At 42.2% G+C, this 62,463-nt stretch overlaps 1 protein-coding gene across 2 annotated transcripts; it reads right to left on the bottom strand.

The window, feature by feature from the left end:
* Positions 1-28,016: 28,016 nt before the first annotated feature.
* On the bottom strand, positions 28,017-55,595 carry NAA30 (N-alpha-acetyltransferase 30, NatC catalytic subunit). 2 transcript variants are annotated; one of them, XM_074996253.1, is made up of 5 exons: positions 55,545-55,595; positions 54,534-55,304; positions 43,342-43,465; positions 40,724-40,779; positions 28,017-31,276 (listed from the first exon to the last, which is right to left on the bottom strand). In XM_074996253.1, exons 2-5 carry the CDS (start codon positions 55,299-55,301, stop codon positions 31,139-31,141), a joined length of 1,086 nt encoding a protein of 361 aa, XP_074852354.1. In that variant the 5' UTR covers positions 55,302-55,304; positions 55,545-55,595; the 3' UTR covers positions 28,017-31,138. The 2 variants fall into 2 exon arrangements, with proteins under 2 accessions (XP_074852354.1, XP_074852356.1); XM_074996255.1 differs by lacking the exon at positions 55,545-55,595 and having other exon boundaries at positions 54,534-55,531.
* Positions 55,596-62,463: the final 6,868 nt, after the last annotated feature.

Here is a 62,463-nt window from a genome sequence, read left to right as displayed (position 1 = left end):
GCAGGCAAGATCTGAAACTAGCCCACCAAGCCTTGTAAACTGTCCTGTGGCCTGCCCCTGTGGCACAGAGCAGCGCTGCTCAAAGTGGCTGCTGCTCCCTGTGGCGCTCTGTGCTGCAAAGGGAGAGGTTTGCGTGCTTCCCGCACCCAGCAAAATCTCTCAGCTCCAGCTGGCCAGAGGTTGGCCAATCAGAGCTGAGAGAAATTGTTGGGGGTGAGGACAGTGCATGAAGCCTGCTCCTGCGGCACAGAGAACCACATGAGCCAGCCAGATGCTTTGAACAGTCTAGACCAAGGGTGTCCAACATGTGGCCCACAGGCCAGGATCTGGCCAGCACAGCCTTTTCATCCAGCCTGCGGGGCCGGCTGCAGCGCCATTTTGAAACCCAGCTGGGTGGCTCCAAGCCACATGCGGCTCTTTGAGTAGCCATTTGCGGCTCTCACCACTGCCACCAGTCATGCCTTCTCCAGCTCCCTGCCCTGCTGTGCTGAAAGAGTAAAACTCAATTTAATTGGTTTGACAGCCAGCGGGAGAGATGCAGCCATTAAACCAATTCAATCGAGTCCCATTATTTCAGCGCTGCAATGCAGAGAGCCACATGGTGCAGGTGGGGGAGGGAGCAGGATGGCTGAGGGGAGACGCGCAGCCATGCTGAGGAGGAGTTGGCAGCCCAGCAAAGCTGCAGCGGGGGGTGGGCAGGGCTGCAGCAGGGGCCGGGAGGGGGTGAAGGAGCACCTGGAGCTCCTGTGTAAAGTAATTTAATCCTGGGTTTGGGGCTGTGAGAGGTTTAAGCCTGGAGGTGGGGGAGGCAGGTTTGGGGCTATTTTGTGTCCAGTCCCTGGAACATGTAAAAAATTGCCATGTGGCTCCTGAACAAAGATTGGACATCTCAGGGTTAGAGCTTCTGTCAGCCGGAAGCCAGCCTGAGACTGCTGTTGGCCGGGATCTGCTTAGGTAAGCACCACGCCCCCACACACATGAGCCTGTCTCTGGTACCCCACCCCTCCCATACCCCCAACTCCCTCCCAAACTCTGCGCTCCCTTCTACATACCTTCCCGAGGCCAGAAATCTCTCCTGCATCCATACCCCCTCTCAGACCCTGCACCCCCTGCCCTGCTCAAGTCACAACTCCCTCCTCCATCTGAACTCCCTCTCAGACCCCACAACCTTCTCCTGCACCTCTGTCCCCTGCCCCAATCTTTCTTCTGCCCCAGCCTCCATCCCAGACCCCACACCCCCTCTATAGAATAGTGTGGCCCTTGACCACTTACCAAAATCTTGGAGTGCCACCCCATCAAAAAATTATTGCCCAGCCCCGGACTAGATTGTCACAATGGTGCCTTCTGGGCTCATAATCAGCGAATTTCTGCATCCCAGCCCATATCAACCATGAGCAAAATAATAGACACTGGCCCAACAATTCAGACCAGGTATGGTGATTTCATGAGAAAACCGCAAATGAAATAAAATCAAACATAAACTCAAACAAAAAAAGAGATTTGTTTTGGGAAGACAACAATGTAAACGGTAAAGGTAGCTAATGGGTAATGACAGTTTTACCTGGAATGCTAAGTTTAAAAAAACAAAACCCGATCTGCGAATGCTTCTCAGATCTCACCCTGGACAGGGAACTATTGTGAAAGCTTTGAAAGTAAAATTGGGTACAGAGGAAAAGTCCATGTTTTAAAGGGATGGAACAATTAACCTGGCACTTAACTAGACACCTGTCCCATCAATGATTCCACATATTTCCATCCTTTGTTCTCATCTGTCAACAATGAAGTTATAATTGGTTGAAAGGCAATTTATCCTAGATAGGGCTGATTAGTTGGGATGCAAGCATAAGGTAACACTGTACATGGATAAGACTAGGTGGAATAATCTACCCTTTTCATGTGTCTGATGGGAGGAAAAGCTCTGCAATATTAATGCATCAAAACAATTATGTATGACATACCTTTGTCTTTTGGAAAAGATTGTTTTTCTTGTATCAGAGTTCCCTGCTGCCAATAATGACCATTTTCAAATATAGTGATTTATTCTATACATTGTAACCTTTCCAGAAGCAGACTACTGCTTGTTTTCACTCTGATCATTTCTAACTCTGGGAATGCAAATGCTTTCCTTCCTGCTAGGCCTGGAATTTAGAATCTCCCATAAAAACACAAACTCACACACACCAGCTGTAGCTCCAGCTGAAGAATTATGATTGTAGTGGTTATCTTTGGAGAGCCACGGTTTTCAGATGATGGCTACCTTCCTGTATTTTCAAGGTATGCCATCATGGTTTGATATTTATAGTGGGTGAAATTAACGCCACGAGGAGGGATAAATTTCACCTAGTAAGAACAACTACACACCACACCAGTCCATACCACTGGCCAATTTTATCTTCTAGTTGGCAAATCCTGATTAGTTGTAATTTGAATTCAGCAGAATTATAGCTGCTTTAGCAGACATAACTCCACTCAAGTTTTGACAAATCAGAAGAAGTGTCATCAGCAGCATCCATAACTTTGGAAACTGTTTGTAGTTTAATCACTAGTACGACCTCATTTAGTTCTTGGTGCTCTATGACATTGCTTATCAATCTCGAAGAGCCATAATGGTGCATTTTTTTAAAAGAGGAACTAGATTTCAATTCTGTAGGACATTTTCTACCAGTGCTTAACAATATTGAAGCGAAAGTCAAACTCTCACTTGAAAATCTGACGTAAGCCCAGGATTATTCACAAGCAAAAAGTTGAAACAATGTAGAGTTAAGATTGCTTGGTGGTTTGGTATTGCTTTGCACAACATTAAGTTGAGCAAAACTCAAACATCTGAAAACCAGGAACTGGAGAATTAAGGTTGCCAATGCCCACACCTATATTTACTCCACCAGCCCCATTCACTGGTGCCCCCAGAAGCCCATCTAACACTATTGAAGGATAAACAGGGAAAATAGTAAGAAGAAGAAAAGAAGACTGCCTGCTCCACCTTCCCGCTATCTCCTTTGAGCAATGCCTCAACATGCACATAGCATGAGCTCATATTGGGCCTTGGTACTAGACGATTCAGGAGCTGGTGCACCCTTACAGACTTAGCCAAATCCCCAGAAACACCGCCGCATATGTACAATAACATTGCTGAAAAGCACCACAGGCCTGGGGGCAAGGTGGGCAGGAGGCCTGGGTCCCCGCCCTCAGGAGGGGCGGGGCTAATTGCAGAAGAGGTGGGGCCTGGACCTCCCTACACACTCTCTCAGAACTGTGCGCACAGTTGTGGTACTGGGCTGCCATGGCCTTTCCAAGGGGCCTTGAGCTGTGGTCGCCACCACTGCTGCTTTGGCAGTGACGGTGGCTGGAGCTCTGGGCCCTTTTGAAACACTGGTCCCTGGGATAACTACCCTCTTTGTGCCCCCACCCCCATCATTGGGCTTGTGGACAATCTAAGAACCACTTCACAGTAAGGACAAACTTAACGCTAGATTTCCTGGTTTTCAGGAGACTCAGTTTTGCTCAACACCTCATTCTGCCAGAGGCTGGCATGGCACAAGCAGCCTTACAGCTGTGGGAATGGAATTTTTTCACCAGTGACTTTCCTAGGTTTTTGAAGACAAAAAAGTATGTCCTTGGTAGGAGTTGGTCGTCATTTAGACAACTGTACCCACCATGTCCTGCAATTAGTGTACTGAGCCAGTCACCCCTTTGGCTGCTGTGTGCACATGCCCCATTGGACCTCCACGGCCCTGCTCCAGACCCGTGCTGCTAACTCATTTTAAATGCCCCCCTACAACCTGGCACCCTTCCCACTACTGTAGCCAGGGGTCCGCTCCACAAACAGGGAATACATCTCCCTAAATGCTTGACTCCCCAGTATACAAATATTTCTCTTGCTGTTACTTCCCTCCTCTTCTAACCTGACTCACATCCAGGGCCTGGAGTGAAGGCCAACTGTGCCACAGTGGAAAAGTTCTAGGGTGCCAGAGGGTCGGGATGCACAGGTAGAACTAGGGCTAGAAGGGGTTGGGCTCCACTGGCTGAGTTGCAGGTGTGCCATCTCTCCCCTCCCCTTTCATCAGCTCCATTTACCCCTCCCCATAAACCTTTCCCCTTGCTACTCACCCACTCCACCATGGCCTAACGCCCTCCCAGGATGTGTTCATTTGTCTATTTCCTCCCCCAGCAAAGACATTAATCACATTGTATGAGACTCTACTTTGGTAGATGCTGCAAGCTGAAATCACAGGGTTTTGCCTCAGGCCAAATCCCCAGTGGACAGTGCGGCTGCTGTGGGGCCAGTAGGAGCAGTGGCGGGTGGATGTTCTGGCAGCCGGCCAGCAGGAGCGGTGGACATACGGCGCGACTGGCGGACAGCCAGAAGGAGCAGCGGCCGACGGACGGTGTGACAGGCGGGCAGCCAGTGTGGTAGCTGGCAAGGAGCAAGCAGAATGCTGGACCAGCGCCAAGGTGGCATTGCCTCAGCTTCCATGAGGAAATGCATCAGTGTGAGGTGTCAGGGGCTGCATGGACAGGACTGAGTTGTACGTGGGGCATTTGAAGCGGGGTTACGGAGAAAGTTGGGTGTGTGGATTGGCTGTTTACAGTATTGGACTGGTGAGCCTGAGAAGTATCTTCCCAAGCTCATATTAACTGACCTTTCTGCCTTTTTCATTATTTTCTCCACTCAGACTCTGTGCCTGCGAGTGGGGAAGCATTGCCTCTCCGAGGCGCCCAGGGGTGTGTGAAGCTCCCAGGCTACTGAGTGGAGACTTGAGCTGGTTCTGCGTGAAATGGATGAAAAGGAACCCCTAGATGTTGAACCCAGCCCGCGTTGCTGCCAACTCCTTCCAGCAGAAGTGTTACATTTAAAAAGGGATAGAAAATAAGACAAAGAATACTTTACTGCCCCTTTATAAAACTATAGGACGCCCACATCTTGAATACTGCATACAGATGTGGTCTCCTCACCTCAAAAAACATATGTTGGCATTAGAAAAGGTTCAGAAAAGGGCAACAAAAATGATTAGGGGTTTGGAATGGGTCCCATATGAGGAGAGGTTAAGGACACTGGAACTTTTCAGTTTAGAAATGAGGAGACTGAAGGGGTTATGATAGAGGTATATAAAATCATGAGCGGTGTGCAGAGGGTGAATAAGGAAAAGTGATTTACTTGTTCCCATAATATAAGAACGAGAGCACATCAAATGAAATTGAGGGGTAGCACGTTTAAAACTAATAAAAGCAAGTTCTTTTTCACACAGCGCACAGTCAACCTGTGGAACTCCTTGCCAGAGGAGGCTGTGAAGGCCAGGACTATAAGAGAGCTCAGAGAAGAGCTACATAAATTCATGGAGGTCAGGTCTATAAAAGGCTATTAGCCAGGGGGTAGGAATGGTGTCCCTGGTCTCTGTTTGACAGAGGCTGGAGATGGATGGCAGAAGACAAGTCACTTGACCATTGTCTTTAGTCCACCCCCTCTGAGGCACCTGGCACTGGCCACTGTCGGCAGCCGGGATGCTGGGCTAGATGGACCTTTGGTCTGAACTAGTAATGGCCATTCTTATGTTCTTATATAGGGTGGGTTGCAATGCCAGTTGTGCTATTTGATGTCCTGGAACAATGCCTTTTGGGTTGACTGTAGGTAGCAAAGCAGGATGTGCTGTGAGGGAGATTTCACCTCATGTAAAATAAGCATTTTACTGGTTAAAATGTAATTTGGCATAGAAGGTGCGTGGAGCTGGAGTATGCCCAGTACAGCGTCTTTGTAAACAATGTTGCCAGTTTCTAACCAGTTTCTGTGGAACTTGTGAGAGCTGCATCTTTTGCAGGCTTGTAGCTTGACCAAGTCTGGGTGAAATTTCCAAGGGTTGTGCCTCTGCCACATTTCAAGTCTCTGCTCCAAAGCACAGGGCAGTTGGAGGTTCTCAGTGAAACAGTCGTAAAAGCTCTTTAACATGGGCAAAACAGAAGTATTTTTTCCTGACTTCAATCTCAGAAATACAGAACCATTTTGGTGAATATTTTTTTAAAATTCAGCCTGACAAAAATGTGTGGCTTATGAGAGTACCGCATAAACGGTTAAAACTCAGCAAAGTTATAAGCCAGTAAAAATAGGGCTTTGTAATGGAAAATATCGGTCAACCTTTAATACAGGCACTCTGTGTGTACCTACACACACATACACACACACAAAGGTTGTTTAATGGGGCTGAAAAATGTTGCTACAGCACAGTGGCTATAGTTCACAGGTCAGGAAAATGATTTGCCCATGTCAGCATAGGAAAAGATTCAAATAAACAAAGCTGAATGAACGCAAAGCCATGTTGTCCTTGGATCTCACCAAACACTCTGAACTGGCATGCTTTCTTCAACTTCCTGGGGATCTATCCTGTAAGGTGCTGACTGCTCTGCACTCCAGGGGAGCTGCAAGTGCTCAGCACCATGCAGGATCAGAGCCCAGATTAGAAAACAGGTGTAACCACCATCATCAAAGACCTTGCAATGTAGATATAAACTACTCACGAGCTTTGTTAAGCCTTTCATCTCAGCTGGGCCGTGGGAAGGTGTGTGATGGGAAAGCAATTGAGCTTGTGACAGTCTGGCTTATATCAAAGACGTGGAAGAAAACAATTCAAGAATGAGGAATGGGGCAGCTGTGTCAGGCTGCAAAGGGAGATTGAAGTATTATCATCCCTTTGAAAGACAGCAGCCTTGGCAAGTTTGTATTTGCCTAACTATGTAACCTCAGATGGTTCAGTGATACCACAGACCATGTATGTCAGCATCTGAGCAGACACTGACTAAACCCTCTGGGATTTCAGCTTCGTTAAAATAACTCCAGTGCTCGTGGAACTCATTGTGTTTGGTTTCCCGTGCCGAATGAGGAAGTGGGCTTTGGGGAAGCAACTGCACAGTTAGCAAGGAAGTCAAATGAAGCTGATAAACATTGGTTAGACCCAGGCTAGGCAAAGTAGTCAGGTAGTTCATGCATTCATTTTCTAGTTTCTTACCTTCCCCTTTGTTTAGTAGTTATCTGTTTATGTTTTACAGGAAGAAACCAGTTTCTATAAATTAGCACATGGCCCGGATCTTCACTTATAATTCAGAGAGAAGTTAGGGGTAGATACATTTTTTTCCTGGAGATGCCTATCACTGGAGCACGTTTGGGTTGACCAAACCTCATAGAGTGGAGTTTGATTTTGCACACCCAAAAACCAGATGAGGGATGGCTGACGTGTGAGTCCCGTTTTATACAAGTGCCAAAGTTATGGGAATTTAGCTAAAAAGTTTTGGCCCATCTCAGTTTTGATGAATTTTGGCTTTTTTTGGATTATGTAGTTCCAGCTGGGCCTAGAAGCAGATGGTTAAGATGCTGTGAGATACTTTGGAGATACCCAAAAATAGACTATCCAAGGTATTTCAATCCTGGCCATTTTCCTGACCAAAAAGGTTCTGATAAATATCTCTGATGCCTGATGTTTTTCTACACCAAACCTTCAAAACATGTAGTTAGCTGATTAAAAGCACCCCACAACCCCGTGTATTAGCTCTTCAGGATCCTGTCATGCCAAAAAAAGAAATGAAGCAGGATTCCTTGCGATGCAGGGGTCTGAACTCGATGTTCCAGGAGATCCCTCCCAGTCCCATGTTCCATCTGGGGCATACAAGCCCCCAAATTTGTTTCAGCTGGCTGAGCTAACCCCAGAAAGATCCCATCAGTGTATTAGCAATACCGACACCCACGGAGAAGACCAATACATGGACAGGAGTAGCATAGCTATTTGGGGTGGCAAGGTACTCATACAAACACTGTATGGGGTGCTTCTCCCACTGCCTCTACTAGAGTCATACACAGGCCTGGATATACTATATCTGCCACTGTAGTAGCCTCCTTCAGCACTTTGAGTTTTGCAGATAAAAAGTGCTCTGTAAGAGGTAGGTATTATGAATTATTATTATTTTTATACAGGTTGAAGCTCTCTAATCCAGAACCCTTGGTGCTGAACAAGAGAATCTGCCAGACCATGGGAGGCTGTTATTGTCTAGCAGCATTATCAACACTTCCACTGCTTGCTGAGCTTTTAGAAGATATTCAGGGGTAAATTAGCAGTACATAACAGCAGAGCACACTGTAAGCCACGACTGGTGGCTGTAAACAAACTTCATGGCATCATGGGAAACTTGGCTACACCCGTGATAAGTGATCATCCAGCTAATTAAAATTACGCTGGATTATGCATGTTGCCAGATGAGAGAAAGAGAGTGCCAAACTGGAGAGGTTCAACCTCTATTATTATTCATATAGTATAGTATAGATATAGCATTATATTATTATAGTATAGATATATTATTATTAATATAGTATAGATATACTATAGTATTACATTATTATTGATAATAATAATAAGCAGTGCTAGCAAAAAGGCAAGAAAGGGACCAATTCTAACTAACAGCCCCTCAAAATTTTTCCGCTGTCCATTGGGAGAGCAGCCAGTACCTCCCAGCTTCCTTTAGGGCACGGTGGGGACCCTTCCTCTGGGCCCATCCAAAGGCGCCCCACAACTCTAGTGTCAAGAACCCCGTTATCCAAAAGAAGACCCCCTCCTTCCTGTTTGGGGGCACTACAGTCAGAGGGTGTGCAGAAAGACAGCCCTGTTTTTAGCCTGGTGAACATTTGAGAGCTGCCTCACATTGCTCCAGTCCAGAGCTGAAAGTATTTACTATTTATTTAGCCCAATAGTTGTAGGATTTTGCCACCTACTGACTCCTTGCTGAAATGGCGCCTCAAGCAAGTTCCTCCAGAGAGAGGCTGCAGTCCTTTGCCAGGTTGTGTCAACAGCACAAAGTGAGTGGCCTGTTCAGTAGCCCTTTCAAACAACTCCCTCCACACACACCTGCCTCACGTAGAAAGGGTGTCAGTGAACATCTTTGCTCCTGAATGCAGTGAACTCCACCAGCTCTTTGGTGTACCATTGGTTGCCACAGGTAGCTAAATGGCACACAGAGCCTCAGCTGGTATTGGCATAATTCCTTTGACACCAAGAGGGAATCTGGCCCTATAAACATCAGGGAATATAACCCCTGCATGGCAGCTCAGCAAGGCTTCTTGGAAATAGTTCTTATTCTGCAGGGAACTCAGACTTTTCATTTCAGCTTCTGCACCCCGTTCTGAAAAAAAGCAGCAGCTCTGGAGCTGGGAGCTGTTCTGTTTGTAACACAGGGAGTCTCTGTGCTGCTTCTGAGGGCAAGTCCAACGAGGAATTATACAGGAAGATACATCCGAAAGAGAACCTACTGCAGAAGGTTATACTATGCAAGGTATGTCTATTCGGGCATATCTGTAGAATGAATGATGAATGAAAAATCAAGACTGTGGTGTTCGGTATGATGGAATGTTTGAACAGGAGAGGCAGATCGCACAGAGAATGGGTACATGATATAGTAGATTGGTGTGGAGCTAGTCTAAGAAACTAAGCTACTCTGCACTGGACAAGGAAAGAGGGAAGGAAATAGTGAGGGAGGCATTGGACACCAACGGGCTCTGAGCCTGTGGTTGATGATGATGAAGTCCACACTACAAAACTAAGTTGACCGATGTTACATTGACATAGAGCCACCGTAGCAATTAAATCACTTTTGTGCAGCCACACCATGCCTTTTTGGGTTGGCGGTGCACATCCTCACCAGGAGCTCTTGCACCGATTTATCTGTCAGGTAGGCTACAGCAAGATGGCTTTTGAAACGCCAGCAACAGTCCATATAAGCAACACCTGTACTGACATCACATCAAGCTAACTACGACAACCTATGAACTGTGCCTCATGTGGAGGTGGAGTTATTAAGTCGGCACAGCAGGCCTGTGACATCAGAAGACGTAAAATTTTATTCTAGACACTGTTACAGAGTTTTACACTGACATAAGGAGCCTTGTGCCAACCTATCTTTGGAGTGTAGACCAGGCCTCAGTGTCACATCCCAGCCCTTCACTCCAAGCCCAAGAAATTGTTGGCATGGGTCCTGTTGAGCTGCTGCACTGTTCCGACAGATTGGGTGAGGGAATATCTTCCATCGGCCCAACTTCTGTGGGTGAGACCAGCCAGGGAGGGAGAAAGGGGTGGGTGGGATGTGGGGGCAGTCAGGGCTGAGGGGGAAAAGAGCAAATTAGGTTTCAAAATACGCAGATTAAAACAGAACAAAGCAGGTGGGATTTACTCTGAAAGCCAGGCCTCAAACAGAAAAACAGTGCACAGCTCGCCTGTCTCAGAGAGGGCAATGGTCATCAACGCTTCAGGCAGCCTACCCGGTGCTTTCCCGGGGCTGCTGCTGAACAGAAGATTCAGGAGGTGAATCTGAGGAGGTGGAAAAATAAATTGACTGTGAACAGAGGCTATTTCGGTGTCTTTTCTGCTCCTAGTTCACCTGGCCAGTCCTTTCAGCTGTCCATCACCCTTCCCCCATCCTCCTGCTCATTCATTTTGTCAGTTTGGGGGCCAAATTTACTTCTCTTTTTCCTCCCTTCTATCCTTTCCCTACATCCCTCTTCACCCCCTTCTTGCCCCAATTCCTGCTGCAGAGTTTCCCCCTGACCTAGTCATTACCAGGACCCTGTCATGATAGAGCCGCCTACTACTCCCTCTGGGCCCTCTGCAACATAGTGCTGCCGAACACTTCACCTCTGGCAACAGGGCACAAAGAGTGGGATGCAGGGGTGGCTGCTTCCTCAGCTCACCTTCTGCTGTTTTGTTATGGCTGTGGGGTGGTAGGGTAGTGGGGGGTGGAAAGGAAGAGGATTCCACCTTCTCCAGCACTTTCCATTTCTTCTCATTTGCCTGCGTCCTGTCTAGAACATTCTCCTCAATCTCCCCTCCCTCCATGGTTCTCATCTTCATTTGAGCAAAGCTAGCTGCTGCCTCTTGCTTCACCTTTGAGATGCTGTTTCAGCCTGCTTAGCACACGATAGCCATGTGTCCTCTGAAAGCAGGGCCACCAAGAAGAACGCATAGCCACATCTCCCGCATCCAAAATTCCCGAATGCTGCAGGGTTCAGAAGTTTACAGCTGAACTGTAAATCAGAATTTCCCAGAAGCGCCTTAGCCCTGTGACAGGATGAATCCCCACTCTTCCTTCTGAGTTTTGAGTGTCTTCAAAAGCCCAGTCAAGATCTGAATTTTATTAGTTCTGGTGCAGGTCTGGCACCAACCGGTTTTGAAATTTTAATAGGCAAACATGTGGCCATTTTATTTTGTTCAAGGAGTAGCACTTTTCTTTACTTGGCATGGAGTTCTGGTGGCCCTTTCCCCCAAGACCTCCTGTGAACATTCAACAGACTCAGATCTGGGAGGGCCTGAACAACCCACATGACCTATTTTTACATAACACTTCCATCTGTAAGTGCCTAGTTTTTTTTACTGAGAACCCATTACAGATCTAAGTGACAGCAGCTACCTCACAAGATGGCTGTCTTTGCAGCATGGGGCATGTCCATTTCCAGTCACTTCTAGGGAACAAACTGAAACTTTATTCAAACTTAAGATCTTGCTTTTTTTTTTTTAAAAAAAAACACCATAAAAAAAACCAAACAGTTTGGAAAATGACCCACCGTGACCTGGTGAAATTAGATGGAGCTGAACAATGCACCTCACAAAGGCAATGATGATCTTCACTGGTTGTCTGAAGTTTATGTCCCTTGATTAGGGCCTGCATAAGGCTCTAGGTATGCACTACTTAACGTCCACTTAAACTCTGTGTTGCGAGACAGAGTGCTGGTGAATAGCCCTTGTAGTCAATCTGCAGAGAGTTGAATTTTGCCCCAATCGGCCAATGACAGTGTGGTTGAAAATCCTGCCACAGACTTTGAATAGGAGTGTAGTAGAAATAGAATCTGATAGGATTCTGTAAACAGCTAAATTAAATTGAATTGAACTTTTACTAGTGTCAGTAAGCAAACTCATCCCTGGTCACTTAACGGATATTATTAATGCAGACACACAGCGGTAATATGTTCTGGTGCAATAACGATCCTGATATGAAGAGCATGCTAGGGTTAAATATAAAGATGCAGTAGCTTTCACTAAACCTGGGAAATCCTGCTTCTGCATAGAATCCCTCATTTTCAGCTTGTGGTAATGTCATACCTTTACATACCTATTACACATAATGCCTACAGGAGCTGAGAGGCTTCCTGGCATTCAGGTATCTGATGTTACATGAAGTACAAGAATCTAGATACACAAAGTCCCTTTCTGCCACAGTGCCTGACATTTAACGGGTAGCCCAGATAGGTTTGAAATGCCTATTTAATTGAGTTGGGTTTTCTACACAATATGACTATTAACTACCAAACTGACTTAAAGACACTAACATTTATACTCCATCGAGATGCAGACTCCTGACTATATTTCAAATATTTCCTTTTTCTTTTTGGCATGTTTTAATCTTTTGTTACTAATATAAAGTTAATCCTTGCTAACTGCTTCTGTCTATAAAATGTGTGCTAAATGTCTGCTTTTCACACTTGGATTACATCAACATTACAGCTGGGATTGAAGGAGTGGAGATTGGTGAACCAATAGTAAATTTAGCAGGTCTAGTGAAGAGCAGACTAATCCAGCACAGATCCCTCTGCAGTTGACTCCTGTACTCTACCCCTGAAGACTAAGGTAAGCTAATGAGAGAGTGTCTCCTGTTGATCCCATGCAGTGTAGACACCAAAGTAACTCAGTCTAAGGTGTGTTGATTCCACCTATGTTGCAGGCCTTAAGTCTACTTACTGCAGTAGTGTAGACCTACGCTACACTTCCTTGATCCAGTCACAATCTGCGTCTAAAGTACACTTTGGAGTGGTAGAGCATCTTACGCATTGCTCCAGTGCATTCTGTGTCTTGTTAGATGAAGCCTGACAAGGACTCCCATAGGAACTTTAAGAAAGACACCTGCTAAACAAAGTCACCTACTACCACTTTGAATATGCATTATGAGAAAAATAAATGTTGCTCATATTTTTCATGCCAGCTGACTGGTGCTTGATGTAGCTTCGGTTATACTGAAAGAGATACCTGAAATGTATGTTATCAGAATGTTAATTCCCCTGCTATTAGCTCCAACAAGTATTTCCAGTTCCCTAACTCTATTGCTATGTCAGAGCTGCGCTCTTTGCTAATTGGTTCCTAATGGCCTGTACTGATTCTAAAAAGTAATATGATTCAGTGATGCTGGTTTCATTGACTAACATAAAACAGATTTGAATGCTGGACATTTGCTGCACTTAACCATCCTTTTAATACCTTTCAAAGAACTAAGATCTGAGAACCAAGAAGACAAATTTTGACGTTCTGTTTAAAAAAACAAAGTGACATCTCACTTCTTTGACGAAGCAGAGAAGGCCCCAGAGTGCTGACTTAATGAAAGAAAAGATTTTGTTTCTTTGAATGAATAAATAAAGATCAGGCTTCTAACCTTCAGGGACAACGTCTTCACGCTTGAGGGAACATCAGTAACCCAACACCTGGTGAAGCAAGTATATTACAGAGACAATTAAGAGCTCTTCAGTAAGTAACCTGGCCTTTTCTCTTCTGATAAGAGGGCTCAGGCTAAATGCTTGGGATGACCAACAGGATAACTTATTGTGTCTGAATGCTTTGAAAGGGTGACCTTGGCACAGTCACTTTCTGTTCCTCTTCCACAACTTGTTGTACCCTCACTTATAAAGTCACCTGCTTTTTATTTTAGTTTTATTGCAGTGATAATATCATGTGTATTTTACAAGCACAGCAGGTCAGTTCTTCTTGATACCCAATGTGTTTTCACACACATTGAATCTACGTATTTCATTTTGGTAGTAAGTTAAATTTACATGCTTTGGGTTCAATTTTCAGATGGGATTAATGAATCATCGTGCCACTCTCTTTGGGAGCCCAACCTCAGCCACTTTAAAGACCTTGGATTTTTGGAAAGTGCTGAGTGACCATCATCTGAAAACCAGCCCCCTTCCTGATGTTTCAGGCACAGGGGCAGCATTTCAGATTTTTTTGGTCAGAGATACCTGTCAATGCTGTAATAGGCTGTGGGGGAAGAGTGAGGGCATGCAGGAAGCAGACTGAGGACAGAAGCATTAATGGAGCATGCTCAGTACAAGCCAAGACACAAAACAAGGGGGAGGGATGTATCAACCCCAGTTGCCCTTCTCCTCCTCCTTACACACATCACCTCGTCCCAGGAGCTACTTAGGAACTTGAAAACTTTATTTTTTGGCAGGTAACATCGCAATTAGCTGACATAAGAATGGCCATACTGGGTCAGACCAATGGTCCATCCAAGTCCACTATCCTCTCTTCCAACAGTGGCCAATGCCAGATGCCCCAGAGGGCATGAACAGAACAGGGAATCACTGAGTGATCCTTCACCTGTCATCCATTTCCAGCCTCTGACAAACAGAGGGTAGGGCCACCATTCCCACCCCTCCTGGCTAACAGCCATTAATGGACCTAATCTCCATGAATTGATCTAGTTCTTTTTTGAACCCTGTTCAAGTCCCAGTCTTCACACCCGTTAAATAAATATTAGATTCATTCAGCTCTAATACTAAGAAATTCAACATCTTGTAGCAAGTCTCTTAAGGAACACCATTAGCCTTAAAATTTTAATGTATATCCTCACTTCATTACCAACTCTAGAGACATACATACACAGTGGGGACTCCTGGGCGCTATCTCAGCTCTGGGTGGGGAGTGGAGTCTAATATGTTACAGCAGGGGTGAATATATTTGGACTCTACATAAGAACATCAGAATGGCCATACTGGGTCACACCAATGGTTCACCTAACCCAGTATAATGTCTCCCAACAGTGGCTGGTGCCCAATGTTTCAGAAGTCATGAACAAACGAGGCAGTCACGAAATGATCCATCCCATCACCCATTCACAGCTTCAGGCAAACAGGGGCCAGAGACACCATCGCTGTCCATCCTGGCTCATAGCCACTCATGGACCTATCCTCTATGAATTCAGCTAGCTCTCTTTGAACCCTGTTATAGTAACAAGCAATAACAGCTATTATAGACCTCATCATTTTTGTATGCAGAGTTGGGATATTTTTCTATGTGCATTACTTTGTATTATTCATCACTGAATTCCATCTGCTCTTGTGTTGTCCAGTGAGATCCCTTGGTAGCTCTTTGCTGCCTGCTTTGGACTTAACTATTTCAAGTAATTTTCTATCATCCAGAAATTTTGCCACCTCACTATTTATCCCTTTTTCAAGCTCGTTTGTGAATATGTTGAGCAGTGCTGGTCCAAATGCAGGCCCCTGGGACACACCACTATTTATTACTACTGTTTTCCCCCCTATCTTTTAAGTGGAGCATCTAGCAATATTTTCAAGGTCATCTAACTATTCTTCAATTACTTGAATGACAAGCTCTCTGTTAGCTAATCACCCTGCCTCCCTCTGTTTAGAAACAAACCTCTTTCCCCAAAGGCAAAGCAGCAAGCTGCACAAGCTCTTTTGCAGTTAAAAGCTGCCTCTGGAGCTAGGGCAGGTGTTTTAAGCCGACCTCAAAGATGACATCCAGCGGTTCAAACTTTTAGGGGGCGCTGTCAACCACACCCTGGTGTCACCAGTGACTTTCAGAAACATAAGTCACTCTTTTAAGAGGTATTGCCATACTTGAATGGGAAAGCTGCTTTGTGCGTATTTTAGAAATGAACTGGGCAGATTTTTCCCAATTCATTGTTATTTCTTTTCCTGTGAATACATGTCCACATTTGTTCCACCACCCACACATCCAGAAAAAGGGAAGCAGCTTTCCAAAAAACCGATTAATATTCTAACAAAACCAATGGATTTTCACATGATAGAGTAGGGCACAGAACAGGAGGTTAATCAGCCCATGCCGTATCCACCCAACACCAGCCTGGCTTCACGACAGGCAGCCCATGCACAGCCCAGAGGGACATTGCTCCGGACGTTCTCCAGTCAAAGTTGTAGGGGTGCACCAATACCTGATGTGGCTCACCCATCTGGAAGAAGAATTTAAGGTTTCCATAATAGGTAACATTCATACTTAGCAACAAGAATGTGATTGATGTGATTATTTCCTTTGCTACTCAGTAAGTAAAGCTACATGGTCAGGTTCTTTAATTTCAGAAGCTGAATAGCTTTTTGAGATAATGTTTCAATTAGTTAACATGCTGCACTTTTGATTTTGCCACTGCTTATCCACCTGGGTAATTTTCCTTATTCTTTGAAAGGACAGTAAACATATACATTTGTTGGTCAACTCATAAGAAAGATGGAGATCACCTTGCATTTTATTATAGCAACTACCTAAACCCAAGATGATTAAATAACATTTACCCACTTGCAGTCTGCTTACACCTCCCTGTACAAACAGAATGAGATTCAAGGAATAGGATCTAAAGGGACGTAAGCATTGCAAGGCTGAGTTTTGTGACACCTGAGTTTTAAGGACATATATACATATTTTATACACATATATACACACACACACACGGCGATACACATCTCATATAAGTGGAAGGGACCTTGGGAGGTCATCAAGTCTGGTGCCTTGAAAAAAAACACAGAATCACAGCTGCCTCTCACCAACCCTGAGTTAGGTGCTGTGTGCAAAGAACAGGGAGAGAGTTGTGCTCTGGCCTGAGAAACACAACAGCTAGCAGGCTAGGCAGGGAATGGCTGAGACTAGTTGATGGGAGTACTGATCAGCGGGATCCAGGCTGAGCCTGATTCTCTAGGATATGTCTATACTGCAGGTTTTTTCAGACATTACTTATTTTGATGGTTTAACTTTCAGAAAATTGCATTCACGCAGCCGTGGCATTTCATAGAGGAACGTTCACCCTGAAAGAGATCAGTTTCAAAAAAAGAGCAGTGCAATTTGGGTACATATCCTGCTGTGTCTGGCATCTCCTTCCCTTACTAGGCATTGTGGGAAGTCAACAGGATGTGCAAATTTTCCTGGGAATGAGAAAATTGTCCCTTTGACCTTTTATCTAAATGGCTTCTTCCCCCCACTCCTCCCATCCCACCTGCAGTTTCCAGTTTCTTGGCACACCATTTGAAACTGCAAGAGGTAGCCCATCTCGCTAGCCCCTGCAGGCAGCGGTTATGGATCCTGCATTCCAGCAAGATTTAGCATCAGAGCAATCACAGCTCTGATGCAGCGCAGGTCCATGGTGTTGGCAACACGCACTCCAGTGGCCCTAATATTGAGCTGTTTCTCCCAGCGGACAGAATTGGAGGAGGACGAGGAAACAGAGTTTGGCACAGATGTGAGAGACCTTTCTGTCAATTTCAGGAGCAGCAAATGAGCAAGACCAACATCAGGATGCTCTATGGGGGGAGGGATAGCTCACGGGTTTGAGCACTGGCCTGCTAAACCCCAGGTTGTGAGCTCAGTCTCTGAAGGGGCCATTTAGGGATCTGGGGCAAATAAATTAAAAAACAAAAATCTGCCAGGGATGCCTGATTTAGGAAGTAGAAGTGTGTTTTATAAATTTCTTGACTAGTACAAGTAAAGCCTCGTTCTTGCATCCACACAGAATGAGGCTTTGCTTGTATTAGACAAGAAATTTATACAATACACTTCCACTTCCTAAATCAGGCATCCATGCAAGACTGGCAAGAGGGCAGGGGACTGGACTCAATGACCTCTGAAAGTCTCTTCAGCTTTAAGAATGGTCTGTATCCATGCAGCCTAGTGGTTAGGGTTCCATCTGAGAAGTGACAGGCTTCTGTTCAAATCCCTTCTCCCCACCAAGGAGGAGGGACAACTTGAGCCAAGTTTCCCAACCATTGGGCAACAGGTTATAAGTGAGATCATTCTCCTCTTCTACGTGTGTGAACTCATCCAATGGGGCAAGAGGGTAGGTAACCTCTGAGCACACCCAGATGATCAGGCCCCTGCACACAACTTAGGCACCCCAACACCTATCTTCCCATTGTGAATTGTTCTGGGGCTCAGGCAGGAGACAGGTGCTCAGACACATACAGCAAGGCTGCAATGCACATGCCTAAGGGCAAAATCACAGCTCCTGAGTTTGATTACTGGTGGCTCAGGTGGCATCTGAGTGGGAGTTTTGTGAATTGCAGCAGTACCTCAAAGTATCATCTAAGTATCTTTATGGATCACATACAGGAAGTTCAAGCAACTTTCACACAGACAGTTAAGGGTTGAGACTCCATTGCACCTGTAAGTACCTACACGGGGAACAAATATTTAATAATGGGCTTTTCAAACTAAGCAGACAAGAGCAGAACATGATCCACTGGCTGTAGGTTAGAGCTAATTTTTTAACGGGAGCAATTTCCCATTGGAACAGCTTACCAAGAGTTACACTGACTTCCCCACCAGATGCCATTTTAAAATCAACATCGGGTGTTCTTTAAAAAGTTAGTTCAAAGAGGAAATATTTTGGAGAAGTTCTCTGGCTTGTGTTATACCCATCAGATTCAATGATCACAGTGGTCCCTTCCAGCCTTAGAAGCTACGAATGAAATACCTGCATTAACAGCACTTAAAAATACTACAACCTTGTTTATTCCTGAATAAATTGTTTCCTTATATGAGTGATGAAAGGATGGAAGATTGGGGGAATCACCAGGGAACTGGTGCAGTCAGAGGGCAGAGTGCAAACTAGCCCTGCTCCTGGTTAGCCTAAACCCTCACTCTTAGTTACACTCTAAAATTAGTTAGGCCCCTTGGCAGTGTCTACGCTAGCCAAAAACTTCAAAATTTCCATGCAAATGGCCATTTCGAACTTTACTGATGAAGCACTGAAATACATATTCAGAACCTCATTAGCACGCAGGCAGCCGCAGCCACTTTGAAATTGACGCGGCTCGCTGCCGCGTGGCTCGTCCAGACAGGGCTCCTTTTCAAAAGGACCCCAGCTACTTCGAAGTCCCCTTATTCCCATCTGCTCATAGGAATAAGGGGACTTCGAAGTAGCCGGGGTCCTTTCGAAAAGGAGCCCCTCTGGACGAGCCGCACCAATTTAGAAGTGCCGCGGCTGCCCACATGCTAAGGAGGTGCTGAATATGTATTTCAGCGCTTCATTAGTAAACTTCGAAATGGCCATTTGCATGGCAATTTTGAAGTTTTTGGCTAGTGTAGATGTAGCCCTTATGTTTGTTGGGCCAAGTCTTTTTTCCCCACTATTCTCTCCTCAGACACACAAACTAACAGTTAGCAGCGGTGACTACCACCACCTCCCTTAAGCTGTGTCTACATGACAGAATTCTGTTGACAGAACCTCTGTCTACAGAACACATCCACACCTAATAAAGGCTCCGTCTGTCAGTGCCCTCTGTCAGAGAGTGGCCAGACTGCCTAGCCCTTTGTCAACAGAACTGCCACCTGAAAGCTCCGCAAACAGGGCTGCCTGGTGAATCAGAAGCCCTCGCTGTTGACAGAGGGCCCCTGCACCCAGGAGTGTCTACACTATTTTTTTTTCTGTCGACAGAGGTGCAACGCCTCATGGGGTCAAGACTGAAGTTTGGTGGGGAAACGGCTGTGTTCCGTCAACAGATTCTTGACAGAACACATTTGTAGTGTGGACGCTCTTTAGTTTTGTCGACAGAAGGCCTCTGTAGCATAGACACAGCTTTAGAGTTTAATAGACACGATGGCCACTCATGGCTTTTATAAAGCAAGCCAATAAAACTGGAAAACTAGAGACTGCAAGTAATTTCAGTTGAACACTTCTCCACGAAACCAACACAAAACCATAGATGAATTTGAGTGTGGTACCCTGCAAGTGAATATTGCTACAGTACAGGGACTGGATGCTGCACATGGAGTCCATGGCTACAACCCAACGTCGTGGTTATGTTTGGCCACATATCAAGTGAGAAAGGTTATTTCAAGAGGCCAGATCTTAGGCAGGTGTACGCTGACATGGCTCCACTTGTCTCCAACAGCTGTTCAGATCTCAAGGTTGTCCAGATGCTGTGGCTCTTTGCATATACCACATGAATACTTCAATGATAAGGTCATAGAATCCTAGGGCTGGAAGAGAACTCAGGAGGTGATTGAGTCCAGCCCCCTGCCCAAAACAGGATCATCCTTAACTAAATTGTCCCAGCCAGCTGCTGCCATTTTCATATGAACACCGTGAGGATTATGTGCAGTCAGAGTAAGATCCGTACGCACTGACATTAGTGCACTTATGGGTAAAGCTGCACATATTGACTTTGCTCCAGCAGACCCGCTGCCTGCTAAAAGTCCCAGCACAGAGTGAGAAACCTATTTAAAATTCACCAGAAATTCAAGTGAAAATGAAGTGGTCTAAGAGAAGCGACAGCATGGAAAAAGTTTTGTTGTATGCAGCAAGCGTACAGGAGCGGGGCTGAAAATTAAGACTTGTAAACACAAAAGCCTCTCTTTGTGAAAACAGGATTTACTATGCTTTGCCAGATGAACTGGAAGTGTCAGATAAATGATGCATGGGCTAAGGTTTAAGAATGGTGGTTTCACGTTTCACTGATTAGCATGCATTATCTTTTGTTGGTTAAGAGGGCCCAGTACTACACAAACCTCCACAGATGATGTTCACACTGCCCAACAGATGAAACTAGGAGTTCAAAAGGAGATTCCATTTCTCCAGAAAAGACTAGGAGGGGCCAAATATGTGTTAGCAGGAAAGGTTTGGTCTGCTTTCTATCCCCCCTCCGAGTCTTCTTTTTCCATGCTTCCTGCAAACTGCAATGCCCCATGTCTCCTCTTCTCAAAACTCACTTCTTCAAGGAGATCTGTTGCCTGTGAGGTAATTAGAAATACAAGTTATAAAACTTCTACAACCAGAAAGATGTGTGTACCATTCTACCAAGTGACCACAGCATCTCCTGGCCTCTCCCTCAACCTTCCCCACTTGGTGTGGTGGTGCCTGCTGTTTGTTCTCATCCTAATTTAGACCGTAAGCTCATCGGGGCAAAGACTGTATTTTCTCTGTATTGGAAAAAAACCATGCACCATTTAGAGCACTTTGCAAGTACGAAATAAAGAAATAAGGCAAAGGACCCTCAGGGTGCCTTCACATCTGAATTTGTCTGACATTAACTTCCAGCCACAGGATAATGTTCTACCTTCCTTTGGGAGTCTGAAGAAACTTATTAAAGATCCGTTCTCCACAAAAGTTCTTAGAAGACTGCATTCATCAGAAGAGCAGCCACACTGGGTCAGACCAAAGGTCCATCAAGCCCAAGAAAATTACCAGCTCTTTATCTGAAAAGAATGGAACACGTGGAAAAATAAACATTTGTCTGAATACTCCAAAGCAGGGATCTGCAGAGGCAATTCCATGGAGGACAGCCATATTTTACTAAGAAATTAAAAGCTCTCCCCTACTTGATCATCGCAACCCAAATGTTGAAATTTCACATTCCAATAAACATCAGAACATTTCAACCTATTTTAAGAGAAGATTTGTTTCACTAAGAATATATAGTGTGATTCAAGCTTGGTCTTATAATGCAGAGGCATATTTATATTCAATGCATTATACCCACTCCATTTATTGTCTTCTGTATGAAATCATCCAATTGTTTTCTACTTCATGATGATCTGGAGCTTGAAATGAAAAAATGGCAGATTTGGCAATCAAGCAGAAGATGCAAAGTGATGAATTTCCCTGGTTAGCACATCCCTGTCCTGACTACTTAACATACCGAGGCACTTTTCCTTCCGCAAGGGAATGCTGGGTTCAGACAACCAAGTAAGAGGACTGGGCTTTCTTGCACAAAACTTCTTTGACTGCTGGTGTGTAGCTTGTCTCACTGTCTCAAGTGTTGCTGGTCCAGCTAGCTTCACAGATACAATGATACACTCTGTGCCACCTGGGGATTTCAGATCCAATTCTGAATTTGTCACAGTGCATTTAACTGATCGAAGCTGAAGCAATAAGACATGAATGCAGAGTGAATTTAACGATCTAGAAGAATTCTTGCTACCAAGAAAGTGTCTTACTTTTATCTAAAAACACATTCTTCAAATTTCAGGCTCACATGTATTCTAGGAGTTACTCGTGTGGTTCTGACCCTTTTTTGGAGCCTCTGGGCTAGTGGCTGAGTCCAATTCCATTGCACATAAAATTTGCTACATAGATTTATAAAACATTAACATCCACAGCTCAATTGAAAACCACAGTTGCTTCAATCCTATACAATAAATGGAAGCGTTAAGCTCTGATCTTGGAAGCTACTCTGTGCAGGTGGGGGAACTATGTCTGTTCAGAGTCCCACTGATTTTAGCTGAGATCTACGCAGGCACACAGAGCAGCTTGTAGGATCGGGCTCTTACAGTTCAGGTTCCTGTATTTCCAATCAATATGCTTCAAGTAGTCTTTCCCCACATTCTGAAATTAGACTATTCCCTCAAATCTCAGAATCTTTTGAACACTGAGGGCCTGATTCTTATGTTCATGAAAGGCCCTTTACTCTGTTCCTATCCTCTTGGAGCACCACATGAGCTAGCAACAGAAAGCATATGACTAGCTTCCTGCTGGAAGTAGTTTGAAGGGAAATGTATATCTGTGCTTCTTTGGCAACCCTCCTTGGAGTTGTATTTGAAATAAAACTACACAGCTGTTTTCAAGAGCGAGGCCATTTTGTCATCATCTTAATATACAACATTGGTAATCCAAATCAGGCCTTCTTCAGCAACATTGGTAATGTCAGTGTTGCATAAAATAATCATATCTTAGTAAAACCATTGCTCTGTTCTCCTTATAATTCCTTCTCAAGCTTTACCTTTACTCTGGTGGCCATGGCAGACAACCAAATGATAATATCTATGAAACTGACTCATTATCCCTTATTCATTTACCTCAAGTGGGGGGAAATGAGGAAAAGTTACTTGGAAGATGCCAACTTGTACATTTAGCAAATATTGTACAATGTTGCATTCCTATTACTGTCCCCTCCTCTGCTTGTGCTCTGGATGAACCTGTTACATCTGATACCCTTTAACATTTAAAATTGTACTTGTTTAAAAAATGGGTTGAAGTAGTTCACAAAATTTTGTCCTGTTTTGGTATCTAACTTTTTGCATCAGTTCTGCAGCTGACATCAATTTTTTTTATTAATATTTTGACCCTCTTCACAAACAAACTTTGAATTTTTGACAAAAAGTCTCCTTAAAATGTTGATTTTTAAAACCAGCTTTATTTGTAAAACTTTTGGGGGCACAAGCTGTCTTTGATACTCATAAGGCACTTAAAACCATTGGGCTTCTGCGCACTACAAGAATATAAACAAGACTAATGAAGTACAATGTAGTTGAGCCAGTCAGTGATCTACCTTCATCTGCTAGAGTCTGGAGACCATCTAAACAGCATCTGTCATACAGGTTCCATCAGCTGGGAAGGTGAAACAAGGTAGTCGTAACCAGTGACAATTGGATGACTAACAGCTACTGCCTAGGGAGGAAAGGGGACAGAGAAACCACACAGGATAGAGGCTTAGCCAACTGGGGAATGGGATGCAATGCACTTGACAAGGTGATCTGTAACAGCTCGTTGATGGTTTACATACGACCCCATGGAACGTCTGCAGGAATACAAAGCTTTGATGCCACTCCAGTTTATGGTAGACTGGAGTGAGTATCAAGCTCTCTGGAAGAGCAAAGACAAACCTTTAATATGTTCCTGGAATAGTTAAGATTACCTGGGAACTACCTATCAGAGAGGTAGCCATGTTAATCTGTATCTTCTAGAACAACAAGAAGTCCTACGGCACCTTATAGACTAAGAGATATACTGGAGCATAAGCTTTCATGGGCAAAGACCCGCTTCGCCATGCATCTGACAAAGGGAGTCTTTGCCCACGAAAGCTTATGCTCCAGTATATCTCTTAGTCTATAAGGTGCCATAGGACTTGTTGTTCTAGGAACTACCTAGAAACTACCTGAACTCACTTTCCAGAAGCACTCGGAATGCCGGCAAGAGGTAGAGACAGGCTTTGGAGACAGTGCTTCTAAGAAAGATTTCTTTCCCACCACTAAAGATGGTATCAAAGCTTCTCAACCTTTAAGTGCAACTACTTGTATGACTTCTACGACCCTCAGGAGACAGTATGGTAATATTTAGCACAAATATGATGTAGCTGTATGATGTGGGCAAATGAAAACTAGGGGCCTACTAACTCTTATTCAAGTAAGTAACCACACACAAGCTTGATAAAGGTTTGCTGGGCACTAGGCTAGGGTCACTTTCTGAATCACCCACTGCTATAACCTCTCAATTCTCATGAGGTAAAGGCTACTGTCAACCTCCATCCATACTTTAAAGAGTTTCTAAGCACGTTGCGCAAATAGCTCTGATCTTCCACATTTAGGCACCTTTCGCATAACCAGCAGATGGAGAAATCTTAGACTGCTGACAACAAAACCAGAAATTTGTTAAAGCTTATGGTTGGGATGAAGTCTAAAGGTGGGGGGGCGGGGGGGGGGGGCGGGGAGAGAAGAAAATCTGTTGTTAGGCCTTTGCTATTCTAGGAGATGCAGTGAATTGAGGGATTCTTTTTTTTTTCCATGAGAACATTAAAGACAAAAAAACCCCAACCTAACATGAGGGTAGTTAAGCTCCTGATCAGACTTCCAAGGGAGGATGTGGAATCCCCATTGCTGGAAGTTTTTCAAAACTTGTTGGACATATTCCAGTCAGAGGTGGTCTACATTAACCTGGTCCTGCCTCACTAGAGGGTTCCGGTCCTACATTTCTAGGATTCTACTAGGAATGTAAAATACCATTTAATCAGTTAAACACTAGCTTTATCTGATTAACCAATTAAATGGGCTTGGGTGGCCACGGGCAGGGACTGCTCCAGCCAGGCAGGAGCACCTCCACTCATGGCACACAGGGGATTGGGGCTGCTCTGGCCTAGCTGCAGCATCCCATCCCACAGCGCTACCATAGGTCTAGGTGCTGTGGCCGGACCAAAGCAGGCCCAGTCCCAGTGCACTGGAGGGTGATCCAGCCTGGCCAGAAGAGCCCATCTGCAACAGGGGGGCCACTCATGCCTGGCTCAGCCAGCGTGGTCTCTCCAGCTGCTCCTACCCCAGGGCCCAGCACACATGTGGCTACTCCAGCACAACTGGAGCTCTCCCACCTGCAGTGACCCAGAGCAGGTCAGAGGCTGCTCTACGCTGTACTGGTTAATCAGTTAACCTTTAAGAGCTCTACAGTCTACAATACTGAATGGTACTTACCTGGGTAGAATGAGGGATTGCTGATCAGCATTCAGTGATACAGGTTTAAGGAAAACTTCCAGAAACTTATTGATTTGTAATAGGATAGAATAGTTATGTCTTGGACTGGCTGCACCAGGGTTCAATAATCATACAACCAACCATCACGTCTTACCTGTGACATTAGACAAGGAGCTGTTCCCTCAAGGAATGAGCCAAAGGAAGAAAACTGCATGACTATCCTTGAACTTCCTGGAATCCCTCCACAGGAGGAGACAACATACTGCTTTCCAATTGCCCAGGCCTCAGAGGAACCCCAATCCCTACAAAGAGGGGGATGTCATCTTGATGGCACAATTCTACTCAACCCACTCACCATGGCACAGCTCCTTGCTACACTGCCATTACCTGGATCCTCACATAGTGTCCAGTGTTCCAAGTGCGTACCTTCTCTCCACTCTGCGGATTATGTACAGCAAGCATCACTAAAAATCTAAACATTGCGTTCTTATACTAGATCCACGCAGCAAAGCTTATAGGGGGTTTCTGCTCTTCTTCTCTGTCCTCTTCATTATGGAAATATTGTTGCATAGCATGAGACAATGCTACCTCTGCAACCATTACCTCTCTTACTCCATTATCTCTGCCGGCCACCCGCAGCTCCACCCAAGCAGGGCACTGCCTTCAATAGCCACATACTCATAGATTTGCTCTAATATGGCTTCCTATGTAAACACAGGCAATATATCCCTACACTGAGCCCAACAACAGAGCAGGCAAGGAGAAAACCATACCAGTAAGATGGCAATTCCTTGTCCTCCCTTCAGAAGCTCGGTCATCTGCATGCTCATAGGGAGCAAAAAAAATTCTATTTCCTCACCCAAAGCTTTGGGACAAATGGGGAGGTCCTTCCTCCATTATTTAGAGCTCAGCTACATCATTATGAGATAAGTTTAGGGAAAAATAAAGTTTCCAGTCAAGACCATCAGTGTTTTATTAGGTAAGTTAACAGAGTCTCTTTCTTAGAAGCATTCGATCTGTGAAAGTATTTGCCAGAGTATTGAAAATGGTCTTCAGCTACAGCCCTGCAAGATTCATTTCCCTTTTCATAGAATGTCCAGTTCTATTGGATCTCTCCAAACCTATTTTAGCCCATATATTAACTGTGTGCAGGGCCCTCCCAAGGCAAGGGACGTGGCCCAAGGCAGCCCCCTTCCTCCCCCGAGTGCCACAGGCCCCACCTCCACAGAGCTCCCTTACTCTCTCCCCAGCCAACCCAGGTATGGATTACCTGGGGTAGGATCTGGGTAGCAGGGGCAGCACCAGGGGGCACCACATCTCTTGGCCCTCCCTGGACTCGCTGTGTGGCACGAACAGCAACCCACTCCGCTGTGCCTTCCCCGCCCACTGAGCCCCACGTTTCTGAGGGTGGCTGGGAGTAGAGACCACTTCCCTTGCTGCGGAGAAGCAGGGCTCAGTGGACCATTGTATGGTGAGTGTGTGTGGGGGGGCAGGGAGAGGCAACCCCCTGCTGCCACTGCCACCCACACCCTGCCCCAGGTATTGCTCCCCACTCCCACCCATAGGATGGCTGGGGTAGCCCCTGCAGGGCCCCCAAAAGCAGGGGGCCTGAGGTGGCCACCTCACCTCATTCTATGGATGGGACAGCTCTGACTTGTAGGTATTCCTGCCATACTGCAGCCTAAAAACAGGAACACAGGCAGTAGCAATGCTCTAGCCCACTGTCTGCCATCTTGCTCTTCCACACAACACACCCAAAGAGCAGATAGAGTAAGGGAATGACAGTGCTTCTTGTGCTGGAAGTTTCCCATTTACACACAAATATTTTCTTATACAAGAATGCTCCTAAGACACACCTAGACTACAGCGATCTTTCAAAAGATGATCTTCTGGGAGATCGTCTTTCAGAAGAGTACATCCGCACACAAAAATGCGGATCAAAAGATCAATCCACTCTTTTGACAGAGAGCGTCCACATTAGCTACGTCTACACTAAAACCAAAGAGGAAGAAGGGGCTTTCAAAGTATGGTGGGATCCTTTTGAAAGCCCCCTCCCCCCCGCCATCTACAAGGGTGGTGTGTGTTCTGAAAGTGGCACTTACGGATCTCGCGTGGCTGCCATTATGCTAATGAGGCACCGCATATTCATAGCAGCACCTTATTAGTATTTTCCAAACTCCCTCATTACCACACCCCTTCCAAAAGGAAGAAGTTAGAGTAGACATAGTTAGAGAGGCTACGGACATCATTCTAACCCGTCCAGGCTAATAGCCATTGAAGGACCTATCTTCCCTGAATTGGCCTAGTTCTTTTTTGAACCCTGTTAAAAATCCTGGTCTTGGTGCCTAGCAAGCATTTTCAAAAGTGCTTAAATGCCTAACTTCCACTGAAGTCAATGGGAGTTAGACACTTTGGGCATCTGGCACCTCTACTGATGGCCCCAAACTGTTATTTCAGCAATAGCTAACTAAGTGCACTTATTACTTCTTGGGACACTTTTAGTAACTTGCTGGGTCAGGTTCACAGATTGCCTGTGTACACTAATTGATGCACAATGCAAACAAACAATCACATTAGTCCATCCATAGAAATGAAGCTCACAAATATTCAACATGACTTCTGAACCAGATTTGGAAATAAAAAAAAAATAGGTAGCTGTATAAAGGGGGCCAAGAGTGCAGTTTTTACTCAATATTTCTCCATTCATTCGCCATGAGATATTGAAACCACACACAGTTATGTATGTTTTTACTGGCAATAAAAATAAATCGAACTAGGACATTAAAACATGCATTTAAAAGGAAATGCATAAACAACTTAACCATATTTTATTTGACTGCATCTTATTTAGACAGTTTGCACATTCCATAACCCCAATGGTTCTTGTTCTTGCCAAAGAATAAAGGACAGAAGAACATAATCCACTCAAACAGCAGTCCAATATTTTGAGATACACTTGATATTTTTAGCTACCCACCTGATCCCCAATAAAATTTATGGTTACATTTCTACAAAACCTGAAACCCTTGTAACTTAGCACTCAGTTTTAGTGATGCCTTGTGGTGAAATTGTGACGCCCTATGCAATGCCAATTAGATTAGTGGGTGATAATTGTAACTTTTTCTTTTCCAAGCATTGTAATGCACATATCCTTTCTGACATGCCAGCCAATAGCAGTATTTCAGGCAATATAAAATTAAACATAAAAGTGACTTAATATCAACTCCTTAGTTTAGATTTGTCAATGCAAAAAGGGGCAGGGGACATGTCTTGGCAACAAAGACAAAAATACCCCTAGAAACCCTGATTATTCCTTTTTTGCTAGTTTCTATTTTAAGTCCTATTTGAACTATGTTCATTTTAACGATCCTCATCTTGTTGCATTCATGACATCCCACCCTATGCAACAGACAATACCAGTTTTTTCCAACACCAACATGTACAGCTTCAATATCTTTGATAGTGTACTGTGTGTTACAGTAGCAATATTAGACTAATGTAGACAGCATTCTTTTAAAAGAAAGTTGCACCCATTTTGCTCAGAATCCTGAAAGTCTGGCATGGTGAAAACCACTTCTTGCCATGGCTAAATTGAATTGTATTTGAATTTTGCTCAATAGTGGTACTTGTGCCATAATCTGTATGATCAATTTCAAAACTCATTTCTAATCAGCTTTTAACAGAAGGTGTTTTCAGTTTGAACAGCAAAAGGACTTTTCGTACACTGTTTTAAAAATAATGAAACAAGAAAGATCACTCAAATTTCCAGCACAGGGCCCCCTATGTAGTTTCCAGCTGTTGGTAAAAGGACATGAAATATCTCCTCTCTGGATTATTAATGCCAAATGAACTAAAGCAGTTACCATTTGACAAGACACCAAAACACCTGCAAGAAATAAGTTTGTGGTGAAGATTCAGGTTCTAGTGGATTGAAGTCAAGATAATTTGAACCTTAACTAGAATTGGCATCTAATGATGGCATATTCATAGAAGGCCAAGCAAAGATTAAGCAGACTCAGCACTTTTTTATCCCTAGTAGTTTCTGAATCAGGACAAGGCTGGATTACATAACAGGGCAGTACGGTGGAAACAAACTGCCACTGACCACAGCATACCTACTCTATGAATAAGAGTCTTCAGTTTAAATTCTGGCACAATTTTGAAAGACTAATTTCCTTTTAAAACAAAAAAAGTGAAAAGTACAAATGGTGTCCACAAGCAGAGAACTTCCAAGGGCCAATTTTAATTAAAAAAAAATCTTTATTTTCAAATACAATTCACAATTTGTACATGGTGAGAAATGTCCATCACCATGTGAATGTTCATCTGTGCAAAATAAGGCTGGCTTTCCTTTAAATCCAGTTTTCCTGCAAGGGGCTCTTTCCCAAACATTACAGGAGGTAGGGTTTTTAAATGTACAGTAATTATAACAATTAAAAAACAGGACTCTAACCAAACCCTAAAACCACAGTGTAATAAGGCAAATCTGAAGATTACACTCAGTACAGAAGAGCAGTTTGAGAGTTCGGCCATTTTTTCATGGGTTGCCTAGGTTCTTCACTTATATAAATAAACCAATGTCACTTCCCCTACCCCACCCTGCCCCCCAAGATGAAATACAATCAATTTGTGAAGGTGCCCATATATCTTACTATCATTCAGGAGAGCAAACATGCAGCATTACTGCTGAACAGCTTGACAGCTTTTGATAAGCCTATGTATCCCATTTAAAAAAGGGAAGTCCCTTTCCTGCTACATTTATTTTAAAGGAATGGGAAGAAAGACCCTCTCCCCAATAACTTAGTTCAAATAAATGTTGAGAAAGTGAGAGCAGCTAAAAATGGATATGATACACCTTGAAATTTATTTCAAAGATAGAGAACTGAAGATTGAAGCATTTTAGAACACTGAAGCAAAGCAATCTGAATCCAAATCAAAAGTGAAAAAAATGTTCTCTTTTAAAATAGCTGTTCTTCAGAGCTTCTAGAGGTAATTTTGATTAAATAAAATCATTCCAATTTACATTAATTTTTTTCTCTCTTTTTTTTTTAAAATCCCTCTTTTAAAGAAAAAGTGCATCCAAAACCAGCAGAAATTTACTGGTGACAGATTTTTTTTTAGCAGCTACTCAAGATTTTTCAAAATAGCTTAACACTTTGCTATAAGAAAACAAGGGCCTTTCATACCCTTTTCTGGGAGAAGTATCCAAATTATAAAAATCTGAAATAATTTATTATCAAATTCAGAATTTAAATAAAAGCAGAAGTTTGCTGGCAAAGACAATTGAAAAAAGTAAAAGAAAAAAGCATGCACTCAAAAATCAGAGGTGAAGACAAATATACTTATCTATACAGGCACTGGCAGACGCAATTTAATTGTTACCGTTACTCATTGTAACACACACCCCACCCTACAATACATTTTTTTCATTCACTAATCACTGAGGTACCAATATTTAAGAATGGAAAATTCAATATTGAAAATAAAACCTAAAATTGAAGCCTTTTACCCAAAAACTATGGCAAGTTTTGTATGAAATGTTAGTATACTTATAGAATTTTACAATCTACGTTGGCTTTTTCTCTGGAACCAAGCATTGCGTTCCACATACAGTTTCTTTGATCAAGTGTTCACTATGTAATAGAGTCAGTAGACTTGCAAACGAATGAACATATCTTGGCTATCACCTGGCACATCTTGCTGGTACCAAAAGAAATCGAAGTTTGAAACAATCTGTTTTAATTCAGAACAAATGCGCCATGCCAAAGTGCAACAAGTATGTGCGACACTCAATGAGACACTGACAGATAAGAGCTGCATGGAAAATTACTTAGTCCACCTGCAAAGCAATTCTGTACAAATTGCATTGCATGCAAAGGACAACTCTGCGTTGTTGGGAAGTCAGTTGATTGACGTGATGGTTTCTTTTAACGCAGCCACAGTTTAAGACGCAGTGCATCAACTCCATTTAAATAGTATCTGAATAGCCTCTTATCTCGCACAAAACCAAGATTTTCATAAAGTTTCAAAGCAGACTTGTTTGTGATCTCTGTTTCCAAGACAACCTTGAAAGATAATGGAAAAAAAAAAGTCAATTTGAGAAGAGTTGCATTGTTTCAGAAAAATTATTTACATAGCTCTCTGGATTTGAAAAGTCTTCTAGATTAACAGACTAAATTAGGGGGTGTCAATTTACCAATAAACGACTTAACAGCAGTTAGCGTCCCTCCCCATTCATTAACTCTTCAAATGGAAACCAATTTTTTTAAAATGTGGCAGCTGTTCAACATGGATTGAAGTTTTGTGCAAACTGAAGCGGTTTGCCATATCACTTCAATGAGTTTTTGCGTGTTTGGAATTTTTGCAAATTGAAGGGCTAGCGACCCAAGTCACATGATATCCTTTCAGTTCTCCCAGCTTACACTTTGCCCAAAACAAGTTTAGCTATATGATTAAACAGATTTGACTACAGATCCAAGTTTAGGTTTCCATGCTGACTGGTACAAAAATATAGACTTGAACTTTTTTGTGTACAGCTAAAGTAGCGGAAATTCCAATCAAAAATAGAATTGTAGGCAGATCCTGGCCTGTTAAAATGACTGCTTAGTGCTACAAAAGGAAACACCTGAGTGGCAAGCAAGTTGCCGTACACCATTTCCAGCTAGTCTTGGCATACGCTGAGTACAGAAAGCCACTTTTCTGTATTCCCTTGTGCGCTAGCAATTGCTGGATGTGGAAAGGCCTTCTTGGAATATGGCAATCATGTATAATTTACAGCAAATCTATGCCTGACCCAAGTTACAGTGAAAGCCAAATTGGCCTCAGGCATGGGAGAGTACAAAGGTCTCATAAAAATCACTGTTGGTTCCACTCTCCCTCTCCTTTTTCCAGGTGCACTGACCAGATTTCTGACACAGGGAATCTAATCCTCTAATCTAAATTTGAACACACACACACACACACACACACACACACACACACTCTCTCTCTCTCTCTCTCAATATTCAAACAAACTCAAGCATATATCTTATTTTAGTACTAAAATGGTCAGTGTATGCATAAGAATACACATTATTTGCACAGCAAGATAAAATTAACAAGCTGTTTAGATTAGACTACATATGGGCAAGTGAATTTACATATTCAATACAAAAAAGCATTTAATACTATAATGATGCCCACGATATAGGGACCACAGAATTAAAGCAATATTTTGCATATTTGCTGCAAGCCATGAATCAAACTCTCCTGTTGACACTCAGAAAAGCGCTTCCAACATTGTCAAACTGTAGCATTTCACATCCAGTTTTCACAGGTAGAAATGGTGACTCAGAATACAGACTACTGCAAAAGACCAGGCCAAAAGGTAACAGCAGCTACTTTTGTTTACTTAAAATATGCCCACCTTGAGCTCTGAATGAATATACTACAACATAATATAGGATCTGTTACATTTACAAATTTGACTAATGACCAAATCTGAAATATCTCCAACAACATGTTCCAGCCATTTATCCTGACCGTAGACTTCCCCACAAATAAATCATGTCCTGAAAGAGAACAAATCAGAGCTCTGGCCTGCAGGAAAATTAAAAGTAAGAAGAGGCTAAAACAATTATTTTTTTTCGAAGCAAGCCAAGACAAAATGATGTAAAGCAGTAATAATAATAAAAAATCCAGGGTGATTTAAAAATGGTAGTCAGTTTGCTATATCTGTATTCATGAGACATGATAATCCATTCTAAGACTCCTGGGAAGAACCAGACACTGAGTTTCTGGTTGTTAATACAGTTTGTTTCTTTACTGGACTCATATTATCAGAAATTTTGGTGGAGCTAATTAATACTAACATATTAATTTGAATAGACTAAACATTGGATTCAATCACTTACTCAAATAGTAGTAACTTAAAAGAATCAATGCTTGTTTTCTACTTAATTATAATAAGCTTTAAATTGTTTCTAAGCGCAGCTCATAATGAAACATTACAGGGGTCAGGATATATGACCCACATAACTAACACTGAGCAGGAAGCTCCCTGTCATTTGACCTTTGTCTACAAACTGCATTCATTCTCACTGAAGTTTAGCAACTTGGCAGAGTAATAGTACATGCCTGTGTCCAGCTGCAACTCTGCATATTCACACTAACTTCTGTGCAATGCCAAAGGTCTGCCAACCACACCTGCAAGTCACTTATTTAAGAGTAGTTAAATGTTGAAATTCTGGTTTGCTGGAATAAGAACATACATAAGAACATAAGAATGGCCATACTGGGTCAGACCAAAGGTCCATCCAGCCCAGCATCCCATCTGCTGACGGTGGCCAATGCCAGGTGCCCCAGAGAACGGGAACAGAAGACAATGATCAAGTGATTTATCTCCTGCCATCCATCTCCTGCCCTTGTTCTGAAGGCTAGGGCACCATACTTTACCCCTGGCTAATAGCCATTTATGGACCTAACCTGCAAAAATTTATCAAGCTCTTTTTTAAACCCTAATAGAGTCCTGGCCTTCACAGCCTCCTCGGGCAAGGAGTTCCACAGGTTGACTGTGCGCTGTGTGAAGAAAAATTTCCTTTTATTACTTTTGAACCTACTACCCATCAATTTCATTTGGTGTCCCCTAGTTCTTGTATTATGGGAAAAGGTAAATAATTTTTCTATATTCACTTGCTCCACACCATTCATGATTTTATATACCTCTATCATATCGCCCCTCAATCGCCTCTTTTCCAAACTGAAAAGTCCCAGTCTCTCTAGCCTCTCCCCATATGGGACCCGTTCCAAGCCCCTAATCATCTTAGTTGCCCTTTTCTGAACCTTTTCTAATGCCAATATATCTTTTTTGAGGTGAGGAGACCACATCTGCACGCAGTACTCGAGATGTGGGCGTACCATAGTTTTATATAGGGGAAGTATGATATCTTTTGTCTTATTGTCGATCCCTTTTTTAATAATTCCTAACATCCTATTTGCCTTACTAACTGCCGCTGCACACTGCGTGGATGTCTTCAGAGAACTATCCACTATAACTCCAAGATCCCTTTCCTGATCTGTCGTAGCTAAATTTGACCCCATCACGTAGTACGTGTAATTTGGGTTATTTTTTCCTACATGCATTACCTTACACTTACCCACATTAAATTTCATTTGCCATTTTGCTGCCCAATCACTCAGTTTGCTGAGATCTTTTTGTAGTTCTTCACAATCTGTTTTGGTTTTGACTGTCCTGAACAACTTGGTGTCATCTGCAAACTTTGCCACCTCACTGCTTACCTCATTTTCTAGATCATTGATGAACAAGTTGAACAGGATCGGTCCCAGGACTGACCCCTGGGGAACACCACTAGTTACCCTCCTCCATTGTGAAAATTTACCATTTATTCCCACCCTTTGTTTTCTGTCTTTTAACCAATTCCCGATCCATGAAAGGATCTTTCCTCCTATCCCATGACCACCTAATTTACATAAAAGCCTTTGGTGTGGGACCGTGTCAAAGGCTTTCTGGAAATCTAGGTATATTATGTCCACTGGGTGCCCCTTGTCCGCATGTTTATTAACCCCTTCAAAGAATTCTAATAGATTAGTTAGACACGACTTCCCTCTGCAGAAACCATGCTGACTTTTGCCCAACAATTCGTGCTCTTCTACGTGCCTTGCAATTTTATTCTTTACTAATCCCCAATGTTTCCTTTCTTCATTCTCCAAGACACAATGAAACAGACAATACTAAAGTACACTTGTTAACATCAGACTGTAAGAAGGGACTGACAGTGAAAAATTAAATCAGGCAGTGAACTCAGATACTAAGCATGCCAGCAACCATTTTCAGGGTGGGGAAGAAGAAAAAATGAGGGACCTCTGATGCTCTACCAAGCAAACAATAGTTCTAAATTCTTTTACAGCATGTATCACTTTGGAATCTGAGGGTTTTGGAATCTGTGTCCCCATTTTACAGATGGCAAAACTGAAGGGAATAGACTAAATAGTCTGAGCACAGCAAAGTAGTGGCTCATACAAAAACAGAGCCCTGGCCTTCTTATGCCTCGTCCCTGCCCACTGGACCATGCCATCTCGTTACTATTGATACCGATAGCTTAGAAGAAGAGTATAGTGTAATTTTTAACCTCCAATCAAGTATAAAAATGATCAACTAAACTACTGGGAAAAAGTTTACTATTGAACACTGAGCAGACAGGATAAATGTGCCTTGCAAACAAGGAGGACTTAAGTTGACCTGTCTGAATGTAAAGTGATACTGAAAAGCATCTCTGCATATACCCAGGAAGCTCAGTTACATCCGCTTAGCTGTTTTGGTGGAATGTGGTTGGGCAAAGACTTGTCCCATTCCTATAGTCAGTTTTAAATGCAAGACAGCATGGGCAGTGTTCCCACTCATTTCTGTCTTAGAGCATCTCCTGTAACCAATATGCTTCCCATGTATACCTGTTAATTCTTGTAATAACCCAGAACCATCATCTTCTCTGTCCACCTGAATAAGTCCTGACCACCTCAAATCAACAATATTTTACAGGTGTATAAAAGTTTTTGAAGAAAGACCACGCAGCATACAAAAAGGCCACATTATGATGCCACACTTCATGCAACCGTATTCCTGGACTTTCAAGTTTTGATGACCTAAAGTTGTGAACTCCATGAGATATATAAAGTATCACACTTTATTCTTTAGTAGGTGTATTTATGATGCTGAAGGCCAACCTAGCTGACAACAGCATTTATGACGACTTTCAGCTGTGGCACATTATCAGTTTCAGTCAGGCTGCTTCTGAAAAGCTGAAATTCCTTTTCACATTTCATATAAGCAACTTTCTTTCCTGTCAGAAAAATTGTGAGAATGTTAAGGATTTTTTGCAAGTAGTGCCAAATTATTTCAATTAGTTGATATAGTGCTATGAAGATGTAAGATACTGTGCAAGCAGTAAGTGTCAGATTACTATCAAGGACAACACAGTAACAAACAATCCATTCTTTCTTTTAAAGAATCAAATTCTCTCAAGAAGGGAAAACAAAGCTACAGGATGGCCCTACATGCTGCAATTTTTCAGCGAGATCTAGATTAAGGGGAGTTCTCAAAACATACCGTGTTTAAGTGGCCATCTTAATGGTTCTCAATCCTGCTGGAAAAGTGTAACAAGTGGGGTTCTGCAGGGGTCTGTGTTAGGACCCGTTCTGTTCAATATCTTCATCAACGATTTAGATATTGGCATAGAAAGTACGCTTATTAAGTTGGCGGATGATACCAAGCTGGGAGGGATTGCAACCGCTTTGGAGGATAGGGTCATAATTCAAAATGATCTGGATAAATTGGAGAAATGGTCTGAGGTAAACAGGATGAAGTTTAATAAGGACAAGTGCAAAGTGCTCCACTTGGGAAGGAACAACCAGTTTCACACATACAAAATGGGGAGAGACTGTCTAGAAATGACTACAGCAGAAAGGGATCTGGGGGTTATAGGGGACCACAAGCTAAATATGAGTCAACAGTGTGATGCTGTTGCAAAAAAAGCAAACATGATTCTGGGATGCATTAACAGGTGTGTTATGAACAAGACATGAGAAGTCATTCTTCTGCTCTACTCTGCACTGGTTAGACCTCAGATGGAAAATTGTGTCCAGTTCTGGGCACCGTAATTCAAGAAAGACATGGAGAAATTAGAGAGGGTCCAGAAAAGAGAGACAAGAATGATTAAAGATCTAGATAATGTGACCTGTGAAGAAAGGCTGAAAGAACTGGGCTTGTTTAGTTTGGAAAAGAGAAGATTGAGGGGAGACATGATAGCGGTTTTCAGGTATCTAAAAGGGTGTCATAAGGAGGAGGAGAAAACTTGTTCTTTTTGGCCTCTGAGGATAGAACAAGAGGCAATGGACTTAAACTGCAGAAAGGGAGGTTTAGATTGGGCATTAGGAAAAAGTTCCCAACTGTCAGCATGGTCAAACAGTAGGATAAGTTGCCAAGGAAGGTTGTGGAATCTCCATTGCTGGAGATATTTAAGAATAGGTTAGATAGATGTCTATCAGGGATGGTTTAGACAGTACTTGGTCTGCCATTGGGACAGGGGGCTGGACTTGATGGCCTCTCGAGGTCCCTTCCAGTCCTAGTATTCTATGATTATATGATACTAGGATCTTTCATTGAAAGTCACTGAAAATTGCCTCAAGATATTTTAATGATGACATACATATAGCACCTACACAGCTGAGTATTCATGATATCAAAAAAGAGACACAGGTGGCTTTTTATTAAATCATTGACTTTTTACTTTTAGCACATTTTGGGGCTATGCAAGTACAATCACAGTAATTTATCCATGTATTTCAGAGGCATAGCTTTTAAAGTTGTAGACCACATTTTCCTACAGATTGCTCTCCAATCATGCCAATAAATTACGTTCATCTACTATAAATTTTGACGCATTTAGTTCCCCAAAATCTTTAGTCCATAATCTTGAATTATCATAACCAAAATTCACCATAATTAAGTGAATCAGAAAACTATGTTAAAAATCACATTACTGAAATGTAGGGACTTCCCAAAAAGTTCAATTTACATACATGGACACTAACCTAATATTTTGTTAATGGTATTTTTTCAGACTTAAAATTTTACCTCTAGCTCAAAATGGCCTTTTCACAAAAGTACGTAATGCACACTAAGGCCATGGCTATGCTAGCCCCTCCCTTCAGAAGGGCTATGATAATGTGGCACTTCAGAATATGCTAATGAGGCACTGTGTTGAATATGCAGCACCTCATTAGCATAACAGCAGCCAGGCATGTTTCAAAGCTGCCAGATTCAAAATGCGCGCTGCCTGTATAGCTGGAGGCCTTTAGAAACGGCCCCCTGATTTCAAAAGCCCCCCTTCCCATCTGCTACTGCACAAAATCTGAAGACCACTCAAGGTGGTGGTGGAGGTCACAGCTGTGGGGGAGGACAACTGTTTTAGTAGATGCACAAGAATTACAGTAGAGAAAAACAATCCCAGGAATGGGAGGGCCACAGCAAGAGGATACAGTAATTGAGGTGCAAGGTGACTTTGGCATAGTCCAAGATAACAGCAAAAAGAATGAGGAGCTTAAGGTGGAAAAAAATTCTTGAGATTATAGAAAAAGTGGCAGACTTTATAGGTAGCTTTGATTTGGAGAGAGAAAACCCAAAACACGGTACCTCCTACAACTTTTGTTTTTTTACAAAAACCTGCACTATCTATTTAAAATTTCCACAACATACCTAACTAATTCATTAGCAAGGTGCACAGCTGATTGGGATACTCCAGAAAGAGCAAAGGACTGGTTACCCTTACGAAGGAGCTATAAAAATGATCAAGAATTATACCTCACTCACATTAAGGACAGTAAGTTCATTCTTCTATACTACAGGGTGGAGGTAACAGTGCTAAGGAATAGATAGGTGGGGCAGACAGAATGGCTTGCGAAGAACCTTATTCTCTCCTCTTCTTTTTCCTCCTCACTCAATCATATTAAGACTACATTAATTACCTTTCGTATAGTCAAACAGAACTCAAGTTTTCATCAAGGTGAAGAATTTTGCAAAAAAGATAAAAATAAAATTGAGCATACAGAAAGTAAAATCCAATTTTATGATACTGCAATAGCTTTATTAAATTCTTTGAAGAGAGCACACGCTAAATGACTGCTATGATTTTGTGATAATTCAAGGTTATTGGGAAGTATTCTGTATGGATTTATTTGGGACAATTTGATCATACTCTGATGAGACCCATGCCTTACGTAATTACAGTCAATACTGTTTTGGTATTCGACTTCACATATCCTGAATACAATGAAGAGTTAGGTACAACAACCAACTCAGATTCCAAAACAAGCTCCTTTTGTTTACAGTGGCTTTTATTCTTGGAATGTTTGGGAGCTTGGCGTGGATGAATCAAACATCAGTAGATAACCGTTCTGTGTAGGAAGTATCAAAAAGGATTAACTATTATGTTAAATTAATAAAACTTAAGTTGAAAAAAAAACACTCCCCAGTTTACCTTTTTGAAGGTACCACATTCTCATATAACAAACAGAAGATTTGCTTACAACCAATGAAAGTCTCTAAAAAAAGAACGTCTATAAAATAAATCCATGGATATTAAGAAGAACGCAAACATATCCGAGTAAAAAACAACAAGACCACCACCTGTGGCACCTTGTAGACTAAAAGATATTTTGGATAGTAACAGAGAGGTAGCCATGTTATTCTGTACTCCAACAAATCAAAGCAGCAGAAATGTAGCACTTTAAACACTAACAAAATGATTTATTTGGTGATGAGCTTTCGTGGGCCAGACCCACTTCTTCAGATCAATTTCATTTCCAATACAGACTGACATTTATATAAGTACAGAGGACAGTATGTACATTGGATAGACTGGGCAAAACCTTTGCCAAAGAATAAATGGACACAGAGCAGACATCAAGAAACCTAATACACGTAAGCCAGGCAGTAAACACTTCAATGGAGCGGGCCACTCTGTTAAAGACCTGAGAATGTGTGTCCTGGAATTTAACAACAGATTAGGGTAGAGATTTGAGTTAAGAGTAAATATTCAAATTCAAATTCAACACACTAACACATGGTATGAACAGAGACACCAACTACCTCGCACATTACAAGGACTAGTTAACAGAGAGACAGCCGTGCTAGTCTATATACTATCAAAACAAAAAAGCAGTCCGCTAGCACTTTAAAGACTAACAAAATAATTTCTTAGATGATGAGCTTTCGTGGGAAGTGCAGACGTGGGCCTGTCCAACAAAAGCTCATCATCTAAGAAATTATTTTGTTAGTCTTTAAAGTGCTAGCGGACTGCTTTTTTGTTTTCGTTACAAGGACTGCTTCCCTTCCCTTGATGTTCGTAATTATCTCAGACAGGATGATGAACATTCCTCCACCTCTCACCCCCTTCCTTCAATCCTATTTGATTTGTCAGTTTTAATTATAAATTTTCCCCCCTTTCTTGTCCTCTGTACTTACAAATGTCAGTCTGTATTGGAAATAACAAGAAGTCCTGTGGCACCTTATGAACTAACAGATATTTTGGAGCATAAGCTCTCGTGGGCAAAGAACCCCCACCTCTCGCCGACTCATGCATCTGACGAAGCAGGTCTTTGCCCACAAAAGCTTATGCTCCAAAATATCTGTTAGTCTATAAGGTGCCACAGCACTTCTTGTTGTTTTTGAAGATACAGACTAACTTGGCTACCTCTCTAATATTTGTATTGGAAATGAAATTGATCTGAAGAAGTGGGTCTACCCAATGAAAGCTCATCACCAAATAAATCATTTTGTTAGATATTTTGGAGCATAAGCTTTCATGGGCAAAGACCCATTTTGATGCAGCTGACAAAGTGGGTCTTTCCCCACAAAAACTTATCATTGCTGTTGTTTTTGAAAATACACACTAACTCACCTACCCCGGATACATATCAGTGCACTCATTCAAAATTTTTCAGTATCTACATAAACTTACCTCATCACAGTCTCCTTCAACCATAGCATAAATAGCTTTCTTAACCAAATTTGTACCTGGGAAATAGATTTTAACAGCATTAAAGTAAAATACAGGTAGAGATTTAAATTCACAGACTCAGTTTACAGATGATTAGTTTTATAACAGACATTAATGAAATCCACATATTCCATTTCAGTACACAGCACAGTGGTATATGATGGTCACAATACCCAAAAGCAGACTTCAGATTTATCGTCTACTTTCAAGGTTTCAGCATTAAAATCATCTGCAATCAAATACAATTTTACATTTGCAAAAACATGTTGGCGCTAATTAGAATATAACGTCTACAGATAGTATTTAACACATACTTGGCACCTGAAGTTCTTTTCTTTGTAAGGACGGTGTTACAAACAAGCTTTCTACGTTGAAAATACCCTTATAACTTTACATAATAAAAATGAACGTCAAGATGTTTGATTTCCTTTTGTTGCACTTAGCATTGGAATTCCCCTTTGAGCGTACCTGAGGAACATTTCTCTTGCTAAAGGACTCTTCATTTCAAAAGAGCAGCTCCCCTGAACCAATCTATAGTTTGTATTTTAAAATACCAACTAAAGACATAGGGGCTGTGTTTACACTAGCAAGTTCTTTAGTCTCCACACAAAATGTAGTCTTTTGATCCGAAATTGAAAGAACGTGGCTCTTGTTCCGGAAGCCCTCTTCCACTCCCGGATCAGGAAGAGCACCTTCTTTTGAAAGCCGTTTTTGAGAAAAAGCATATATAGATGCTCCACGGGCCCTTTTTCAAAAGGGCAATCCTCATGGCGCTGGCTTTTTCAATCCCTGGCCCATTCTTTTGAAAGAGCAGGGCCTGTGTGGACACTATCAAAAGAGCAGACTGATTATTTTTTGACTCTCTTTTTTGTGTGTGGACGTGTTCTTTCAAAAGAGGTTTCTTCCAGAATAGACCTTTCGAAAGAACTTTGGAAAGATCACTGTAGTGTAGACGTAGCCACAGAGCATAAAATTTTTCTTTTTATGGAGTCTGATATATGCTAGGGACAGGAAAAAGGCAAATCTCCAGAGTGCTGGTGCTTTTTTTGTGGGTGGTGGCGGGGGAGGGGGGGAACGAACTTAAGAAGAACGGAATGAAGGTTCTTTGAACTTGCTTCACTTCAAAAAGTAGTGACACCTGTGCAACCCTGATGTTGCACGAGCAGGATACAAGAGGGTCAAAGAAAGGGAGAAGTCATGCAGAGACCCCACACTTCTTGAACATAAATATAGTACCAGCTAACATGCCCTTGTACTCCCAAGCACCTGCAACCAATTATGGCCGCCTCATGCATGACAGTGCTTGAGCAAAAGGAGGGACAGTAATCTTCCTGCACTCTTTACCCTACTTACTACTGTGACTACATTAGGGCAGTTGTTACTGGCCCAAAACTTAGAAGTCAATGGATGTTAATCACTGCCAAAATTTTACATTTATTAAAAACCAAGAACTGAGTTCAAGATTGTTCGTGCACTTGAGGTGAAATTTAATGTGAATGTATTCTGATGTTGCATCACACTTGGAGGAGCTGAAAGAAGAAAAAAGGGAGAAGCATAACAAATATATTTCAATACTCCTCTATATTTTTCTGTTATAAATCATGCCCTCAATCCTCTGTAACCAAAACAGGGTCTAAATACAGGAAAGCAAGAATTTATTCCACAACAAGTTAGCAGTAAAACATATTCTTATCCTGAAATGCTGACACACAAATTTTAAGTTTCAAATGCACTGCAAATAAACGATGTTTCAGGATTGCCTCTTTAAAAATAGAGAAATACAAATTTGGTAAGTTACAATAAGGAAGAAATTCCTGACGTGGAGATTAGTATATTGAAAAATTCTCTCTCATATTTGCTTGTTTAGTGAGAAAAAATAATTTTTTCTATACATATATGCTGTTGTTGGCTATGTGTATGGCTCCGCAAAGAGCAGTATGTGCCACATTTAATCAAGTGGATCCAGAAGAAGAATTTAGCAAAGTAGCTCATGAGATAGTACGTATAAAGTTGGGGATGGGTTTATGTGCAAACGTGTGGACAAGTTATCCATTTCTCCTGCTACTCAACACCGATATTTTACAAGAGACACTGAGATGGTAGGATAACTCTCTTTCAACCTTACACCAAATTCACCAACTACTCAGTACGCCCAGGAATTTTGGTGCATATCAAGAATTCTCCTGGAAGATAGCAAGTACCTCTTGCTTGTACAGACTTGGTTTTGGGGAGACTGCTACTACCAGTAAATAGGACTTTTGTTGGGGAAACAGCCTCCCAAGCAAAGAAGGTTCAAAGCAAAAAATAAGATTGTTCTTCACTTTCCATGAGAAAAGAACTAGAATTAGTTAGCGAAGTACTGAAGAAGTTGTAAACTACAATATGTGACAACAGCAAGTGTAAACAGTCTCCAAGCCAATTCAAATTATCCCAAATTAAAGAGAAAAAGCTTTCTAGGAAAACAATCTTTACCATTGAAAGGCCTGTTATTTTGTGCAGCAACCTTCTTTCCAAAAGAATACAAACATTCCAACAGGGTTATTAGAGTTTAAATAACAACATGAAGAGGTTATTCTTACCAATGCCTTTTCTTCTGTATTTGGAATCCACAGCTAACATGGCTATATAACCTCTGCGGAACATCTTTTTGTGCATATCCAACTTGCAGACGATGGCACCTACACACTCCTCACCTACCATGGCCTTAAAGACAAACAAACAGCTATGTACAGTCTAAGCATGTGATATAGAACCAATGCCAGCCAAAACAGTGAATTTGTTTGCATTTTAAAATTACAGTTTACATACATAAAAACAAATAGCTTACACTATAAAACTGTATATAAAGTTCAAACGTATATCCAAAGCACAGATAAAAACACTAACAAAACACATCATCAACAACTTTATTAGCTTTGTTGTGCATTTGAAATAAAGTGACATAAGCTAAATAATACCCAATAAACTCAGGAACTAGTGTTTACAGTCATTCTACACAAAACTCCAACGAGAAGGGGAATTTGTATACAGGATGAGACTAGAAATAGGTGCTCCAATCTGTTCTTATTTACTCACATTGAGAAAAAACTCACAGCAGTCTAAGTAAAAGTGAGAGCATAAAAAGTCTCAGAAGGGTTAGATTTATAGCAACAATTTCACATACAGACAAAAGCCAAAGACAATATTTCCATCTATAACTACCTAAATGTACAAATAGGCAATGTAAATAAAAAACACTGATTGAGAATTATGATTATGGATATTTCTATTGTGTACTTTGACATGGGATGTTGAAAAATCTGTGTTTTAACAGTCTCAATCTACAGTCATTTAATAATTGTCTGACACTTCCTGTCCTATAATTTCTTACATCTGTGAAACTTTAAGTAACTAGAAACAAACAAAAAAAAACAAACTTAAAAATAAACATTGACATGATCCATCAAAATTAAAAAAGCTCATTTGAATTCTGTCAAGACTACACATATAAACCTACAAATTGAACTTTTTTCATGTAATTATCACATCTATTTTAAAAAAAGTTAAGAAAGGCTTTTGTTAGCAATGTTGTAACCCCAAATACATAATGACTCTTATAAAATCCTTAAAGGTAAAATATAACAAATGTCACTTTTCAATGAAATGACATAGAAGAGAGACCATTTAGACAAACATTTTTGCAAGTAAATTCATGCATTTCAAATACACTCAGTTAAGAGTTCTCATTTACTTTAGAATTCCTCATTGACAGGTAATGCTAGTGACACTTGTCATGACAAGCACGGTTACGAAGACTTAGTCATTCTGAAATACTTCATATTATGAAATGTTAAATGTATATTTAATTGGGCTGTCAAGCAATCAGTTAACTAACATTATTTACTCAAAAACATTAAACTATTAAATAGATTAAATATTAAATATCAATTGCAATTTATTAAATATTTTGGAAGTTTGTCTACATTTTAAAATATATTAATTTTGATCACAAAAGAATAGAACGTATGCAGTGCTCACTTTATATTACAAATTTCTGCATTGTAAAAATGCTAAAATGAGGTGAATTGAAAAATTCAATTTCTGCAGTGAATTTTCTTTATCACGAAGTGTAACTTACAAATGTTAATTTTTTTTCTTACATACCTGCACTCAACACCAGAACAATGCAAAACTTTACAGCCACTAAGACCTACTTCTTGTTCAACCAATCACAAAGACAACAAGCTTGTTTACATTTATGGGAGACAATGCTGCCTGCTTATTATTTAGAATGTCACCTGATAATGAGAACAGGCATTTGCATGGCACTTTTGTAGCTGGCATTGCCAAGCATTTACATGCCAGATATCCTGAACATTGGCATGTCCCCTTCCCGCTTTGGCCACCATTCCGGATGACATGCCTCTATGCTGATGGTGCTTGTTAAAAAAACAAACAAACATTACATTTGTGACCAAACTCCCTGGTAAAGAACTGCATGTTCTGTGCTCCTTTACCTGCATTCTGCAATACGTTTCATGTTACAGCAGTCTTGGGTGAAGACCCAGCAGGTTGTGTTCATTTTAAGAACACTTTTACCACAGATTTGACAAAACACAAAGAAGATACCAATGTGAAATAGCTAAAGATAGAGCACTGAATGCAAGGTTTAAGGATCTTTAGTGCCTTCCAAAAATCAGAGAGGAATGAGGTATGTAGGAAGCTTTCAAAAAAGAAACACTGTATGAGGAAATTACAGAATCTGAGCTATCAAAAAAGATAATCAATTCTTTGCTGGTAACATCTGACTCAGATGAAAGTGAACATGTCAATCTGCACTGCTTTGGATCATTATCAAGCAGAACCCACTATCACCATGGACACATCCTCTGGAATGGCGGCTGATGACTGAAGCGACATACAAATCTTTAGTGCAGCTGGCAAGCAAATACCTTGTGATGCCAGCTACAACAGTGCCATGTGAATGCTTGTTCTGACTTTCAGGTGAAACTGTAAACAAGAAGTGAGCAGCACTGTCTCCTGCAAATTTGAACCAAAAACTTTCTGCCTGAGTGACTGACTGAACAAGAAGTGGGACCGAGTGGATTTGTAGTTTTATATAGTTTTGAATGTAGTTGTTTTTGTACCTAATTCTACATTTGTAAATACAGTTTTCATGATAAAAAAATTGCACTTTTACTTGTATTAGATAAAATGAAAAAAAAAATTTTTTTCAGTGCATATATTTGTAATAAAAAGGTAAAGTGAGCACTGTGTTACAACTAAAAAAAAATGAAAATACAGAAAACACTAAAAAATAAATGGTATTCTGTTAGGCTGTGGCTACACTCAGACCCCCCTTTTGAAAGGGTGATGCTAATGAGCCACTTTGGCAGATGCTAATGAGGTGCTACCATGCATATGCAGCGCCTCATTAGCATAACGACGACAGCGGGCATTTCAAAAGTGCCGATTTTGAAATGCATACCACTGGTGTAGACGGGGGCCTTTCGAAAGGATCCCCTGGATTTTGAAAGCCCCTTCTTCCCAAAACCAAATGTGAAGAAGGGGCTTTTGAAGTCCGGGGGTCCTTTCGAAAGGCCCCTGTCTACGCCACCAGTGTGCATTTTGAAAGCGGCACTTTCAAAACACACGTGGTTGCCATTATGCTAATGAGGTGCTGCATAGGCATGGTAGCACCTGCCAAAGTGGCTCATTAGCATTCCCCTTTTGAAAGAGGGGTGCTAGTGTAGCCACAGGTTTAGAGTTTACCATGGCAAAGTGTGATTTTTAAATACTGCACAGTAAATTGCAATTTTTAAATTGCTTGACAGGCTTAACATTAAATAAAACAAAGTGATTATAACTGCTAACTGCATTCACACAGATTCAAAATTAAATATATTGGGCTAGAGCAGAAAGAAACAGAAAAATAATGTGTTCATTCAAAAAGGAGTCTGGGAAATAAATCACAATTCTGTTTTTATGACATTATCCTGCAGCCAGCGATGGGACTGATGTCACAAATGTCCTACGTTAATAACTAAGCATAACAATTTATATTTGATAGAGCTTAGCTTTTCTTTCCCCTTTTATATAAACGCATTTTAGGTTTCAGGCTTGCTGTTGGAGCCATGGAACCACTCAATGAAGCTGTGTGTTAGTACAAGGATCCATTCAAGTAGCTCTTGTTGTAAGATGAGGACCGGTTTTCTTCCAGGAAAAAATATTTTCCTTTAGTCCTTTTAGGTGTCCTGCTCTTGAGTGGTGGGTTATGTGTGCACAAATCCATGGGCCAAGAACACCCTATTGACAGAGATCTGCAGCAAATGAGAAGTTAGTAGTGACTGCAGAATAGCGCCAAGACTTATGCGTGGGGAAAGAAGATTTTATTCCCTTGACTGCAACAATTTATTCAAAATTTTTGTGCAGACTTTTGATCTGAAAGTGCATCAAGCTCTGCAAGAAAGTGGTGGGTTTTTTCCCCTTCCTTAATGTATCAAAAACAACTGGTCTACAATTTAGACAAATGGCTTAAAACATTAGTTTAAAGGAACGGGGGAAGGGGAAGATGAAAGGAACCAGGACTTTTGAGAAATACCATGCCTTACAAGTTGTTTTGCTTTTCATTTCTTAATTTAAAATAGGCAAATCAAGTTGATTTTTTTCATTGCTGTAAAAGAGAAAACACCCCAACGCTAAGAGCGTCTATGTCAAATTTCAGCCCAAGGCAAGTTTTGCATGTTTCAACTCTGGCTCTGTACAACATAAGGCACTATACCGGAAGAACGGACAAATTCTTAGTACTGTAGTACCTGATGAGATTCCACACCTGGATCTAAAGCAAACACTGATCTCTTGCCTTAAAAAAAAAGAAGAAGAACAGTACAACTGCTGCTCACTCAATCATACAGAAAACTTTATAGACAACATATTTGATACATATTGAAAGAAGCGAAATTTGAAATAAACAGAAAAGAGTAAATTTATACACCAACATTCCATTGCTTACAAATAACTCATTTAAAAATAAAACTACAGTGCTGATCTAGCAATTCACTGAACCAAAGCTACAGATTCATTGATCTTTGTTGTTTCTGACAGAAAACAGAGTTAAGTAACAAAGTGGTATTGTTCACGTCTTTCAGAAGACATTCTACTGAAGTACTTAGACAAGGTTCCCAGTGACTCCAGTAACTTTCTGCTGGGATAAGGACTGCAGGATTAAGACCTTGTTTCCCCTTTCCCTCTTGCTTACAGGTGAAAAACCTACTTCAGCATGTAAAATTCACAGTTTAGTTCCTTGACATCACAAAAGGAAAAGTGAAACAGCCTAAAATAAAAACAGACTGAAGTAAAAGTGAACTTTCCATATAGGATCATTTCAGAGCCAAATTCTGCTTTCAAATACATGAATGCAAGTTTCTAACAGTAGATTTTGGGTCCAAGAAACTAAAAATGTTTGTACTGTCAAATTAATGTAGGTCTGAAAAACAGTCTCTAAATCTCAAAAGAATGTTAACTTGCATAAATTCAGTTTAATAATTTGCTACTTGGTTTTTAAGCAAGAATAATTAAATATTTAGCTAAAGAGATGATCTCATCCACGTTGTAAGTGTTATTGCTAAACTGCACACATTTTGCCTCACGAACTTCTATATATGGACTGAAACATTAAGTAAAATAAGAACTCAATTAAGTCTTGAAACTAAGGCTAGAAATACCTCTGGAGCTACATCTAGACTGCAGGCTTCTGTTGAGAGAAGTTTTGTCAACAGATTGCACGTCCAGGCTGCAGACCCGTCGGCACAGATCTGCCAGTTGGGAGTGTTCTGTCGGCATTCCTGTATACCTCATTCCATGAGGAAGAAGGAATGCCTCGATAGAGGGTTTTTTCCACAATATTTGGCCCTGTATGGACGGTCCAAATGTTGGAAAAGCCTCACCCGACAGACCTGTCAGCAAAATATATATCTTCTGCCAACAGTTCTCAGCCATCTAGACATAGCCTGGGAGTCATAGGGCATATTTCAACTAAAAGAATTATACTGATATTAGTCCCTGAAAAAGAATCAGTATCTTTAAAGGATACTACATAGTAAATTCCCCATTTATGTGCAATACACTCTAATGTGTGAGAAACACAGATCTGCAGAGACCTTTTGGAATATACTTTGCTATATCATCACCAAGCATGCAAAGAGAGGAAGGATAGTCAAATGGTTAGGACATTACCCTTGGACTGGAGAGCTCTGCCACACACTAGGGGACTATACAAGTACCTTAGGCATACAGAAGCAACAGAAAAAGTCTTTCAATTAAAAAAAGTAACAAGGACTGGGAGGAACTTGTATGTTCTTAAGTTAGGTAAGTTGAAATAAAAAAAAAAAAAAAAAAAAAAAGACTTGTGGCACAGTGAAAGACTGAGTGAGAGTCAGGTGTTCTAGGATCTATTTCTGTCTCTGCAGTGACCTTGCAAACAAGGTTTGGGCAATTTCTGGGACTCTCTAAAAGCACTGAAAACAGTTTTTCCCCCACTGAAGAGTAGGGATAATTTTTTTTCAAAGGGGGTCTTATGAAATCTTATGAGTGTCAAATGTATTGCAATCCTCAAATTGGATAGAGAAAAGCAACATTAGTAGTAATAATAAAAATTGAAGTAATTTGGGATTTATATCTACATTTCTGTAGTTTCTTTACTGGAAGTACAAAAATATCAGAATGTGTAGAATTCAGTTTAAACAGAACTCCCACGACTGCTAATCACCTGAAGTTTTAAATAAAAAAAAACATGAAAGCATAGAACTTGGGTAGGATCTACTGCTTTTGAGGAACAGGACGGATTTTTTTAAAGGTATCAATAATCAGAAGACAAGCAACTTCTATATATTGAACAAAATGTCCTATTTTACAAACCTTTGGACTAGATCAGCTGTTGCTTAACTTGCTCTTTCCAAATTGAAAAAAAAATACCTCCCCAGACCCTCTTAACAGCTGTAAGTGAGAGAAGTTTTGTAACTTTACAGTTAAAGTAAAGAAGGAGCTACAATTTTTTTTTTAAATCTGCTCACAATGGTTTCTCTAGCCTGTTTGACAGAAGCTGAGAAGGGGCAACAGGAGACTGATCACCTGATGATTACTTATTCTGTTCCCTCCTTCTGGGGCAGCTAACACTGACCACCACCAAAAGACAGAATACTGAACTACATTGACCTTTGATCTGACCCAATATTGCCATTCTTATGGCTTGCATAAGCTGAGGCAATGCAGCCAACCCAATAATATGCTGGATGAAAGAGCCAGTGATCTACTACCTCCAAAGACAGCTACAGGACTATGCTCCCTCAGTTATTAATTTAGAAATTCCTGATGGTTTCTTCTAGCTTCAATGCTCTAGACATTTGAAATAGAAGCAAAAACTCCAAATTTCCTCTTTGAACTCATGAAGGCAAAATTTCCAAGGGTTCTACATTATTGCCCATAGAAGCAATCCATACCCAAAGAAAGTTCTGCTTGTTTAGGTTCCAAAACATGTCAACGAGTTAGGAGAAGTATTCTGTCCAAAATGATTTACTGAAGACACCAGCAAGGGAGTACTGCTGACCATTCAGGAAAAATATGCCATCTTGGTCTTAACTAAGTATGGATTTAGCACTTATTCTTGTGAAAGTCATCTCACTTCAGTATAAAACGAAAATTACTGGTGAAGGGCATGCTTCACAGAGCAATGAAAACAGGTATTCACTGGACAACTTACAGAGAAGGGAACCTCTTAGAAGTTTCTTTAAAAAGTGGTATAGTATTTAAGGCATTTCCTTAGTGGCAAGAACTTAGAAGTGTAGGGAAGAAAAAAAGAAAAATCAAGGAAGCCATGAAGCATTGGATGTAATGTTTCTGGTTCTAGGGGACCAGATCGCCATTCTTTCACGTTATCAGCTTGACAAGTTTATGAAAATTATAACAATACTCCCCACAAATATGGAAATCTGATTCCTGAAATGTCTCAAATGTGTATTTTTCTGTTGGGCATACTGGCTCAGCTTTACAAGACAAGAAGTCTTCAACAGACCCTTTAAAAACAAATTGCATAAATGCCAAAATCTGTGCTGCACCAGAGGTATCAGTTGACTCAGCATGCTAAAAGGCTTAAGAAGTCTTTTTCTGTAAATTTTGAAAGCAGCTGCTCTTGAGCACCTTCACGCATGTTGCTAACACGGCATGGAACAATTATTTGACAAAGGCTCTGTTTTCAATTTGTTAGCTGCATTAGACTAACATTTGAAGCCACATGCTCTTTAAACAAGAAAGTACAAGGTCTTCCACAATTGTATATGCTTTACACAGCTGTAATTCAGACATACCAAAACTGAAGGCTTTAGGGCCTCCCATGAAGGCATGAAGGGGACTGTCGTATACGACGGATCCACATCCGAACCCTTTGAGATTCTCAGCAGAGTGAAGCAAGGGTGTGTGCTGGTGCCAACACTGTTCGGCATCCTCTTTGCAGTTTTGATTAAATATGCCTTCGGAACTGCTACAGAGGGCATCTGTCTCCGCACGAGAACGGACGGCAACCTCTTTAAACTGTCGAGGCTCAGAGCAAAGACCAGGGTGCTTACGAAGCATCTAAGGGAGTTCCTTTTTGCTGATGATGCAGCTATTGCTGCTCACACTTAGCAGGAACTGCAGTCACTCATAACTTGCTTTGCGGACGCATGTATGGAATTTGGCCTCACAATCAGCTTAAAGACGACCCAGGTGATGGGCCAAAACGTGGGTAACGAGCCATCTATCAACGTGCTAGACTACAAACTGGAAGTCATCCATGAGTTCGTGCACCTAGGCTCGACGATCTCGGACAACTTGTCACTTGATAGCGAGATCAACAAGCACATTTGAAAAGCCGCCACAACTTTCTCCAGGCTGACGAAGAGAGTATGGGTTAACAATATGCTCACTGTACACACCAAGGTGCAGGTCTACACAGCCTGTGTTCTGAGCACACTGCTGTACGCCAGTGAAACATGGACTCTGCGCTCAAAACAAGAGCAGCGGCTCAACACACGCCACATGCGCCGCCTTAGGCGCATACTAGGTATCTCATGGCAGGACAAGGTCCCCAACAGTGCAGTGATTGAGAGGGCAGGCACCGCCTCCATGTTCACCCTTCTGAAACAGAGGCGTATGCGCCGGCTGGGCCATGTCTCACGCATGATGGATGGCTGAATACCGAAGGACCTCCTCTTCGGCGAACTGGCATCTGGAAAGAGGCCGAAAGGGCGACCTAAATTGCGCTACAAGGACACGTGCAAGCATGACCTCAGCACACTCTCTCTCTCTCTCTCTCTCTCTCAGTGTGAACACCTGGCATTCGCTCGCCTCAGACAGGCATGCCTGGAAACAAGGAGTGAAGGAAGCTCTTGTTATGTACGAAACTACCTTGGTGAAGGAAGTGGAAGACAGGAGAGCCCTCAGGAAGATCCGTGCCCGTGATACCAGAGCGACATCTGCCTACTGCTGCTCACAGTGCGGAAAGGACTGCCACTCCCGGATTGGATTGCACAGCCACAGAAGACGCTGCTCAAATCAGTCCAACTGGGGCGCAAACCCATGATCCCTCAGGATCAAAGGACGCCTACTACTACTACAGTCTGAATATGTAAGTCTTGTTTTTTAAGGCTCCAAGCTTTCTCAAAACACACGCTGAAAGATAAACCCAAAGTTTCTTCCTACCTTCTTCCATCCCTTCTTAATACTGCACGCACTTTGAAGACTTTATAGCACTATAGCTTGCACTTCAGATCACTCATGCTGGTTTTGAATCCCTCAATGTAAAACCATTTCTCATTTGTCACACTCCCATCTTATGGAAATATCACTGAATAACTTGTCACTGTCCTTTTCTTAAATCAGTCTTCCTAAATCATTCCTTGGAAAGAACTGAGCTCGAAATACTGAACAACATATCATACATTCATACAATACTCAACAGTGCATTCTGGCCTGATTTCTGCTGACACATCTAACATCCCAATTCCAGGACATGTGCACACATGAATATTTTAGTTTCATGTCACACAAATGTTTTAAGTAAGACTTGTTTTGAATAAGGTAAATCTAGACACACACAAGTACAGCCATCATACTATTTTATCAGAAGAAGCTATAGTATATTGCTGTACACACTCAGATCTTGCAGTATGCCTCATCAAACCACTAAGTGAGGTTCTCACATTCAGCCACATGGTGGTAAAAATAGGTCACACTATTATAAGGATTACGTTGTATATACTTCAACTATTCTGCATTTATTTGGTTTATTTTCAGCAAAATTTTACATATTTTGCTTAACTTCTTAAGACACTGCTGTGGCCCCTCACAGGGTCATAGGACCAACAGTTTTGGAAGCCCTTGCACACACTTAAATTATGCCAAAGGTTAAACACTGAAACAATATACTTGTAAGTACCAATAATCCACACTAGAAGTATAGTTATATCCTATTCCCATTTAATAATAATTATTCCTGAGTGAATATTTGCAAGCCATGGGCAATTAATGACTACTACTGTACTTAAAAGAGTTTAAGAATGTACTTATTAGAAAGGACTTGTACCTCCACAAAATTAGTTACATCCTGCATGTAGTATAATAGATAGCCTTTGAACTGTTCCCAAAAGATCCATAAACCCTTTTCCTCTCACTTTGTATTCAACTTCACTTCCTGATAATCTTTACAAAAAGCTTGTGTGTGTACAAAAAACACTTTCTTTTTGTAACTGGAAACTACCTATTATCCATTATCAGGTACAATGTTTACAGGATCAAGGCCATACACCTACAGACATACTTTTAAATATGAAGACTCATATTTATAAGTCAAACGTGCACGAAAATCTGCAGGACTGAGGCCCAAACATGTTTCTCTGGACAACCTACAGTCAATGCCAAGATCCATCTGATCAGTATATAAAAGCAAACATCTGATTATTAAAAATGCTTTAGAACTTGCTAACAGTGTCTTTTTAACATAAAGTAGTTCAAGCCACTGATAAAGGCAGACTAGTGAACTATTAGTCTACAACAGCAGGCTGAAAACAAGACTGGATTTGTTATTAGCACAGAATTCAGACACAGCATGTTAATTCCTATGTTTTCATACATAGTGATGTGCGCACTATAAGATATAGTTGTTTTGTTTCATTTTTTCCACTAGTTTTGCAGAAAAAGTTTGAAAGGTTTGCAAAAATCTTCAGTTCCAGGAGGTCTGTTTATCTTATTACATTTACAACTTCTCTCAGACCATAACTTATAAGTGAACTACTTTAAAATTTTTGCAGAGCACCTTGAAAAAAGTTACCAAATTAAGTCACAAGATTTGCTGGATAAATAGTGTTATTTCAATTTTGCAAGAGTGGACACTGAGAAAAGAGAATGGAGATCTGCAAGAAGTGAAAAAAAATCAGTGTCAATAGTAGGCTTAGAATTCAAGAACTCTTAGGTCTCAGTCCAACACACAAACCCTATTACCATTTACTTGAATCAGTTGTTTACTAGTGTAATTACATATACTTTTTGTATTGTCTACACACACAGCACCTCAGATGTGCAGGGCACATGGCTGCTAGATAAGAAAAGGTATGTTCAGAACTCTCTCCATGCCATAATCAAGGAAAAGCATCAGCTGGCAATTGAAGCCTTCCCATAAATTCCTTTCCCTTCCAACCTGCTCCCTCTACCCTGTACCCATCCCACTTTCTTTACCTCCCTCTCCCCTCCTACCATCACTTACCAAAAAGCAAAGCTGTGGCCAGTTGTGGATAAAATACCTATACGTGTAAATGGAGTAGGGTTCAGACAGATCTTTGGTGATCAGTCTCATGATATCGGGCATCTGCAGCTCGGACTCATACCGGACGTATCCTATCGTTAGGTCCTCCTTGGGAGGAGAGTCCGTCCCCGAGCCTTTCAAACTGCAGGCTGCTGCTAAGGATGCGGAGAGCAGCAGCAGGGACTTCTCTTCCTCCCCTTCATCCCCCTCCTCCGGCTCGTCCTCCTCCAGGCCGGGCCCCCCAGCCAGTCCATTGCGGGCTACAGTGGCAGCAGCAGGCTGGCTTGTGTCCCCTGTGGCTGCCGGGGGTGCAGTCCTCGCCTGGGGCGGGAGGTGGTTGGGGATGGGGGATGAGCACGGGGCTGCGGCCGGCGGCGGCTGTCCGGAACCCATTGTTTTGCCGGCTCGCTTGTTCTCGGGCCCCTCGGGCCCCTCCGAGCTCAGGATCTTGCTCTTGAGGGAGGCTCGGAGGTGCCGCAGCTCGGGGCTGATGAGGCCGTTGAGCTGGTGGTTATGGTGCGGCGGGTGGTGGTGGTGGGGGAGGCGGCGCTGCTGCTGCTGCTGCCCGCCCTTGCCGCCGCCGCCTCGCTGCTGCTGGCCGCCCTCCTCTTCCTCCTCCTCGTCCTGGGCCCCGGGGCAGGCGGCGGCCCCCCCTCCTCCGGAGAAGGAGGAGAGGGCGTCCCCCGGCGGGGCGAGGAGGCTGCTCGGCCCGGGCGGTACCTCGGCCATGTCCTAGAAGAGAGACCGACACAAACCCAGAGAGAAGGAGAGCGTGAGACGGGGCAGCCGCTTCCCGGGCCGGACCGGGCCGGGCCGAGCGGGGGCGGCGGGGAGCGAACAAAGGCGGAGGCGGCGCCCGGCCCCGCCTCACATCGCCGCCACCGGCGGCGGCTGCCCGGGCTCCTCCTGAGCCCGCCGCCGGGTCGCCTCCCCCTCGCGGCCGCCGCCTCCTCCCCACCTCCGGCCACTAACCCCAGCGTCTCGTCAGCTCCTCCTGGGCTCCCACTCTCCACTCATCCAGCGGCCGGAAAGCGAGCCCGCCGCTGCCGTACTCACGGCAAAGTTTCCTGTCAGGAGTTGCGACACTTCCCTGCCTGGCGGCTAGCCCTGGTGAAGGAGGGGCGGAGGCTGGAGCCGCGTGACCACTGGAGAGGCCTCGGCCTGGGCGGGGCTTGAGCGGCGGCTGGGCTGCGCCTGCGCGGGGGCTTGTGTGACAGTCGCTGGCGGCCGCTGCTGGCCGCGGTGTGAGTATTTGGCATCGCCCCAGCCATGGGGTGCACGCGGCCCTTACTAACCCCACGCAGCCAGTCAGCAGCGCCCCACCCCCGCCATGGTGTGACTGGCATTGACCCCGCATGAGGCACACCCGGCTGTTACTGACCCCCTAGGGCCGGTCAGCAGGGCCCCCCCGCACCAAGGGAATACACTTGTGTGACTGGCGTCTCCTGCAGCCCTGGGGTACGCGCTGCTGTTGCTAACCCTGCAGCACCAATCACTAGCACCGCCCCGCCCCACGTCATGGGGTAGGCACTGTTGTGACTGGCAGCCCCCCCCCAGGTTTGGGGTGCGCCCTACTGTTGGTAACTTCATTAGGCGAGTCACCAGCATTCCCCTTCCCCCAGCCAGGGGACACACCCTGCTTTAATCACTGGCAGTATCCCCCCACCCATCACCCTCTTCCTTCCTCCTCCTCCCCACATGAGCAGATAGTATACACTGCTATCACCAGCATCCTCCCTACACACACAAGGGGCCACTCCCTGCCATTAGCAACCCCACAGAGCCAGTAGCCCCTCTCTCCCAGGCATGGGGGACACTGTTTTTTATCTCTGGCTTCCACCATAGCCATAGTACACACCCTGCTCTTATTAACCCCATAGGTGTCAGTCAACAGGATCCCCCCACAGCCATGGAGCACAATCTGCTGTTAACAAAAAAGCAGTCATGTAACACTTTAAAGACCAACAAAATAATTTATTAGGTGAAGAGCTTTCATGGACAGACCCACTTCTTCTGAACGTGAAAGCTCATCACCTAATAAATTATTTTTTGGTCTTTAAAGAGCTACATGACTGCTTTTTTGTTTTGTTAGGATACAGACTAACACTGCTACCTCTGTTGCTATTCAGCTGTGAGGAATCCCACAGGGCCAGTGACTGGCATCTTCCTTCCCGCTTCCACCCCCAGCCAGGGGACACCCAGTTGTTTACTTGTTCCCATAATATGAGAACTAGAGGACACCAAATGAAATTAATGGGTAGCAGGTTCAAAACTAATAAAAGAAAGTTTTTCTTCACACAGTGCACAGTCAACCTGTGGAACTCCTTACCAGAGGACACTGTGAAGGCCAGGACTCTAACAGAGTTTAAAAAAGAGCTCGATAAATACTTGGAGGTTAGGTCCATAGATGGCTATTAGCAAGGGGAAAGGTATGGTGACTAGCCTTTTGTCGAAGGTGGGAGATGGATGGCAGGAGACAAATCGCTTGATCATTGCCTTCGGTTCACCTCCTCTGGGGCACCAGGCATTGGCTACTGTCGGCAGACAGAATACTGGGCTAGATGGACCTTTGGTCTGACCCAGTATGGCCATTCTTATGTTCTTATGTTGTAAACTCCACCCAGCCCATCTCTAGCATCATCTAACCCTACCCCAGCCATGGGACACACACTGCTGTTATGAACCCCACAAGGCCTGACACCAGAATGATCTAACCCACCCAGCCACAGCCATGGGACACATACTGCTGTTGTAAACTCCATAGGGCCTTCAGTAGTCTCATCTTCCGCCTCTAGGCAAGGGGCATACACTGCTGTTATAAACCTCGCATGGTCAGTCACCAGCCCCTTTTATCCCCTTCCCCCATACTTGTGATAGAAATGGACACTCGTGTTTTTTATTACTCCCCACAGGGCCAGTCACCACTATCAATTACCCCATCTCAGTAGCCAGAAAGGAGGTGGTGGGGATATGAGCTTATTACCTCTCCCCAGGACAGTTACTGTCCTTTTCTAACTCCTGTAAAGCTGGTGTGAGGACATTACTAAATCTTCTGTCATTAGCCATAGGTACAAACCCCACCAAGGCAACTACTTGCATTGTTATCCCCTCTTTGTCCCAGAGCCCTTTAGTTGTGTACATTCCCTTTGATTTATCCCCTTGATTTAGTTGTGTACATTCCCTTTTACCAATTTTAAGAAGAGATTAAAAAATAAAAATCTCAGTATTATAGTAGACTTCTTTTCCCCCCCACTACTGGGCTAGTTACAGCTGAAGGAGAATTTGAGAGAAACTGGAGGAATGGAAAATGAAATTAAGTATTCTTTTGGAGGGCTGCAGCTGCCTGTCTCCAAATCTAGGGCAGACAAAATAATAGCAAATTAAAAAAGAAAAACCTCTCCTGAGTTTGGGTTTTGAGCATGGTTTGATGTTATTTGTTAAGGACCCTCTTATATTCATATGCAGTGTGGCTCTTGCATTACTCAGTTTTTTAACAAATATGAAAAAATTGGCTTGTCTTGCTCGTTTGGTTGACAACTCTTGGTCTAGTGGACATGATAGTTGTTAGCATTTCAGCTCCTCTCCTGCTGACCAGAGAGAGTAAACAGCAGTTTTAATCCTCTCTCTCTTCCTGTTAAAGACAATAACTAGCAGCACCACCCAGCACCACTCCTGGTTGTAACCTCTCTGAGTCAATTTCGTTGTTCCTAACAAAGCTGTTCAGTTGAGCTGAGTGGACATACTGCAAAGAATATAGAGAAAGAAGGCACACGGGCTCAAAGAAATCAGCTTCTTTATCCAGTTCCATGTGGACCTGTAAAGTGTTTGAGACTATTCAAATGACTGAGACTGAAATAAATGATCACAGAAATGTTAATTTTTTCTCAAACAAAGCAAAACCGGGTATAACAAGAAGGTAATAGTTTTAAAATTACCTTAAAATGCATTTAAAAGTCTGCAAACAAAGCAACTTTGCAGGTCTGCTGCATATAGAACTCACTCATCTTCATTTAATTATTTTGCAAAAAAGAGACAAGTCTGGACTTAAAAGAAAACTCCTGTGATTTTTAGACATGTCATAACATAGTTCCGTAAACAGAAATATCTTGGAATTTCAAGCTCCCACCTATGAGTCGCTAAGCTCTGAAGAAAAATAGGAGAAAAATAAAATGTTGATTGACAACGAATGAATCACCTCATTTTTCTTAAAACACAGAGATTAATAATAGCAATTTGTCATTTTCAAGAATGAAATAGAACCTATGTTCATTTATGTTTAAATATTTTGATAGATTTCTTTCAGAAAAATGAATGCATATTATTTCTAGAATACTGGCCTCTCTAGTCCCACTGCTGGTTTGCCCTCTGGTGGGAGAGCATCCAGATGCTCTGGTTTTATGTAGGAGGAGTAAATGTCACCCAAAGGCTGTGTCTGCACAGCACAGTTATCCCGAAAGTACAGTAGTTATATCAAAATAACTTGGGCGGCGTCCAAACAATGCACACGCTATTTCAAAGTAAAATTGAAATAGCGGGTGAATTATTTTGATTCCTGTAAACCTCATTCCAGGAGGAATAATACCTATTTTGAAATTGCAATTTCACAGACACAGAATAGTGCTCTTCGAAATAAGCCATAATGGACTCCAATGGCACTATTTCAAAATAGCACTAGGGACCTGGAAACACTATTTTGAAATAGCTGGGTGCTATTTTGAAATGCATTTTGTGTGTGGATGGGTTATTTCAAAATCCAATATTTCAAAATAGCTATTTTAATAATATCTTATTTCTAAATAGCACTGCCTTGTAGATGTAGCCTAAGTGACCAAAACAAAAGAGTGTATTACTCTGTAAAAAAAAGTCCTGTTAATGTACATCTAGATCAAATCTGCTGTTAGTTACAATGGTAATTTCAATGGTAGAACTGAAAGTTTATTCTGAACTAGATAGCTTGCTAATTACAAATTTATTAGGATGATAATTATGAGTATCTGAAAGATAATTGTAGCATTGTGAATTTAAATGCTTATATACTGATGAATATTAAAGAAAAATTTTAAATGTTTCATGTCAGAGAACTAGTCTTTTCAGTTAATGATAAGGCATTTAAATACATAAACAAAAGAAATTAAGTGGAGCTGTATGAAATCCAGTCAATATCTCTGGGTTGCCTAGTACCTGATGATTTTAGGAGTGAAAGCGAGTGGACCTAATCAAATTGTACAAGGTTGTATAAGTATAAAAAATTGTTTTCCAGGCCACTAGAGGTGATCAGATGATAGAATATCTTTGTAAGAGTGGCAGTAGTATTTGCAGCTGTGAAGAATTTATCCAGACCTTTTTTTGAAATGCAGCCACATTATCTCGCTTTGGCTTTGTTTAAGGGAAGAAAAAAGTCCCACTAATATTAATAGTGGTTCAACTGCATGGGTGGTGTTGTCATCTTTCCAGCTCTTCCAGGTTATGTGACAATGATGACAATAGCTATGTGAGGCAGAGAGCCATATATACCCGAACAAGAGAATGTTTTGATAAAATTTTCCAGTGCAGAGAAGGTCAGAGTTTCAATGATGTTTAGCAATCAGTGAATTTCACAGTTGACTTAGAAGCTGGGTAACAAAGTGGTCACTTTTGTCTCTGGTAAATGGTACCACCTTTCACTTTCTTTGAGTCTTCATTCCTTCTCAGATTTTATTTTATTACATTATACTGAGCATCTCTTTTCATTCGTCCCTCATAATTTCTTATACCTCATCTATGTCCCCTTGTGCCATTATTTTCCCTTTCATATTTCCCTCCCCTTTTTTCATGCATTAACCTTATCAGACTAGTATTAATTTCGTCGCTCCTTCTCTGGACTTTCTGAAGTTCAGATATGTTTCTGGAGAAGACATATGAATTGAGGACCTCCTGCCAGCATTATAGCTAATATCTGAACCCCCAAAGCCAGCCCTGAATGTCCAGTGTAGACAATGAGCATCACAGGAAAGGAAGGACAAGAGGAAGGGATTCCCCACCAATATGATACGGGAGTAGCCCAATGGGGCTTTTTCCCTGGCCTGTTTCCGTAGATAGGGCTAGGGAGTGAAGGACTTGCTTCATTCAGCCAAGGAAGGGCAATGCATGGGCTTGAGTGCATTACCTCACATTTTACAAATTCTACCCTCTGGGACCTACTTTCTCCATAGCATGGGCAAGTTTCCCCTTCACAGTTCTGGATCAAGAGGGGTGCTGGCACTGACCATCTTTCTGCCACCTTGTTTCTCTTATGCTGTCCGAAACTCTCATTGACATTAACAGATACATCTACAAGACTCAGAGAAAATACATCCAGCAGCAGCTTTCATTGCACAATATTTACTATTATTATAATTTTATTAATTAACATTTATAATTCCTTGCCTACTCTTACCAATATAGCAATATGAGCGTACGTTATAGTGGGCTAAGAAGCTGTGCTCACCCATCTGAAGAGCTTGCAATCTAAGAGACGAATCCTACAAACTCACTGCAGTGAAGATTATTCATGGGAATGGTCCCATTGGATATGTGTGTGTGGGTCCAGAGTTTTTCCTGCAACAAAGTAGCAACGTAAAACTGAAAACACTTCCAGGAAATAAATAAAGTAAAGGAACTGAGCAACACAAGTGTGTAGCTTTATATATTCAAAACCAGTAACGGAATACAAGCCACAAAAGTATAGCTACTTCTTCAGCCAGCAGAGTCACAAAAGGAACAAGTGGTAAAGTTCTGGGAATGACTGATGATTTATTTTGATCCTTCACAACATTTGGCAATTGAGGAAATTTTTGTGGGTAGGGGATTTTTATTTATTATTGGAGCTACTATTAATCAAGAGAAACTGAAACTTTCTAACACAACTAAGCAGCAGAAATGTAGCGCTTTAAAGAATAACAAAATGATTTATTCGGTGATGCGCTTTTGTGGGACAGGTCAACATAATCAGATCCAATGAATTGGGTCTGTCCCATGAAAGATCATCACCGAATAAATCATTTTGTTAGTCTTTCAAGTGCTACATTTCTACTGCTTTGTTTTGTTGAAGTACAGGCTAATACAGCTACCTCTCTGTTACTATGAAACTTTCTAAGTCCACCTGGAAAGGCATGACATAGAACAGGTGTGAGCAAACTTCTTACGTCAGGCTCCACTTTTCATCCTTGCAATTAGCTGGGCCTCCCAACACATGGAAATTTTCATTATGTTCGTATGGAAAAAAACAAAAAAAACAAAAAACATTTCACCACATGTAGGAAAATAAGTCTGTGGAATGTGAAAACCTTAGTCTATATAGAAATGTGAATACACACACATAAAAATAGTAACGTAGTTCAACATTTTTAATTAGATAGATGAGCCTGATACCCAGCAGCTGATCATGCTGTATCTCCCCTTAAGAAATTTCACACACCCCCTACAGGGAACCCCCTCCCTTCTTTCCATACCTTGTCATAGATGATACATAAAAGTGGATGTTAGGTAGCATGATGGCATCAAAAAGTTTTATGGCTCAGTGCAGATTGTTGCAGTTGAGGTGCTGGAAATGACTGGCCCTTGCAACATTGTGAGTCCGTCTATGTCAGGAAAATGATGTCTTGCTAGCGACTGTTGTCAACTGGGGTGAAAATAGTTGGGTGATTATTGAAAAAAATACTGTACCATCAACCATGCAATCGAAGGAATCTGAAGAGACCTGCTGGAATGATTTCCATTAAGATGCTAAAATCACACTAGCAGCCAAACCATTTTTAACACAAGATGACATGAAGCCAGGATTCTGGACTATCTGTTGCCCTAATGCAGCAATACCTTTTCTTGACTGACTGTCACACTGTCTCTCTAATCTCCTCATTGTTATGATTTACAT

This window comes from Carettochelys insculpta, chromosome 6, assembly GCF_033958435.1.
Source record: "Carettochelys insculpta isolate YL-2023 chromosome 6, ASM3395843v1, whole genome shotgun sequence".
Taxonomy (NCBI): Eukaryota; Metazoa; Chordata; order Testudines; family Carettochelyidae; genus Carettochelys; species Carettochelys insculpta.
This window is presented reverse-complemented; position numbering and strand designations above follow the sequence as displayed.

Bases quoted from the DNA above. Each gene is read 5' to 3' on its own strand.
- NAA30 (XM_074996253.1), bottom strand. From the start codon at position 55,301: ATGGCCGAGGTACCGCCCGGGCCGAGCAGCCTCCTCGCCCCGCCGGGG. The intron at 40,780-43,341 runs GTAAGAATAACC...TCTATTTCCCAG, and splicing joins ATACAGAAGAAAAGGCATTG to GTACAAATTTGGTTAAGAAA. The intron at 31,277-40,723 runs GTAAGTTTATGT...TTATCTTTCAAG, and splicing joins TTGAAGGAGACTGTGATGAG to GTTGTCTTGGAAACAGAGAT.